Genomic DNA, 60948 nt, shown 5'->3' on the forward strand with positions numbered 1-60948 from the left:
ATATAACGGGGAGTAATGATGGCTATTGATGAAATTATCAGCGGTGGATACCCTTCACCGTGTAATACATTCTATAGCATAGTTAATAGCGTTAAATGTTGGCCGTTAAAACCCATAGCTTTCCACGGCTCATGGATCAACGGCATGCATGTTTTTGCCGTCATATCCCATTGACAGCATATTTCCCATGCCATGAAAAGCCTATTCTGTTGTAGTAGCTAATAAACATTTTACTGAATACGTCTACGATCAAAAAGGCATTCTACAAATGAGTCTACAGCTAACAAATACTCTTCAGAATGCGCACATGGGCAAAATGTTGTAAATTAATCTTCTTTATAAGAAACTAATATAAATGATTAATTGAAGTTCAAGCCCATTGAAGGTTAAGGGCACAAAAACATGATAAGTATCCAAACAATAATTGTCATGAAAAAATATTAAAACATATGACTATTTGTTTTCATGCAAGGACTTTCACTAATACTTGTCACATGAAAAATGCCATATAATTTGTCCAGTTGACTTAAGATACATGTATAAAGGCCAAGACCTCTGTTTGAAGGTACGAGAAAAGAGGGCCTAAATTGAGTATAGAAACTTTACCCATCTGCTCCAGATCTTCTCTTAGTACTAACTAGAGTGTCAGCAAGTTATCACGGGCACGCTGACTCCCTTTGACAATTGTGTCTTTTTGCATAATAATTATCCGCAAGGAAACATGTGATCTGAAATATGATTAGTATTAAAAATTGTTTGATTATCAAGCGATAAAAATATTATTTTGTGCTTATATTATAATTTATGTTTGTGTTTATACAATATATTATTAATTATGAATTATGTCTTAACTATATTTAATTTTGTGTATTTTTGTGTGTTTATTAGGTAAAATATTAATTTCACATAATTCAAGGCCTCAAACAAATAAATGGATGTCAAATTTGGATTCCGAAGGTCCGAAAACCTTAGGATGAGTTAAGATTGGCTTAAAATTGAGCTTGTGCAAAAAGTTGACTTTTTGTGTTGATAAGCACTGATTGGATGATAAAATGAGCTTACAATAGATATGAGTGCATTGGATAGCTTTCAATTTTGATTAAATCTCAACCATTCATAATTCAATTACCACGATCGTGCCACGTAGCAATGGTAGTGACGCAAGCTGTGGGATCTGAACTGTTGTATTTGGGTTGACACGATCCACCCATTAACCCGCCCAATCTCAATCGTTCTTTTACTGAATTGGACGCTTCATATGATGCCACATGTACTGTTGACTTTTAAAGTTTGACTAGTCGTTGGATCTTGATTTAATGGCTATGAGGAGCATAAAACTTATGATGAACCGCAAAACATTGGATTATGAATGTATTTTTATATAAATAGAGCTTCATTTTTATGTTTTGCGACATCTCTCTTCCCTAGGGTTGGCAAAACCCTAGGTCGGGTCCGGGTATCGCAATGACCGGACCCGACCCAGATGCATAGATCGATGCCCGGGTTGAGTTGTGCCGGGCTTTAATCTGGGTACCCGGATTTTATATTTTTTCAATATTATATGTATATATATATATATATATATATATATATTATTTTTTGGTAATTTTATAAGTTTTAAATTTATTTTAATAAAATTTGACATGAAAATATGAACTTTAAGTGTTTAAACTTTATATATGTGTAATAAATGAGTCAAATAAATATAAATATTTAAAATAATATATATTTTATAATATTGTTTTAATAAAATCTAGGTTCTGAGTTTATCAAGTGATGCCCAAGACTGGCCCAACTTCATACCCGGGCCAGGTATTAACGTCCGGGTCCGGACCGGGCGGGTATTTTTGCCAACCCTACTCTTCCTCTCAATTTCTCTCAATTTCCTTGTAATCTTATTTTTCAGTTGTGTTTTAATATTTTACATAATTATTTTTGAATAAATTTAATTTAATTTTAGTTGTTTTCATTCCTTTTAATTATTAGTAATTTAATTTTAATAATTATTTTTATTTCAATTATTCTTAGCTAAATAATAATAGGTAGGGCAAGGTGAAACTCTTAGGAAATAAATATGATTTAGTCAAATTCTATTTTTAATTATATAAATTAAATTATTTAATTTAAATTTTATTCATATTTTATATTTTGAAATTTTGATTTATTGTAAACAAATAAGGGAGTTTGGCACAATAAATTATTAATATCTTAATATAAGGTATGGTAAAATGGTATTTTGACTTGTTGTAGACAAATTAAATTTTGGCATAATAAATACTTAATCCACAATAAAATTAATGAGAAAATAATAATAATTTATACAATTAATTTTTTGGACAATAAATCTAAATAAAAAATGGTAAAAAGAGTTTATTAAATTTTATTTACAACTAAAAGTGGATCTATAACCCTAATTAATTCAATTTCTAGTTTTACTTAAATTAAATTGCATATATTCAAGTTTTACTTTCATTTCTAGATAAAATAAAATAAACAAATTAAATCTTTTCTTTGTGAATCGATTTCGGACTCACTAACCTATAATATAATAAAACACTTTTATACTTGGGAATTAGAAATCGCTTTTAAGTTGTATCAAAATATTCTCCCCAAGGAGAAAATAATCCACAAAACCTGATTTAAAAGAAAGTCCATAACACAAATTGATCATTGTGCATTGACCATAAATTTACATCAACACATGTCATTAATTTTGCAATTCATCAAAGAATCCTAGGAATCCATGATGTAAAAACTGTTGGAATAGAGGAAGTTAGTGTGCTAGTGGAAAGTATTTGTAGTAAAAAAAATTTGGCTAAAGGTTAGGGTAAATAAGAGAGATTTTACAAGAGAGAGCAAATTTGGGCATTTTTATTATGCTTTTAGCTTCATTCTTACAATTAGAGACATGGCCATGTACTTATAGTCGTTCAACCAACTTTCATAACCATACTTGGATCACACATTTGAATGACCTATTTCTACCACACAATTTACCTGCCACTAACTTAAGATACTTGGCTAACATAATTGGCTAACACATTGCAATATTACGCCATCTTATAAGAAAATTGCTTGTCCTATCTGTCTTCCTCAATAGAGCAGGCTACCTTGCCACTTGATGGAAAGCAAACTCTCTTCATAGCAATACAGCCATTTCCAAGATCTAAACCTTTCGTCAAACCCAATATACCTCAACTCTTGGGTATTAAGATCACACAGCATGACATCATGAGACCGCCGAGTTTCCATGAAGACTGAACGATTCTTCCACAATTGAAGTGTACGGTAAACATTTAGAAAGGGTCCAACGATCGCTAGTTTTGTCTAACAACTCTGTTGCTTCATCAACCATATGTGATAACAACCACTGAACCTATTTTGAGTTATCAAATGAAGAGACTCCTTGTATACTCCGGCAATATGAGGATGATAATTTTTATTGTTATGAGGGTACGGGACTTTCATCTCTTCGAACACCTCATCATGCATATGAAATGAAAGAATCACTTCTTGTTGATCATTGCACGGGTGAGCCAACCAATAACAAACTACATTAATATATGTGTCGACTCCCATGGTGACATCAAGTCTACAATACCGAGAGATCAAATCATCTATTTTTTAGTATCTCCAAGAATCAGTGCTTAATGTGTACAACGCAATGTGTGAATGTAAATATGGACGAGTGTCTGTACTTGCATTATTACACAGTTCAAATATCAAAACCATCTTGTAATCATTACTCACTGGATCTAGCTCAAATCCAATGCCTACATTCCAAACTACTTCTTGGATTCCTATTTCAAAGATATCTATAGGTTCAGTGTTACATTTTGGAAGAGGCCTAAGTTCTGTAGTTGCCGGGTTCCACAAATCTATGCAGGAAGGTGTGTAAATACAAAACAATCCCTTATAAGGACCGCAGGTAAAAGGAGTCCAACCATCATGATCTTTGAAATCTGAGGTTCAAATACCTGATATGATGATAAATCCGTCAAAGTTTCATCTGAAAATAAGGCAAATCTCTGGCCTTCAAAACCAAAAGTATTGTACTCAACAAAAAGACGAGCATTTTCATCGTTGTAGTTCTTGAGATGCCTTGAAATAAAACTAGGACTATTAATTAATGTGCACCAAAATTTACAAATACACTTGAATCGAATTAAAGATTTCACCGGCAACCTTGTTACATCTTCATAAAGAATCTTCATTTTGCTTGGCCAACAATTTTGAATTGATAAATGCATGGTTTCGCGTAATTAATAAATTAAAGCTAATTCAGGGCAAGAAATTGGATATGCCTATATGATAGTATGTATTTAGAAAGCTCAATTCATGAATAAGCGATGATTTCGCACCTTCGCTAACTACAAGAAATAAAAAAATTCAAATACAAGGATGATTTTGTATGGACCATTACATGGAATTTACAGCCTATAATAATTAAATAAGATAAATAAAACAAATTCAAGTATGTGGTTTAGGTACTTTTTTACCGGTTAAAATTGGGTAAAAATTATAACAGTTAAATAGCATGAAGAGATTTTGAGCTTGCTGCACGGTATGACTAAATTGAGAAGCAAAGCTGATATTGAACTGTTGTTGGCTCCTTTTTGGGTGACATGGAGTGCTAGAAATCATTTTTTATTTAAAGGAAAGAGGATGCATCCTCAGGTGTTGTTAGTTAAGGCAGAGGCTGTTATTGATGCATATAAAAGAACCCAAGTACCAACATTTACATCTGTAGGAAACCAGCAGAGGTTGACTGTTCCCCTAAGAGAGGCTATTTTAAGGTGAATGTAGATGCAGCCAACAACTGGTAAAAGCACATCTCAGGACTGGGAAATGTCATTAGAGATGAATCTGGAAATGTAATTGCAGCTGCAATTAAGCCATCAAAGTTCTATGGAGTGGGGCATGCAGATTGCTAAACATGTAGGCAAAAGATGTTTGGTTATTGAATCAAAATTTCAAGAGGTGGTTAATTTTGTAAACATCAGGCAGGGCAGCAGATTCAAGATCTTTTGGGTAATATCTGAAATTTAGAACCTAGTGAAGGGCTTTGATCATGTTAAATCCAGTGTGATCATAGATCTTATAATGCTATCATTCATTCTTTAGCTAAACTAGCTATAGAGAGATGTGCAACTGTTGTATGGATGGGTTCATACCCTTCAGATCTATTGTATCTATTCTCTGCTCTGGTTTTGAATGCATATTTTATCCTCCAAAAAACAAAATTAGGATTAAGAAATGTTAACAACTTGGAAAGGAGAAGAAACTAATTAAAAGACAACAATTAAAGGACACAATTTTATAATTGATTTAATGCTTTATTCATGCAAAATCTGATAATTTTACTATTTATTTAAAAACTGTATAAAAATTACATTATATAAATTATTTCTTATAAATCACTTAGAAAAATAAATTTCATTACTTACCAAAAATTTTATCTATCTATCTCATTATATCATAGAATTATAATTAAATTAACTGGATTGATGTAAATTTCTTAACGCATTACTATTGATATTGATAATTGAAAAATATACGTAGCGAAAAGCTATATAGAATAATCATTATATATAATATTTGTGTCATACGATTAAAAACACTAACTAATGTTGACTCTTATTGGTCTTAGGGTTAGTTTGGGAATACTATAACTTTTAAAATAATTGTTATTAGTTGATCTGTAAAAATAATCATCTGTGAAGAGAAGTAGTTAAGTATTTGGTAATTTGTTTTCAGAAGTACTGTGAGTTTTGAAAATAATTATAGATATTTGGTAAATTTTATTGTTAAACTGATGAGAGAAAATAAATGACTAAAATATATATAATGTAAGATAAAATTTACTTATACGTATAAAAACATGTACATATAATATTTTTAATTGTGTATTATAACAATTTTTACTAAAAATGAAATTTATAATATATTAATTTTATTTTTTATTTTTTATCTTAAAATAATTGATAATTAAATTTATAATATAGTTAAACAAATTTAATAATAATTCAACTAATATATTGATATTAATAAATTTATATTGATAAAGTATAATAAAAATTTCCTAAAATATCAATTTTATTTCCAATTTGAATAATGATAATTTTGGGTTTAGGCAATATTTTAAGGATATGTATGGAATTGTATTAAAGGGTAAAATTGATTTCAAAATTAGAATTTAGAAATTATTCGTTCCCTTCTTTTCAAAATCAGCTATAAGAGAAACTGATTTTGACAAAAGTGATTTTAATTTTTTTTTACCAAACACTAAAATTAGCTTTTAGATTTTCAAAATCACTTTTAAGTTTCCGAAAAACAATCCCAAATGGGCCATTCTTTTCAAAATCAACTATAAGAAGAGCAGATTTTAACAAAAGTGATTTTAATTTTTTTTTTTTTTACCAAACACTAAAATTAGTTTTTAAATTTTCAAAATCACTTTTAAGCTTCCCAAAAGCAATCCCAAATGGGCCACATATATATATACGATGAATAAATAAATAAAAATGAAAATGATACAATTGATATGGTATTTCCAAATTTTGATTGATTAACAAAGATTGAGTCCATCAATCTTTATATTGATTAACAATCAATATTTGTATTGATTAATAAAGAAAATCACAATCAATTCTTTTGCTTCCATTATTATTTCATTCTTCTCAGTAGTGATTCTAAAATTGTTGATCTTTTTAATGGATGATTAGATAATATTTTTAATATATTCAAAATTACATAATTTTGTAATTTCATTGTGGGTGATTTTATAATTTTGATCCTATCTTTTTTCTACTTCATATTATGTCATTAACCATTTAATATGTCTAACATTCATCAAAGTTCTTACTATATATATGCACCTGTTGAAAAAAAAAGTCAAATTTATTTTTATTTTTTTTGAATCAGTGATTAAAAATAATTATCTGTTACTTATATAAAATAATTATTGGTAACAGTATGATATATACTAGATGTAAATTAAATTAAGAACTTAATTTAAATTTAGGAATTGCCTACAATTTGTATACTCAGTAATTGCCTAATAAAGTTAAATCAAGGGCGGAAATATTTCATTTTAAATCAAATAGTCCATATAATCCCATTATTAATACTGTATTTTTTTAATAGAGTCATAAAGAAATTCATATTTTAAATCATCGAATCAGAATTTTTTTATTGATTGTTTTCCATTATATATTAAAATAATCACTTTCATTGTGGATTTTGAATATAAAATTCAGGAAGGTCTATTTTGGGATTGCAATTGAATGTGTCATAAAGCTCATTTTAAAATTTTTTTATCGTAAAAATGTTTGGTAAATTTTGAAATGCAAGTTATGCAACCCAAGATGGGATGAATTGAGATTTTAAATTTTATGCTAAACAATTTGCACAACAATTTAATCTATTGCCTTAATCAAATGCAAAAAAAAAAAAAATCAATATAGCACAATAATAAAATAATAAGGGAAGAGAAAACAAATATAAGGATTTTTACGTGGTTCGGCAATCCCACCTACGTCCACGCCTCCAAGCCAACCAAGCTCGATGATTTTATCATCCAAACCTCCCAAGGCTTCAAGTTCTTACAATTGACTTCCAAGGTATCAATGAATCTTTACAATCAAGGGATTTCTCCCCAATCTCTTCACCCCAAGCGTTTCTCACACTTGTACACTCACAATTTGATAATAAATGAAAATTGCAACAAAAAAACTCTCTTTAAGAGTGGATATGCAAATAATAGCACAATAATGATTCAATAAATGATAATTTACGAAATGAAATCTCAATATGCATTATATAATGTTGTTTATACATGGATGAGTCTCTAAAAGGAAGTTGGAGTTGAGTTTTTATAGTTAAAACCCGAAAACTAGCCGTTATAGACAAATTCATGCAACCAAGCGGTTAACCGCTTGATTTATCCGGCTAGCTGCCCAGAACAGTGATGTTACCGTTAAATTTGAATTTTGCTACAGTAACACTGTTCACAAAATTATATTTTTCCTAAAACTTTCAGTAATTACAATATGACCCAAAACGTCATAAACTTTGCAAATAGGTCCAATTTCATAATTTATAAATAATACTTGTCATTCCCAAGATTTTCTAAAAATATGATATGGCCCCAAATATAATAGTATTTTTCAAAGAGGTCCTTTTCAAAATTTAACATAATACCCATATTTTTCAAAATTCTCAAAACCTTTCACTTTAGTCCAAATTTTGAAAATATGAGATTTTTCTCAGGCGGCTAGCCGCAAGCCCTCAAGCGGTTAGCCGCTCACTCTCTGTCCAATTTTGGATTTCAAATGTTTAGATTACATTCGAGTCCTCAATCTTTCATAAAGTATAGTATGGCCCAAAATGTTTCAAATGTTGACAAATAAGTCCAACTCCAGAATTTAAAATAATACTTATTAAATTCAAAGATTGCAAAACTTTCATTTTAGTCCAAATTACTCAAATCCACAAAATATTTTATCTTATAAATACAAAACTTTTTAATTTATGAAAAGTAATTATTTAAATAAACTCTTGAGCTTCTCAAATGCTAAATCATGCATCAATTAAATCATACCGACTTTACAAGAATTTGTCGCAATAATTTGTCCGTTGAACTCTAAACTTTATTCTTGATTTCATCGTCGTCCATTGAGTGTCTTGAACTTGATTTCACTTGCATAAATACTATCTTTCAAAAATTAGTGAAAATGCGAAATAAAATATTTATTAAATTACTTAAGACACATATTTGTTATCATCCAAATTACATTATGTGTAGCCCTTTAGGTTAACAATCTCTCCATTTTTTATGATGACAAACATCTCATGTATTTTGACATTTATACTCCCCCTTAAGACATGACATACATAATTAAATATATAAATCAAATTTAAAAACAAACTCCTCCTGAATATATGGTCTATAACAATTTGTAAGCTTTCCGTTAATATTTCAAGATCAAAATACATATTACCTGTCTTTGAATTAAAAAAATACATGACTTCTCCCCCTTCATCATCAAAATTACTATAAATCCATGCTTATACCAAAAAGCACATCTCAATGATCAATCAAGAAACATATATAAATTAAGCATGCATTAACTAAAATATTATAACAAAACATCTCAAGATTTTAGAAAACATCAACCAAACATAACATATCCAAATATAAAATAACAAGCATCCTCAATCCATAATCAAGGTAACAATGCATGTAGAGATATAGTGCAGAGTGACAAATGACTGAAAATAAAATAGTGTTATAAGGTTATGGTGGATGTGATGAAGAGGATGGTGGTGGAAATCCAAGAGCTGCAAAACGTTGTTGCTGGCCATCAAGAAGCTGCTGCTGTTAAGCAAAAACGTGATGTTGTTGATCAAATAATTGTTGCTGCTGCACAAATAGTCGTTGTTGCTCCAAAATGGACTGAATTTGAAAGGCCTCAAGCTGGGATTGAAGTTTGCTCTGCTTCTCGAAAAGAGAATCCACTTTAGTCAATAGCTACTACATCGGATCCTCAGAGACAGCTGAAGTAGAGTAGGAAGGGCCCTAAGAAAGTGGAGGATGTGAGCGTTGTGGAGGACTGAGATCTTGTGTCGTGGAAGGACATCGTTAAAGAAACGATGATCTGTAGGAGCTAGTTCAGCAACCTTGGATTTGTATCTCCGGTCCTAATACCATTGATTTTCCACCCACATAAACCCCAAATTTAGTATTGCTTCATCTCCTAATTCCCTTGGATTAAAAAAGGTTGGCTCGGTTATAGGTACTCAGAAATACTTGAGAATGCGGGTAATAATATTAGCATAAGGAATGGATCTTTTGGCTATACATGGAGTGCTAAGCATACGATGAAGGATAATATAACCAACATTGAGAAACCTACCCTCAAGAATGCAGTCCAATATGGCCACATCTAAGCCGTTAACCTCATCTGCATGTCCAAACCTAAGAGTTATAACATGGTGAAGAACATAATGAAGGATTCTAATTTGAAAAGGTAAGACTTTAGATTTCAAAGGAGATCGACAAAACTTAGAGGACAAGTCACGTCTTCTACAAATTTTCTGAACATCATTCTCAATTGAAAACCAATGATAATCTATTTTGGTTCTAGCACTGTATAGTTCCAATCCCTTATTTAGAGTTCCAAGAATACGATTTAACTTCGCAACATCAAATTCAATATGAATTCCCCCAACACTTGTGACAATTTTATCCGAGATTTCCATATCCATATTCGAATAAAAAAGATTGACTAAATTTTCATAATATTGCTTCTTAACAACCAATACATTTATCCAACCCATAGTAATAAGAAAATCACTAAGAGATTTGTCACAATTTTCTAAGTTCACCAAATTACTAAGATTGACAAAATAGGGGGGAATGACTGACCTTGACATGAAATTATCGAGAAATCGCTTCTGAAGCAAGGGACACGGAAATTGAGTTAGTATAAACTCTGAATTATTGCCATAATCTTCCTTACACTTTTTGGCCACATGTTTCCCCTTGGACTTGTCACCACCCGCCATTGTTGAAACAAAAACAAGCTTAAATACCAATTTTGGATTTTTAAAAATTTGAGTGAAATGGATGTGTTTGAGCCAAGAAAATCGATCCTAAAGATGAATAAAGCCAATATATGATGCAGATTGGATAAAAAAAAGGGGCTAAAAGAAGCTTGAAAATGAAGAGAGAGAAACGGGTAGAGTTGGGTTATTAATTTTGGGTTTTATGTGGAGAGTTGATGAAATGTTGTTTTGAGTGTGAAAATTGAAGGAGTAATGGATGAATAATGATTTGAGTGATTGATTTTAACAAGAAAATGAGTGAAAGATGAAGAGATTTGAGAGAGAAATTGAAAAGTATTATTCACGCGTGAGAGATGATGATGAAATGATTAAGAACAAGTGAGGAAATGATGATTAGGAAGTGTTTAATGAAAGTGAAATGCATGGGTATTGGTTTGAATGATTGATTTTGGCATAAAAATGAGTTAGAAATGAAGAAAAATTGAATGAAAATGGAGGAGTTGTTCACGATTTTGGTGAGAGAAAGAACTTGTGAAGAGAAATGAGAAACAAAGAAGATGAAGCTCAAAACCCGTGACCAAGCGGCTAGCTGCTTGCTCTCGGGTTTGGGCAGTGCCCAAGCGGCTAGCCGCCTCATGGCTGCCCATCTGCACAAATTTTTCTCTCTACCTATTTTTGATCGATTCTAAGAACATTTTGTGATCCCGAACACTTTCAAAAGTCATTTTAATGCATGAATCAATATAATTAACATTCAAAAGATCATAAAAACTCAAATTTAAAACATATTCATCATGCATATACATCACAATTATGAGATATGATAACACTTTATGGTTGAAATTACAAACATTATCACTCATTTCTCATGCTTAAACACTTCATAAACAAAAAACCATCAATCAATCAATTTTAATACTCTTAATAACATGATTAAAGATGTTAATGTGAAAATTTCATCAACCTAAGTTCATGCCAAATTTTTAAAAATTGTTCTTCGCAAAAAGGTTTTGTAAAAATATTGGCAAGTTATTTTTCCGTAGAGATAAATTATAATGCAATATCACTCTTTTGAATATGATCTCTCAAGAAATGATGTCTAATCTCTATATGCTTGGTTCTAGAGTGCTGAATGGGATTCTTTGAAAGATTTATAACACTAATATTATCACACTTGATAAGAATTTGTTCAAGATTAATGTCATGGTCTTTAAGTGTTTGTTTCATCCAAAGTACTTGTGCACAACAACTGTTTGCGGCAATATATTCTGCCTCAGTGGTTGAGAGTGCAACCGAATTTTGTTTTTACTAAACCATGAAACAAGTGAATGACCTAGAAAACGACAAGTTCCACTAGTACTTTTCCTATCAATCTTGTAACCGGTAAAATCGACATCCGAATAACAAGTTAAATCTATATGAGCTCCTCTAGGATACCAAAGACCAAGATATATGGTTCCACTTAAATAACGAAAAATTCTTTTAACAGCAAGCAAATGAGATTCCTTGGAACATGATTGAAATCTGGCACACAAACATACACTAAACATGATATCGGGTCTACTTGCGGTTAAGTAAAGTAAAGAGTCGATCATACCTCGATATTTTTTTAATATCAACCTCTTTACCCTTTTCATCTTTGTTAAGCTTGATTGTTGTGCTCATTGGAGTAATCTTGGTGTCATTACAAATTTCTATTTTAAAAAATATTTGTTAACATTATGAAAAACAAAATATTCCAAAACAGAAACGTTTGGATGAAAAATTCATCTTAATTTCAACAATATTCCACATTCTATGTCAAAGCATTTAGTTAAGTAAAGAAATAAAACAACAAAGATCATCTTTCAAGGAACAAAAATACCCTAAACTTTCGTCCTTTGAAGGAGCAAAAATCATGTATTAATGATCTTTCTGTCTAATTACCTTCTCAAATAAAATGTAACAAGAGCAAAGAATTCAAGAGCAGTTGAAAAAAAGTGAGTTTTTGGAACTCAGGGAGTAGATCAACAATGAATTCAAGAGGAGCTGAGTAGGAAGGGAGTTTTTGGATTGAAGATTGAACTAAAAAGGAGCATTACAAATAAAGATTTAAATTTTCGGATTTTTTTGGGAATTTAAGGGTTAGAAACTGAAAAGTAGGTGAGAAAATGGCAGTCATGGGACCATTAAAAGCTTAGAATATAATTAACATTGTGATTATTTGAACTTATCAAAATACACAAACTTAATTTTTCATGGTACCCATCAATAAAACTTAAAATTTTTAATTTTACTTTAAACACAATTTTAGTACCAAAAATATCCTTCTCATACGGTCTCATGTCTATTTTCTTCCTCAATAATTGTGTGAATATCGAAGATCTCTATCATCCCCGGCATATTTTCCAAAGCAATTTAAGACCCACAAATTTAATAAGTGATCTATAAAGAATTATTACTTTCAGAACTAAAATATCAATGGAAATTTATTCTTCATAAAAATTTTGTAACAGAGGAAGCTTCATAATTTTGATTTTGCATTATGCAAAGAGACTTTTGAAGTTTATGCAAAAATTAATTTACTATTACTGTCTGCAATCAAATTGCCAGTTAGATTTGATAATTTTTCGGTACAATACTTTTTCCTCCTTTTGCACAAATTTGTTACGGATTTTTTTTACTTCAATTAGGTTGTCATACCAAAGTTGGAAAATAGAGTTATTCTTTGTTCAACACAAATTGAGATTTTATTTTCCCCATGTCTAATCACAAAAGACGTAAAAGTCATAACCTTCACAAATTATTTCATAGTGACAGAAGTTTCTTCCATTTAGTGGAAACTTAACTTAATTATTTAGAAATTTCACAGAAAAAATTATAAAATGGATGACGAAGAGAGTAAGGGTTTATAATAAATTTATTTAAGAATATATTTGTAATATACATTTTTATAGACAAAAGGGTATATATATCTTGGTAATTTGCTAAGCACAAGTTGCTTAAAAGAATTTTTTTATCCTCTCTTATATTATTTTTCTTAATATCCTATACTAATTTTTTTTCATTTTCGCTTACGTTCCGCCTCAAAGTGATTTTGAGAATTCTGTGTGAAACAATTATCTGAAAAAAAAAATTGAATTATTGGCATCCTTCAAAAACCTCTTAAAACTACTTGGAACTTAGAATTTCCATTAAAATTACATAAAATGAAAACAATATACTTAACTAAACCCACGGTCCACTTTTAAAACAGAATAAGTTTCTTGATCAACAATTTCTTTGTTCCACGGTTTTTATGGTTATCAAAAATTGAAAAAACTTACTGAACCTTAAAATATTTAACAACCACATAAAATCAGTTCTAGATCATAATAGAGATATAGCAAACAAACAAACAAAAAAAACCATTGATAATTTCATGTGGGGTTTGAGCAATAAGAAGGAAATTTATGGATGAGGTTCCATGAGGTGGAGTTCTATTCAAGGTTACTTTTGCCTTTAGTGGTGGTATTATAAGAATTTGATTTTTCTTTTAATATGATAAACAAAAAAGGAATTTTAACAAATTCTCAAGGAGTGGCAACAGTCCAACTCTAATTGAAATTTTAATATTTGACTAAATTTCTAAGACCTGCGCAAATACCTCATATATTTAAAGACAAGTATCATATACCCCTTTTAAGTAAATTTCTAACATGATTTATAATAGTCAACGGTAGCCACGATCCTCTGTTTTATGGTGCTCTATAAACAAAAGGTGTGAATAATTAATTGACTCCAAACTCCATAAATGATAACTGAAACATAACAAAGAAACAATAGGCTCTGACACATGGAGAAGAGCTAAGCATAATTAGGCGCTTAGCCTTACTTGTACATCAAATCCTCCTACCACGGAAAGTCTTCCTTTCGTGGCATAACTTAGCCACAACATCGCTAATTTCCATCGGCTCAGTTGGAGATTCCATTGAGCAATGAGCACCAATTAATTACAGCATTCAAGCAACCCTCCGTTCTCACTCTTTCGTTATTCCGTGGATTTTAAATTCACATCCTTTCCAATTAAACAAAAGAAATTATATATAGAGTTCTTCTATAGTATCGTGCCGTCATTTATTTTTTTGATACAGACATGCTATCCTCGTGATTAAAAAATAATGCCACCCACACAGAGAATGACTATATATACACACACATTTTGAATTTAGGAATCTGAAACTTTATAAAATCTAGTGTTGTGTCCATCTCATTTTGGTGGCTCAAACCTAAAACTTTATTAGTTTGTGTGTTTTTGTGATTAAAGAAATATTATGGGGCTAAGTAAATTAGTCAATAGAAAATATAATATATAAGAAAAATAAGCGGAAGCAGTAGTAACATTGGAGAAGAAGAAAAAGACGAGAGACGGAGAGAGAGATAGATGTCATAAGTTAGTGCAGAAACTTACTGTTATTGTTTTTATTTTTAAGTCACTTACTGCTATTAGTTTATTTTACTTGAACAAGTCAACAAGGTTGTTAGTCTTCATTTTATTTAGGAGTTAGTTATGGTCTTTGCTTGTTGACCAATTTTAGGAGCAGAGTTAGCTCTTTTTTAATCATGCTAGTTGAGAAAATTTCCTATACAAATTAAAGTGTGCACTGGAAGTTGATGACAGTAGCAGCACTTCAGTTTCTATCTTCTGTACCCTTCATTGATTAATAAAATCAGTTTATTCATTTTGTGTTTGCTAGTTAAATTTCCTGCATTCTTTTTTTACATGGTATCAGAGCTTGGTTGTCCACCAAGTGTTTGATCTTATTACTCAGTGAAGATGAATGTTGGAAGTGCTTTATCTCATGCCGGTGTAGAGAAGCTTGTTGGTAACAATTACAATTATTGGAAGCTTTGCATGCAAGCCTACCTACAAAGCCAGGATTTGTGGAGTCTTATCTCTGGTGATGAAATTCAAATTCCAGTGGATAACCCCCAAAATGCCGAGTTGCGTCGAAAATGAAATATCAAATGCGGCAAAGCTTTATTTGCTTTGTGGACATCAATCAGTAGAGAGTATATTGAGCATGTTCGTGATGTAAAGTCACCAAAGCAAGTGTGGGAGACACTTGAAAGATTGTTCATGAAGAAGAACAATATGCGGCTGCAATATTTAGAGAATGAACTTGCCGAGACAAGTCAAGGTAGTCTTTCAATTGAAGATTATTTTCTGAAAATTAAAAATTCGTGTTCTGAAATTTCAGAGCTGGATCGAAAGGGCCTGTAAGTAATGCCCGTTTGCGTCGATATCTTATTCGAGGTTTGAGGAAAGAGTTTATTCCTTTTATATCCTCAGTACAAGGGTGGCCTAACTACCCTTCAATCATTGAGCTAGAGAATTTGCTGTCAAACCTAGAAGCAATACATAAACAAGCTGCCACCAACAACAACTCTACTTCACAAGTGGAGGATGTACTCTACACCAAAAACCAAGGGAAGAAGAATTACTCCTCCAAGCAGCCATCAGGTGATCAGTTCAGAACTGAAGGGCAGTCCAAAGGAAAATCAAAAGGTTGTTACAGATGTGGGAAGCAGGGTCACAACAAACAGGATTGTCGGGTGAAAGTGGTATGTAATCGGTGTGGAAAATCAGGCCACATAAAAGCGAATTGTCGTGTTAAATTAGATGAAGCAGGAGCAAATGTTGCAAATGAGAGTAAGGAATCTGAACAATCGAATTGGGAGCAATGTCTATCCATTGAAGTTATTGATCAACCAACTAGTATGACCTCTGTAGTGCATCAGACCAATGCACCTATAGATGTAAATGCTGCCATAGATTACAACAAGGAGTGGATAGTTGATTCTGGCTGTTCTCATCATACAATGGGAAATGCTACTCTACTTTCTGATGTTTGTCCGTATTGTAGGAAAAGGCTCATTGTAACAGCTGACAATTTGTTACATCCTGTGTTGAAAGAAGGCCATTTCAAAAAAGGTAACTCAAATTACAGAGGGATTTTTCTCAAAGAAGTTTATCATGTTCCTGGCTTGAAGAAAAATCTTACTTCAGTGTCTCAAATTACTAATTCCGAGAGGTATGTTCTTTTTGGTCCTAATGATGCCCAAATTCTTTTTAATGTGAAGCATATTGCAGCTAATGTTTTATTTACTGGAAAACGAAAGGAGTCACTATATGTTTTGTCTGCAAGTGATGCATATGTTGGAAAGACAACCCATAATGCAAGTGCAACACTTTGGCATGCACGTTTGGGCCATGTTGGTTATCAATTGTTACAGATGATATCTACAAAGAAACTTCTTGATGGCGTTCTTGTATTTAAGGAAATTCATCATGATGTTATTTGTCTTAGCTGTTAATACGGAAAATCTCATCGTCTTCCCTTCCCGAATTCATAGAATAGAGCTTCTACTGTGCTACAATTGATTCATTCAGATCTAATGGGGCCAATAAGAACTCCTAACTGTACTGGTCTTCATTATATGATAGTTATAGTGGATGATTTTTCTCGGTTCCCTTGAGTTTATTTCTTGGAACAGAAGAGCGAGGCTTTCTCTAAATTTGTTCAGTTTAAGCAGGATGTGGAGAAAGAATTTCGGGTATCGGTAAAATGTCTTTGCACTAGCAACGAAGGAGAATTTTTATTGGATCAGTTCCAAAATTATTGCAGGGAACATGGGATTCAATGTCAAATGACATGTCCAAATACCCCATAACAAAATGGAGTTGCAGAGCACAAGCTGGCACATCTTACATCAGTGTGTTTATCATTGCTGCATGAAAAAAATCTTCCAAGAGAACTGTGGGCAGTAGGTATGCAGTCAGCTTGTCATGTTATCAATCGATTGCCTCCATGGCCACGGAAAGCATCATCTCCATTTGAAGTATTGTACCACCGCAAACCAAATGTTAGTTATTTTTTATTTTTTGGGTCTGTTTGTTATGTTAATGTATCCAAAAATAACCAAACTAAACTTGACCCAAGAGCTAGCGTTGTATTTTTGATGGTTATGATACTTACAGGAAAGGATGGAGATGTATGGATCCATAAACAAAGAAGGTTACGGTTTCTCGTGATGTGGTGTTTGATGAACTGTCATCTTGGCAAGCTGAAGGCAAGGTTGATCTTGAACCTTTTTTCTGAAAATGTTGCATCTAGTGAGAGGGGGAGCAATATTTCTTCATCCGGCGAAAACATTCATGAAGCTGAGACTTCTGATGCTGTGCTTCGAAGATCATTAAGACAAAGAAAGCAACCTGATTATTTGGGTGATTATGAAGTTCAAATGAATCACTCATCTGTTTTATCTTGTTTCTTTATTAAAGACACGTGTGATGGTGAGCCTAAATCTTACAATGAAGCTAAGAGGATTTCTGAGTGGGAAGAAGCAATGAAGGAATAAATATCAGCCTTAAACAAGAACTGCACGTGGAAGCTTGTTCCAATGCCAAAAGGTGCTGATTTAGTCACTTGCAAATGGGTTTATAAGTTGAAGAAAAAGGCAGATGGTACAATTGAAAGGCATAAAGCTCGTCTTGTTGCTCGCGGTTTTTCTCAATGATAAGGTCAAGATTATGAGGAGACTTTCAGCCCTGTTGCTAAAATGAAAACAGTTAGAAAAATCATTTCCTTCGCTGCAACAAAAGGATGGAAATTATGGCAACTAGACGTGAAGTCCAAATTACTGAAGTCCACAAAAATACTTTACTTTATAAAAATAAAATATTTTAGTTTATGAAAGGTATTTAATTAAATTAATCTCTTGAGCTTCTCAAATGCTAAATCATGCATCAATTAAATCATACCGGCTTTACAAGAATTTATCGCACTAATTTATTTATTGAGCTCTAAACTTTATTCTTGATTTCGCGGTTGTCCGTTGAGTGTCTTCAATCTTGATTTCACTTGATTCACTTGCATAAATATTACCCTTCAAAAACTAGTGAAAATGTGAAATACAATATTTATTATTTTTACTTAAAACACATGTTTGTTATTATCAAAATTACATTATGTGTAGCCTTTTAGGCTAACAATTAAATTGATTGGACAGTTGAGATATCGATTTAATTAACGATGTGGTACAAATGATTATGCATTAAAGAGATCAATGTGGCTTGGGACGAATTATTATTTGAACATATAATTATGGAGGCCAGTTCCAATCTTATAGTGGAGTAGAGTTGGAATTAAATGATTAGGCTTGTGTCATTTACATGCTTAATTGTTGTACCCATTATTGTATGTTTTCAAATGATCCCCGGGTTAGCTCATTTAATTAACTACATCACTACTGGAGTTAAAAACAAAAAAACTGACATATTAGGTGATAAATCTAATTATAATATTTGTTAAGCTCTTATGTGTTATATTCATGTGCAAATGGGGGTTTGTATTATTCTATAAGGTGAGCCCCAAAGTAGTTACATATGATTTCCACTTTTACATAAGTGGAGAGATAATATTAAATTCAAAATATTTATTATTTTGAATTATAATAAAGGATAATATATATCTAGGGTTTTATAAGAGATATTATATAAGTGTATTTTTCTTAAGCCTAAAGGGGTACGTGATTCAAAATACACGTTTTAAAAAAACATAAAAGAAAAGGCCAGTTGTTTTGGAAGTAGTGAAACGGATGCCCACACGTCCAGTGCTGATCAACTTGAATCATAACTTGGAAGATTATTTAGTGACGGATCGTGATCTAACAAGTGTGGTGGTTACGGATCGTGATCTAACAAGTGTGGTGGTTACGGATCGTGATCTAACAAGTGTGGTGGTTACGGATCGTGATCTAACACGCGCGGTGGTGATGAATTGTGATCTAATAGGAAGACTGGTGGTGAGGGATCGTGATATGGGAGACTAGATTAATTTTGATTGTTCATCTTCTCAGATTGTCAAGATATGATTTTCTACATTACATATTCTTATATATTGTATGAGATCGGTCCTAAAACTTTTCATAAGAAAAAATGATTTTTAACCATCATATACTGCCTTGCAAGTTATCGATTCTCAGATAAAGATAGGTTAACAATGTCAAATTACCTAGAGATGAGGGAAAACTACCTCATAAGTATTTTGTACTCATGCTTAGAATGCTGCATCAAAGGCATGGTAAAATTTGGTTCGTTTTCTTTGGCAATCAAAAAGCCCCATTATCCATAAATTGAGAACTCATTGAAGTGTAAAGATAAGAGGCGAAAGTTAATAGCTACAAAGTTAATAAAAAGAGAGTGCTTTGAATGCGTAGAAAGATTTGGGTGTAATTGTGTTTGGGTGTTAGATAAAAATTGTGCAAGTACGGTTCTGTCAATTTTTCATTAATGAATTTTTTATCTGGTCATATAATGAATTTTTTATCTGGTCATTCTTGGAGATTAAATTTTTTTTTTATATAAATTTTATGTTATGTGATTGGTGTTGTTCTCTAACTTTATTATATTACAGTGAAGGCAACAGCCCAACTCCAGCCCAGCTAAATTTAAAAATAAGTAAAATGATGTGTGTTGCGCCGTGCCGATCCCCATGTTCTCATAATTTCTTTCACGATAACGAAGACAGCAGCCCAACAAAATTTTTGTCAAAAATGAAGTGGGCCGTACCGTGCAGATCCGTATGCTTTCATATGTTTGCGTCTGACGGCTAGTGCTAGCCGGCTCGGGCCCTTGACTATCTCCATACTATAAAATTATATCAATATTTCTAACATTAATTTAATATAAAATTACAAAGAATGTCAGACGTCCAACTTAAGTACTTAATTCTAACACAATGTGACATGACATGCTAATATAAACATAAAGTCCAGCTATGGTGGCACAGTTATATAGTACCATAGCTGAATTCAGTCATTGAATCAAGTTTTGGTGATAATTATGGATTAGATTCAATGATTAGATCCAATTGTGGTATCATACAACTGTGATACCATAACTTTATCCTATAAACATATATATTAAACACCATATCGTGCAGGTCGGGTTTTAAAATAAACCCTTGTTTGACATGACATGCTACCGAAAAATTCCCTTCAATTATGGCTTTACAGGAATTTCCGCTTGGGAGTCAAACGGTGCGTAATTGCAGTCAAATAAGTGGAGTGTGAAGTAGGAGTGTTATTCCACTTGTTCAAGTCAAGCTAGACTTATTTCTCTTCAAGTATGGCTTTACAGAAATTTTTACTTGGAATTAAATGGTGCGTAATTGCAGTCAAATACGCTAAGAGTGACATAGGAGTGTTATTCCACTTGTTCAAGTCAAGCTAGACTTATTTCTCTTCAATTATGGCTTTACAGAAATTTTTACTTGGAATTAAATGGTGCGTAATTGCAGTCAAATAAGCTAAGAGTGACATAGGAGCGTTATTCCACTTGTTCGAGTCAAGCTAGACTTATTTCTCTTCAATTATGGCTTTACAGAAATTTCTACTTGGAATAAACAATGCGTAATTGTAAGCTGAGTGTGACGTAGGGGTGTTATTCCACTTGTCCAAGCTAGACTTATTTCTCTTCAATTATGGCTTTACAGAAATTTTTACTTGGAATTAAATGGTGCGTAATTACAGTCAAATAAGCTAATTGTGACGTAGGAGTGCTATTCCACTTGTTCAAGTTAGACTTATTTATCTAGAGATAATTAAATTATGTATTTAAGATAACTTTATTTCTTTAGAGAGAATTAAATCATGTGTTATATATAGTTAGAGAGCCAAATATGCTTGTTTTTAAAGAATTTGATAGAATAAGTTCATACTTTTCTCCTTAAAAATATTAATTAAGCTGTCAGAAATTATGCACATGAATGTTTTAGATTAACTAGCATCAATTGGTCCGAATTTAATATGTAAACGGCATATTACTGGAAACCTCTGAGAGTCAAGAGTTCGTTGAATTTTACAGTGATTGATGTGTAATTATTTATATCAAGATATCATGAAATAAATATTGACCGCTCAGATTTATTGGTTAAACCAATTTAGAAGCTAAATTGTAGTTTTCTTTGTTCTCTTCCAGTTATTTACAACTAAAACTTTTAATTCAAATTTATTTGATTTTTAAAATGATAGAGATTCAATTCTAAGCTTGGGGGATGTTCTTCATTATCTATATAACATTATCTATATAAAAGGAATAAGTTGTAACTTTAGCACATAATGTATAGGATTGAGTGTGTAACTTAGAAGTGTCTTCTTGTTCATATAGTTTCTTCATTTAACTCTATATCTGTTAGGTGAATTCCTTAGAGTCATGAATTAAAGAGCCCTATGTCTCTTGTAGGAGACATCATTATGTGGTGAATTTTTGTTTTTCTTTGTAACCCTTTTGAGTGGTGAGCTTTCATGAGTTAGAGAGTCATGTATCTTTTGTAGAATATCGGTAATTTTCTATATCCCTTCATAATTCTCTTAGATAGGTGATCTTTGTTGAAAAAATAGCATAACATGCTATTTTGAGGGCACATTTTGAGTGGGTCACACTTAACGAAAGTGGAAAATCTTGTGAGGTTCGGAGGATAGAGACTCTCTCCACATGCGGGTACGCGCGGGGGGGGGGGGGGGGGGTGGAAATCCAAAACCGATTTGGTTGAACTCGTGTGCGCCCTCGCGTACGCAGCCCAAAATCATCCATGCAAGCTTGGCACGTTTTTAATTTTTTATTGTAACAGTTTCACGTTTTGAATTCAAAGAATTGTAACAGCTTCGACAATTATTTTTAGCTATTATTCACGCTTTAATCTTTTGAATTCAATTTTGAAATCATTCATTGAATTGATTTGGCTGTTATGATATAATCACACTTGTTTCTTGTTTTTCATCTCTCTTCTGTTTTGCTTTCTGTTATTTCATTTGAAACGTTCAGTGGCTGATTTTCGTTGTTTAGCTACTGTTTAATTTGTTATCTCACTCTTTGTTTTGTCTAACAATCTTTTCTTCTTGTATTGTGATTAGCTTAATAAATAAAGTTTTGGCTCTTTGAAGTCAAGTTAATTTAGTTTGGTAGGCCATTTTCAAGACTTTTGAATAACAATATGGTTGATTTTATTTCTGATAGTGAAGTACGATCAGACAATCTATGCACAAATTCATTTGATTATGGTGAACATCGTTATATCAAATCTTGGCAGAAAATCTCCCTTGGAGCCAATGATGTTAGAGATGGTAGATAAATATTTATTAACGGATTATATGAGATCAATAAATCAAGCATTTCGTCATTCTGCCCAACGAAAATTGTGCATGTGGTGTGAAGTAAAACTAGAGACCAATTACCTCAATAGTTAAGATGCAACTTCAACTCTCTTATAGGTCTGGCTAATAAGAAATAAGATGCCTTTAATTTCTTGTACATTTCTGGACTGCCAAAGAAATACCATGCAATTTATATGGGTAAAATCCTTCATTAGAGCTGGCCATTAGAGTTGATCTAAAATTGGAGAATAATTAAGAAGTAGATATGTCACAGATTTACGCTCGTAATGCCTCTCTGAGTTTTAATACAGGAAGCTGTAAATGAAATATTATTTGAGTACATAACACACTAATCAACGAAATCATTAGTAATATGTACATATATATATACCATGCAATTTTTTTTTTTGAAATGAATATGATATTTGTAATTAAAATTAAAATACCCTTTAAGAGGTTTCTTTGGTAAAAATAAATAAATAACTAATAGAATATAGACTGTGTTGAATGAGGACATGTGCAAATAAAAATTAGTATTACATAGAACATTGATTAGAGAAATCTCAAAACATACGGTTCCAAATTTCTAATATGAATTGTCGTCTCATATATGTAGTACTGTTGAAGAGGAATACTAAGTCGTTACCTAGAAACATGAGCTTCTGCTTTCATTTCTGTTTGGATTATTACCATACGATCCTCTAAAAGAGAGTGTCATTACTTATAATTGGGAACCCAAAAACTTACTATCTTGAAACACTAAGAAAAAGGAAAATAAATCAAACTAAAATAAGTATATTTGAAATAGCCAAGAAGAAGAAACACTAATTTGACTAAAAAAAATATTCTGATTTTATCAATGACTTTTTCCTATCCCTTTAAAGTAGCCAAACTAATCTTTAAAAGTCAGAGCCAAAGAGCCCACACTGACTAAGGTTGTAACCATAGAAATTCCATATCACCCACCACAAATTTCCTCTCAGATTTCTTCTTATCAGCATACAGCTTCATTCGAGCTTGAGCATCCACCAAATTGGCTTTCAACAGATTTATCATAGCTTCCCTATCCCTTAAGCTCAAAACAACAACTGTTGCGGTAGATGTACCAGGAATATAAGCAATATACAAAGGAAGTGGCTTACCATAAACAACTTCGAATGGTGTCGAGTTGAGAAATGGTAAGTATTATACCACCATTCAGCCAAAAGAAGTCATTTCACCCATTCTTTCAGCCTATCACCTGTTATGCAGCAAGTGTTGTTCCAAGCACTTGTTAACCACTTAAGTCTGACCATTTAAGGGTGGTATGCAGTGCTCATTAACAAGTTCACATTCAACAAGGAAAATAGATTTTTCCAAAAAGTACTAGTGAAGAATTTATCTCGGTCACTAACAATAGAATTTGGCAAGCCATGCAACTTATACACATTATCTAGAAAACGTTGTGCAACATTAAGAGTAGTGTATGGATGACTTAAGGGCAGAAGTGTGCATACTTACTCAGTCTATCCACCACCACAAAAATAACTTGCTTATCATTAGACTTTGGTAGTCCTTCTATAAAATCCATAGAGATATCAGTCCAATTATGCTCAGGAATTGGTAAGGGTTGCAACAGACCAGGAGATAACACATTTTCATGTTTATTTCGTTGGCAAATGTCACAAGCTGCCACAAAGGAACAAATTTCCGTTCGCATCATTTTCCAATAAAAAGATTTTCTAATTTTGGCTAAGGATTTTTTAGCCCCTCGAATGCCCACCTTATGTTCCACCATGAGCCTCAGTCATAATTAGTTGCTTCAAAGCTGAATGTTTGCAGTCATAATTAGTTGCTTCAAAGCTGAATGTTTGCCAACCCAAAGTCTTCCCTTATACTTCTTGAGTAAATCATTTTCCCAAGTAAATTTAGAATGTCGGGCACTGTTGGTAACTATTTCTTAAATCAATTTCTGAATTTCTTGATCTCATTGCTATTCTTGTTTGAGTTGTTCCACCAACACACCTATAGGAAAGGATATTGCCATTACCATTGCATTCTCAGTGGATTCATGCAGTCGAGACATCCGTTGTTCCAACATATATTTCAAGCTAAAATGATCAGTAACGACCTTGAAGTGTTTCCTTAGTAAATAAGGCCGTCATTTTTGTACTGCGAACACTATTGCCAGCATTTCCTTTTCATAAGCAGACAAGCCCAAGCTTTTTAATGATAGTACCTTACTCAAATTGGATATAGGTTTGCCCTCCTGTAGAAGCATTGCTCCTATACCTTCCCTAATGCATCACATTCAAGAACAAAGTTTTTTTGAAAATCTAGCATGGCTAAAACAAGTGTTGTGCACATTGCTGATTTCAAGCTATTAAAAGCTTTTTTCACAGTTTGATTCCATAAAAAATTGTCCTTTTTAAGTAAATTTGTTAATGGTCAATTAATCTTCTCATAATCTTTTATAAACCTTCTGTAGTACCTAGTAAGACCCAAGAATCCACGCAATGCCCTCAACGAGTTGAGAGATGGCCAACACTTCATGTTTTCAATCTTTGCAGCGTGGATAACAACTCCTTGCTTGGAAATCAAATGTCCCAAATATTCTACTTGTTCTTTGCCAAAAGAACACTTTGATTTTTTGACAAAAAGATTATTTTTGAGAAACATCTCGAACACTAACTCCAACTGCTTCATAAGTTCAACCCAACTTTTTCTATAAACTAGGATCTCATCAAAATGTACCAGCATAAATTTTCTTAGGAATGACTGAAAAACTTCATTTATAAGGCTTTGGAATGTTGATGAAGCATTCGTAAGACCGAAAAGCATGACAAAAAATTCATAGTGCCCTTCATGAGTTCTAAAGGTAGTTTTATGGATGTCATCTGGGTGTACCCAAATATGGTGGTATCCCGACCTCAAATCCAACTTAGAGAAAAACTTAGCCCCTTGTAACTCATCCAGCAGCTCATCAATAACAAGTATCAGAAATTTATCCTTGATAGTGATAGAATTAAGAGCACGATAATCCACACACATCCGACAAGTGTCATATATTTTTTTTAACTATAAGAATCGGAGAAGAAAATGGACTTACACTCCTCTGTGTACTTCCCGCCACGAGCAACTCCTTAATCATTCATTGAATCTCTGCCTTATGAACATATGGGTACCTGTAGGGTCTTATATTTGGAGGAACACTATCAGATAATAAGGGAATTCAATGAACTTAAGCCCTAGGTGGTGGCAAACTTTTTAGTTCTATAAATATGCCCTCATATTTTTAAATAAATGTTGCAACTCTATTGGTTCATCTTTAGTGATTTTTGCAGTTCTAGTAGAGTTAATACATGGCTCCAATAAAAGTGAAGTAATATAGGTAGCAATAACTTGAGGAACTTGTCTAAGATCCTTTTGTATATGGGCTGTCGAAACTAGCTTCAAAGTCCCCATCATAGAACCCATTAACACCATTCTTCTTCTTTCCCACTTGAACTATAAATTCTTGAAATCCCATAATACTGGGCCCAATTGAGATAACCATTGACTTCCTAATATCATATCACATCCCCCTAACGGAAATAGCCTCATGTCTGCTCTGAACTCTCTCCCTTGCATACTGCAGACCAATTGTTTACATGTTGCAGAACTTGCAATTTTGGAGCCATTTGCCACTACCATCATTAATGGTTTATAATGCTGTACTTCACACCCTGTACACTTGGCCACTGACACATCTAAAAAATTATGAGTACTACCAGAATCAATCCAGATGATAACTCATTTCTTCTTTATATTCCCTTTAACCTTCATAGTTTGATGAGAGACAGCCCTAGACATAGCATCGAGAGACACCAAGTGATCCTCCTCATCATCCCTAATTTTGTTACCTTCATCACTAAGTTCCTTGTCATCTTCCCCTTCCAATAAGTAAATCTACTACCGTTTACATTTGTGCCCTAGTTCAATCTTCTCATTGTAATAATAGCAAAACTTCTTGTCCCTTCTCTTGTATTTCTACAATAGATATTCTTTTAATTAGAGGAATTTGTCCCATAGAATTGCGTTTTGATTATGTTGTAGGGATTAAATGGGAGCATCTTGATTTTGTTGAAGCCTTGGCTTCTTTGATCATTGCCTCTAAAGTACTCTCTTGAAATAAGGCCAACCCAACTACTTGAACTAGTGTTTTCGGTTAAAACATAGCTACCTAATTTTTTATGGCATCTTTCAATCCGTTTACAAAGTATTGCACAAAAAAAAAATATTTTGATAATCCTTGAGTTCTAGCCACCAATGCTTCAAATTGTTCTTGGTAAAGCCTTACTGTTGAAGTCTGCCTTAACTTAGTGAGTTGCCCAACCAGATTATCATAGGTACCCAAACCGAAGTTCACAATTAAATCCATAGAAAATTACCTCCTACTAGGTTCTGCAATAGCCACCTCATATCCTTGGAACCACACTAATGTTTTTCCTTCCAAATGAATGGTTGCCAATCCTACCATATCAGATTCTTCCTGCCTATTGTATTTGAAAAACCTTTCACACTTATAGACCCAACCACTAGGATTTTCTCCCTTAAATGTTGGAAAATTCAATTTTGAAAATCTCAGTTGTGAGTTATACGTACCAGAGTTCAACACGATTTTTGTCTTTGCGGAAGTACTACTCACACCTTCTAATATTGTTCATAAAGCCCCTGATGTGCCCATCATCTGATCCAGTTTGAGACTGGTCGCTGCCATCATCTGAGAAAACTCCTTCAATTCCATTGCCTGCTGGTTAGAAGCCTCTTTCAATTGGTGTACTGATTCTTTTAACCGTTGTTGATCGTGTGCTCTAATTCCCTCCGCCATTTTTTACGGTGCTAGATTGCTGCTTTGATACCAATGAAACAATAAACAAGAAGAAATACTAATTTGACTAAAAAAATTTTTGATTTTATTGATAACTTTTTCCTATCCCTTTACAGCTGTCAAACCGATCCTTAAAAGTCAGAGCCAAAGAGCCTACAATGACTAAGCCACAATTCATAGAATGAAACACTTCAAACAATTATAGACAGCAAAAACAACAATTCAAAACACTTAAAAAATAGCTAATCAAAATAATCCAAAAATAAATTATTGCCAAAAAATAAAATGGTCGTTACAATATTATAGCCAAGCCTGAACAAGGAATCAATAAATAATTGTAATCTATATAGGAAAAGGAGAACGAATCGTCAAATCCTACTCTACATCTTCAAAGTATCTTTATCATAGCAACCTCAAAAACGAATTAGATGCTTGACATTCAAAATATCTACAAACTAAACAAAGGTTCGATGGCATTTGATGCATCTTTTTTAACTGTCTTTATCATGTATTTTGATATTGCAAAAAGAAAAAGAACCTATTATATCTTCATCCTGCCCATTTTAAAAAAAAAAATCACAATGGCCATCACTAGGAATATTTTAGGAAATTAATTGTGCCATTCGCAAATAACCTTTGCAAACACCAATAAACAAGAAGTAAAACCCTTATGGATATTACGATGCATGTTGAAGTTTAAAGGGTTATCAAACCAAGAACCCAGAAACCTTGATCAAAGATCAAACTCTAAGATGAACACGGCAGGAAAGTAGGAACATAACAAGAACAAAGTTGCACACAATAGTAGCATAATTTGTATTACTTAATCTCACAGAATCTGATCAACAAGATGTTGAAACTAAGCTAATTAACCAACTTATAAAGGCATTTCTGGATTTCTTATACCGATACCAAATTTTAAAGAACTCCTTTGCCGTATCACCATCACTTTATCACTACCCCTCAATTAGGTGTTATTTTCAATAAAATCAAATAGCTTTAGATATTTTTCAAATAGGTTCAGAAGGATTTGTAAATTAGTCCACACAACATGTTGGTCTATTTACAATAGTTGTTCCTAAAAATCTTTCAAAATATATTGCAATTCACACATGAATTCAATTTGAATTGGAAATGATTCCCACAAAATTCATATTAAATTCAAACTTGGTTATAAAAAGTACTTTTGGCAAGCATATCAGCCAGATTAATATCTGTATGCATCTTGGAAACCACTACAGGACCTTTTTCAACTTCATCTCTAATAAACTACAGTTTTAAATCTATATGTTTGGTCTTCTTATGGTAACTTTGATTCTTAACCAACTAAATCACACTTTGACCATCATAGGATACTTAAAGTATTTTCTGATCCAACCAAAACTCATTGAGGATACCCTTAAGCCATATAAATTCCTTAACTACTTTTGTAACTACTACAAATTCGACCTTTGTTGAGGATAATAAAGCTACCACAGGCTATAGAGGAGCTTTCCAACTGATTGTACAATTGTTGAACATAAATAGATAGCCTATAATTAACTTCCTTTTGTCTAAATCTCCAACAAAGTCATAGTCTATATACCTCATTATCTCACTAATAATTTGCTTAGACTTTCCATACAACAAGCTATGATATGAAGTTCTCCTGAGATATCTTAATATCCATTTGAAAGCATCTCAATGGACCTTGCTTAGACAACTAAAAAACTTGCTGACAATACTCACTACATAAGCTATATTAAGCCTTATGGAAACCATTGCATAAATAAGGCTCACTACAACTTGTGCATATGGTATCCCTTGCATCTTGAACTTGTTTTTTAACATTTTTAGATGCTTATGTTATAGATAGCTTGAACTGAGTACCAATAAGAGTTAGTAACAATTTTGTTATCATACATGTCAAACTTTCTAAAACCTTTTTTATATATCTTTCTTGGCTTAATAAAAAAGTACTAGGAGCTCTATTCTTTATGACCCCTGTCCTAAGATTTTTCTTAGTACTTCCAAGATCTTTTATCTCAAACATATTATTCAACATATGCTTAGGTACATCAATTTCATAGTTATATTTGCTTGCAATAAGTACATCATCCATATATAGATGCAAATACATAACCATTTGAGATTATAAAGTCATCAAATCTCCTATACCTGCCTTGGAGATTGTTTCAAGCAATACAATGACTTATTTAGCAAACATATATGGTAATCCTTTCCTATCTCTGCAAAACCCTTAGGCAAAGTCATCAGTATCTGTTTTTTAAGTTTTCTATTAAGGAAGGAAGTTTTAACATCCATTGGCTAAAGCTCCATGTCAAGTAAAGCCACTATAGTTAAAAGAATTCTAATAGAGTTGTGTTTAACCATAAAGGAAAAGATTTCATTAAAATCTGTACTCTCTCTATGTAAATCCTGTAGCTATAAGCCTTGTTTTGTACCTTGAAGGCTTAAATCCCAAAATTCCATCATTTTTCTTAAGAATCCACTAACAACTGGCTATCTTTTTGTTATATGAATTTAAAATAAGAATCTAGGTTTGATTCCTTTGCAAAAAGTCTATCTTCTTTTGCATTACTTCAATATACTTGTTGCAATTTTCACTTTTAATAGTTTTAGAGTGACTATCAAGTTCTTTAATTGCAAAATCATCAACATTCATCATTGCATAAGCAATTAAATTAGCATAATCATACCTCACAATTTCCATAGTTTGCCTATCTAGCTCTGTCTCTGACTAATTAATAGTCTTGCAGGTTAGTTTGTTGTGTGTCTTATACTTGAACTGCTTTAATTTCATTATGTAACCCAGCTTCAACATCAATGATTTTCTTTATTTATCTTCATCTTTAAGAAACTCCACTTTAAGCTTAGAAGACTCAACTAACTTATCCATACCATTTTAAGTATGTATATCAGTTTCTATTACTTTTTATCATCCTTGATCATTGCAGCTTCATTAAACATAATATCTCTACTGTTAATGCATATGCCAGATTGTCATACCAAATCCTATATCCCTTAACTCCATTAGGGTAATCAACAAAGACTCCTTTTAAAGCTCTAGCTTCAAGTTTGCCTTGATTCATGTGTGCATAAGTAGGACATCCAAAAATACTAAAACTATTAAAATTTTTAGGCCTCCCTGACCACATCTCCTCTAGTGTTTTAAAAAAAATAGAAAATAGAGGGCTTCTATTAACTAAATAATAAGTTGTATTTACAACTTCTACCCAAAAACTTCTTGGAAGCTTAAAGTTAACCAACATGCATATGGTTTTATTTAGAAGAGTCATGTTCATCCTTTTAGCTAAGCTGTGTTGCTAAAGGGTGAATATGACTGTTTTATGCCTCAATAATCGATGTTTCTAATAGAATTCTTTGAATTCCCCATTGCAAAATTTTTAACCATTATCAATCATTAAAGCCTTCAACTTCTTTACACTTTAGTTTTCGAACAAAGTTTTTGAAGACTTATACTTCTTAAAGGCTTAATTTTTAGTTTTTATGATATGGCGCCACACTGTCTTTGAGGATCATCAATCAAAGTCATTAAGTACCTTCCTTTAGATAAAGATGGAACTTCAGCTAGCCCCCATAAATTAGAATGAACATATTCTCAAACATACTTAGATCTATGTATTCTTTTTGGAAACTTAGCTCTATATGCCTTACCAAAGACACTATTCTCACAAAAATCAAGACTTCATATCTTGTCACCACATAATAAACCTTGCCTTTCATTTTCTTGTAACCTTTTACACTCATATGATTAAGCCTAAGATGCCATAGCTTGGTCTTATCTACATCATATTTATTGTCATTACATCATTTGTGGTTACAAAAGAACTAGTCAATACACAACCTATTTCTTTTCATCTTTTATCACAACAAATGCCTCTTTGTCACTTGTATTCCACTATTATCTAAATTAAATGAATACTCTGAGCTATCTAACATGCTTAAAAAGATTAAGTTTCTTTTTACCTCAAGAGCATGTCTAACCCTATGTAAAGTTCTAATGATCCCATCAAACATTTTATCTTGACAGCCCCTATACCAAAAATTTTACACCCTTGTTGTTTCTCGTAAGAACTTTACACCATAAGGAGACTCATATTCATGATAAAATGACCTATTAGGACATGTAAAATGAAAAACCTTAGGCTAATACTCACTGACCTTTTAAGTTGCCTTTTAAAGCTATCAACAGATTAGCATTGTGATAGCCATCATCTGAGGAGCCATTTAAAGCCACAACTGCATCTCCTAACCTTCCTTGATTTTCCTTCTTGTTTTTTCTATGCAATCTCTAATGTAATGCTTTATTTTTTGCAATAAAATCACTTCTTTTTTTCCCCTTATCTTTGACATTTTCTTAATTCTTTGATTGATTTTTCACTGCCTTTGTTCTTTTATTCTTTCATTTCTTCATATCTAACAACTAGTTCATCATCATTGCTTGTGATTAACCTTTCATTCTTCAAGATCTCTTAAGAGCTTAAAGAAACTTTCACATCTTCTAGAATTAGAATCTACGTACTAGAGTCCACCTTGGGGATCTGGAAAAGAGTTGGAGTTTTGTGTGTAAAGAAATCTTTTGTTTAGAGGCTACTTTTGAAGAAAAATTTTACATTTTCAGCATGAAAGAAGGAACCTCGTACAAGATCATGTTGATCTTTTTAGGGATATTGCTCTTGATCTTAAAGTGGTAGAAGATGTCAAGATTGGAGAAGAAGAAAAAACTTTTTTTTCAGTTCCTTGCAAAATCTTATGGAGGTTTTGTTCTGCTATAAACCTTGTTAATGATTTGTCTTCCTTTGTTATATGATAAAGAACTAGTAGTCTATTTAAATCTTCCTTTTCTAGAGCTTCTTCAAGACTCTAATGAGCCAGTAAAGCTCTTATTTTGATCTTCCACAAAGAGAAATCAGCTTTAATAGTGATTTTTTTTTTTTATTTCAGGCTTTGAGAGATATATGGCCAAGATCTAGGCACAAGCTATAGTACCACTTGTTGAAGTTTAAGGGGTTATCAAACCAAGGATCTAGAAACCTTGATCAAAGATCAAACTCCAATATGAACACACTAGAAAGCTAGAACAAAAAGGAAGAAATTATAAGTTGCATACAATAGTAATTTTAAAGGAACATTTAGCACACCTTTTATTGCTTAATTACACAAAAACTGATCAAGAAATACAAAGAAGTTGTAAAACTAATGAACAAATCAAAGATCTTTGAAAATAATTTAGTAAAGAAAGAGTATAAGATGTTAAAATTAGGCTATCTAATCAACTTACGAAGACAAATCTAGGTTTGTTAGGCGGATAACAAACTTTAACGAACTTATTTGCTATATCAGCATCACTTTATCAGTTAGTCCCTTAAATGGATGCAATTTGCACTAAAACCCAACAACTTTAGCCAGTTTGCAAACAAGTCTAGAAGGATTTGCAAATTAGTCCATACAACATTGCCCTAATATATAAAGTACTTACACTTCTCACTTAAGAACAAAGAACAAGACAATGGTGTATATTTAAAAAAATATTTTGCAAATAATAGAATTTTTCGAAATGAATCTGGAACTTTGGAGGGGGGAGAATAAGGGTTGATTTGAACTTGAAGCTACAACAAAGAAAAATTAAAAATGAAGAAATAAAACACATGAAAAATCAAGGTCCAAGTTGAAGCTACTCAAATTTTTTTTTTCCTTTTAGAAAGTAAAAGAGTTGACAATTTAGAAAGTAACAGAGTTAACAATCTGAATTATTTTTCTATAATCTAACTTTCTCAAAATTTAAACTCTGTTAGCTAATCAAATAGAACTACTTAGAAGCTACTCAATCAGACTCTAGCTAATAAAGTCTTTATAATTTCTTCTTGACCTATTATAGGTGGAACAATGCAACTTTGGCTATAGGGGTTTACAACCAACAAAGTAATTGTTTCAGATTTCTATTTTAAGTAAGAAATAATTTACTCTATGAAAAAAAATTATTTTGAAATGAAAACTTTTTGATAAATTACATCTTTTATTAAGATTGCACATTTTATATTAAAGCGGATAGTTAAGTAAAAAAACAAAACTGCAAAGATCATCTTAAATCTCTTAAACTTTCGTACAATTACAACCATGTATACTAATGTTGAACTGAAGTTTTCGATCTAATTACCTTCTCAAAGAATGTTAAAACCAAAATTCAAGAGGAATTGAAAAATGTGAAATTTTGGATTGAAGATTGAACTAAAACAAAGAATTCACTACAACAAAAGTGGCTATTGCCTACCAATTATTTTTTAGAGACATATAAATTCCTAGGTGAAAAAGTGATTGTCCGATGGATTTTAATCTTATCGCATAAAAGATCTCCTCCCTTTCTGGGCCCTTTAACACAATCTCTGCTCCGAACCCTGTTCTCCAGAGGATCTATCCATTGACACCTGCCAGACCCGATCTTCGTCGTCGATTGTAGCAGTACCTAGCTGGTCGAAACCCACTTCGGGCTCTGTGAATTCTGCCATGAAGTCCGCCATTGCCTGGGCTTTTATCACCACTCGAGGTTGATAGCTTATATCGAACTCGTCAGTTCTATGGCCCATTTCACTAGCCGACCAAAAGTATCTGACTTGTGCAGAGTTTGCTGCAACGGTTGGTTTGTTATTACGAAGACAGGGAATGCTTGAAAGTATGGTCTCAGCTTTCGAGCAGCAACCACAAGAGCAAGTGCCCATTTCTCCAACCGTGGGTATCTGGTCTCGGCATCGAGCAATGCCTTGCTTGTGTAATATATTGGATAATGAACCCCTTCTTTATCTCTCACTAGAACCGAGCTCATTGCATGATCTGATACCGCCATATATAGGAAGACCACGTCCCATTCCCGCAGCGTGGACAACAAAGGTGCTCTCTGCAAGTACTGTTTCAAGTTCTGGAAGGCTTCTTCGCATTCGGGGGTCCGTTCTGTTTTCCTTCCTCTCATTATCACTTGAAAAAAAGGCTTGGCACTTATCTGTCGTCTCGGATATGAACTAACTTAGTGCTGCCAACTTTCCTGTAAGGCTCTGTATCTCCTTCAGGTTGCAAAGGGCTCTCATCTGCACGATTACTTGGATCTTTTCTGGGTTCGCCTCGATTCCTCGATGGCTCACCATGAATCCAAGGAATTTTTCTGACTCAACCCCAAAGGCACACTTCTCTGGGTTGAGCTTCATCTTGTATTTCCTCAAAAGCCCAAATGTCTCCTCGAGGTGATCTACATGTTTGTTCGGGTTCTTCGACTTGGTTATCATGTTGTCCACATAAACCTTCATCGTTCTCCCAATCAACAACTTAAAGATTTTGTTCACCACCCTCTGGTATATGGCACCCGCATTCTTTAGACCAAATGGCATTACCTTGTAACAGAACAAACCCTGGTTAGTGATAAACTTCGTGCTCTCCTCATCCTGCTCATATATTGGGATTTGGTTATATCCCGAGAATGCATCCATGAAGTTAACCAGCCAATGACCGGCTGTTGAGTCAACCAACTGATCGATCTTTGGCAGGGGAAAACTATCTTTCGGGCACGCCTTGTTGAGGTTAGTGAAATCAACACACATCTTCCATTTCCCATTAGCCTTCTTTACCAGAACAACATTCGATATCCATTCGGGGTAGTTGACTTTCTGAATGAATCCCACCTTCAAGAGCTTCTCTACCTCACTATTTATTGCTTCGCACCTCTCCTCGTTGAACTATCTTCTCTTTCGCCTTACAGGACGAGCATCCTTCCTTATTGCTAACCTGTGGCAGGCCACCTTAGGGTCGCTTCCTGGCATGTCCTCATGTGTCCAAGCAAACACATCTGCGTGAGCCCGCAGATAATGCACCGGCTCTTGCTTCTGCTCTTCTTTAAGGCTCGACCCAATTCAGATTATTTTTCCTGAATCAGCTTGTTCCAAGTTTACCGTTTCCAGCTCCTCAATCGGCTCCTGTCTGCCATTCTTGACCTCCACTCAAGTATCAAGCGATGTGATCTGAATTGCTCCCCTTGCTGCTGTGGAGTACAGCTTCGGGCAATTCTCTAGTCTCCTCGTACTACCCCCACTACTTCATTCACCCAATACGTGAGAGCTAGGTAATGATTAGAGAGCACTGCCTTGCTCATTCGCAGGAAGGGGCGGCCTAGAATCGTTTAATAAGGACTCTCTTTATCGACAACTACAAAATCTAGGATAATCGCTTTTCTATCGGGGAGCTGCCTATCGTGACGGGCAGCTCGACTACGCCCAACAGGACCAGCTTTCCTCTACCAAACCCCTTCAAGGAGGTATTGGTGTGCTCTAACCTCAAGTCCTTTATTCCCATCTCCTCCAGAGTTGACTTGAACAAAACATTAACCGAGCTTCCCGTATCTACCAGAATCCGATCAAACTTCTTGCTAACAGCAGTGACTTTAATGACTAAGGCATCCTCATGCGGATATAGAATTTCTTCTTCGTCCTCATCTGCCCACATGATCGGGACTTGCCTGATTCTTACTCGCTCGACTACTCGGGTGTTGAAAAACACTTCTTTGCTAGTCATGGCATACCTAGGATAGTTCTTCCTCAATCTGTTGGAATCTCCCGCCAATGTTGGGCCTCCAGCAATTACCCTTACCATCGGCTGCTCGTGGCTCATATTTCTATTACTCTACTCCCCTTCACATGACGAACCCACCATCGGGATGGCCCCATCTACGAACTCGTCCAGGTAACGATTTCTCACCAAATCTTCAACTTGAGTCTTGAGATCCCTTCATTCGGTCATAGTATGACCGTGGGTGCTATTGAACTTGCAATACCACCCCTTATCTCTCCTGCTGGGTAGCTTTGTTATTAGGATAAGGGGTACAATAATCCCCATTCCTTTATGGCCCCATATACCTCGTCCAGGGACACCTTCAAGGAAGTATACCGCCCATAGCCTTGGCTCTAGTCGATCATGTGCACCACCCTTTCCCTGTGGGTGCCGTTCTAAGCTAGAGGGGGAATCGGTGCCTCTGGTCTGCTTCCTCTACCACCGTATGGGTGTGGATAAGGATGACTGCATGTCTGGTCATGCCTTCTCCAAGAATCTCTAGCTGGTGAACGAGGAGGTTGCACCATGCTATGCTGATATTGGGGTCGCCTCTGATGATGTTGGTAAGAGGTGACCCGGCTTCCTGCACCACTGCCTGAGGCACGGTGGTCCTTTCTCTTAATCAGCCCATTTCCTAGTAGGGCTCTCTTCTCTTTCCTTCTCAACCCTTCCAATTGGTCTGTCTTAATCCTTGATGTCTTTTCCTCCTCAATCTATGTGTCTCTCTTGGCCTGCTCGTAAGCAGCAGAATATGTCTGAATAGCTGGACTCCTCAAATTGTACTACAGCCGTCTTATCTTCACCCATTCTTTCAGTCCGCTCAATGATTGGGGATGGTTGAAGGCCCCCAAATCGAGGACAGCGCGATGGAACCTTTTGATGAACTCCCGAAGGCTTTCATCCTCTCCTTGCTTCATGCTTGTTAGCTCCATCATATCATCTCCCGAAACTGCTCTACAAATTCCTGGCACATCTGCTCGAATGACTTAATGCTTCCTCGAGAGAGCTTCCGGTACCACTCATGTGCTTGTCCCTCTAGCAACAGCGGGAACACCCTGCACCCTTGAGCCTGAGATAATCCCTACACCCCAATTATATCATTGAAGCGCTCTATGTGCATCAATGGATCGTTCGCCCTGAGTACTTGAGGTCTTTTGATGGGCATGGATCATGGGGGATCAGATTCACAGGAAGGCTATAAAAAGGTAATCAACGAAGGTAAATGGGTTAGACATTTTCACATTAGAACTTAAGAAAAAGTATTTTTAGGGAAAAAGGAGAGAAAAGCTCAGAGGCATTTTTACTGCCTAAGAGACCAAAAAAATAGCCACGAGATCAGTGGCCGAGTTTCCCAAAAAAGTAAACCGACTTTTTTGACTTGAGCGTCGGAGGGTTTACGCTGGGGAAACTCCTGGCGTGCTCTGACCAGTTTCTGTGTGCGCAGGAGTCTGTTGAAGTTGAAGTCATACGAGGCGTTGTTCTACTCAGTGAGAAGAGTTACGAGGAGAATCTGCAGTTGGTCGAGAGTTCGAGAGTTGAGGAAAGATCCTGGTCGTGCACGAGTAGACACTAGAATCTCGTATCAACATTTTAGTTTGAGAGTTGAGGAAATATCCTGGTCGTGCACGAGCAGACACCAGAATCTCGCATCAACAGTAATTAAATTATTTACCCTTGTAATTGTTTGCTCTTAATGAGTCAGACATGAAATTCATCAATGTGTTGAAGAGGAAATTTGGTTATTGCTATGCAGGTAGTTTTACATGGAACACTATAAGCTAAATTGTAAGTTAAGTAACTCAAATTTTTGTTATCTAATGTTTGTGTAAACTAATTCTATGAAATTGAAATAATATATTTGGAAGAGTCGATCCACACGTTAGTTTTAAATTGTTTTTCTATTGAGGAAGTAATTGTTTTGATCGCGTTTTGTTTGACTGGAAGAGTTTCAAATAAAGACCCATTTGAGGATAACGAAGATTAATTAAAAGAGCAGTATCTATTCTAAGTGGAAATAAACTTATATATTACTTTTTCATGATTTTAGAAATTTAAAAGATAACAAAATGGAATATTCAACTTCAATTTTCTATTTTTTTTATATCATGTCTTATTGGAACTTTTTGAGCGAAATATTGTGGTCAAGAAATATTTAGGGACAGTAGTGGAAGAGTATGTTAATCTCTTAAATAAGTTTTAGGTGAGAGTAGTGGCATAGAATTTGAATTTTGTAGTTTTAGTACTCATATAATTTGACTAAGTTCTTGTGTTTTCTTATTTTTTTTGGGAACACTTATTAAAACATTAGTTTGTCTTTGTTTTGGTCACACTACTTCTATCCCTATGCGTGCATTCAATGCGTTGGATTGTCTTTTCTACATAGAACATATAGGACGAAGATAAATGTTCCTAAAATCTCCTTAAACTTGATCTTCATTTCACTAGATAAATTAAATGACATGAAAAATTAATTGATGCAGTTTTGAGAAGGCAAAGTGACTACTTATATGAAGGATCGCATTTGTAGACATATTAGAGGTATAGATGCTGGATTGTTACACATTCTGGTCCTTTCTATCACAAATGAAATTTTGTTTGTTTGCATTTCACATTATGTTCAGTTATCATTTATAAGTAGTAGGGATGCAGCTAATTTAGAAAATGGCATAATTAATTAATCTAAGAAATAAGCTAGGAGATAATCACGAGATGTTTGCAACTGAAGCCATTCGATAAATTAGTGTTATTTTCCATTTATATGAAAGGACTTTGATTTACATTTCCTGAATATCCGCAAGCAGCAACTGAAACTCTGCCTACATATTTTGTGTAGTTTAGTGTCATATTTAGCATAGTTTATTAACTATTTTATCTCATGCATTAAAGTAGAATCTAGATTTGTTTCATAAATGAGTTTGACAATGTCTGCAGAGAGGGTTTGACTCAAGTAAATTTGAAGTGATCTTATATGATTGATAAATATTTAGTATATAGATCGTTCCCTGGGGAAAGTTGTTAAATATATGTCCAATGCTTGTTTGGTAGTCAGTGTATGCTAAAAGAATGCTATTCGATTAATATGGTTTTCAAATAATGCAATTCAAAGAGATGAAGATGGGAGCCATGGGACCATTAATAAATTAGAATTTAATAAGTGTAAATATATCTTGGTAATTTAGTAAAAACACAAGTTACTTCAAAGAATTTATTTTAATATCTCTTATTATTTTTCGTAAGATCCTATTATTTTTGCTGTAACAGTTTTTACCAGGGGCCCAGGGGCCAGTTTGTTCTTGCTTATGTCCTGCCTGGAGTTATTTTGAGAATTCAATGGCAACAAATACCTAAAATTGTGGTATTGGAGTAAATTTTTACAGCCTGCAAATATGACTCTCTTCTTTAAAGACAAGCATCACAGACCCTTTTAATTAAATTTCTAACCTACTTTTTTAAAGCCTAGTAGCCATGATCCTTTGTTTTATGGTACTCTTGTATGTATGAAGAACAAATTGATTAATTGAATCCAAACTTCATATATGATTAACGAAAAATAGAGAAAATTGGCTATGATACAGGAATCATTGGCTATGATACATAGAGAAAATCTAAGCAGAAACTCAGAAGACTATATTGATACTACATCAAATCCACCTGCCAAGAAAAGTCTCCCTTGCGTGGCATAACCTAGCAACAACATCTCTCATCTCCATCCGCTCAGTTGGAGATTCTATTGAGCAATGAACACCAATTCTAATTACAGTCTCAAAGCAGTCCTCTGCTCTGGCCCTTCCATCTCTCCAAGTAGTACTCTTAGAGCTGCTTGCCATTACCTCCGATAGAAGTGAAGAATCAACAATCTGTATCACTTTTTCTGGTAAAGACATCTTGGCAAATTCATGGAGAGTAAGTCCTCCACTAAACATGGCATCGGTTGGTCGCCTTCTTGTAAACAACTCCAGCAACAGAATTCCAAAACTGTATACATCTCCTTTCATGGATGCTCCCCTGCCCATGCCATACTCTACAAACATATTAATTCATAGTGTCACTTGACATAAGATTGTTAATATCTAGTAAACGTATAAAACATTTACATATAAATATCAAATTTATCAAACATGAAAAAATTACCTGGAGCAACATAGCCAACAGTGCCTCTTATCCCAGTTGAGCTTGGTCGAGTTTCCACAGCAGTGTCAGGATTGCGACTGGATAGAAATTTTGCTAGCCCAAAGTCACTCACATGGGCGACTACATCCTGATCAAGCAGAACATTGCTTGGTTTAAGATCTCCATGAACAATGGATGGTTCACAATAATAGTGAAGATATTCAATGGCACAAGCAACGTCAATGGCTATGTTTAGTCTTTGAGTGAGACTCAAATCGTATACTTCGAGTTGATCATTGCTCTGATGCAACCACTCCTCTAAACTTCCATTTTGCATATATTCATAAACAATAGCCTTGAAATCAACCCCTTGGGAATCTCTGCCAGAGCAAATTGTGATGATTTTGATGAGATTTCGGTGGCGAATATTTCTTAATGCTCTACATTCAGCCACAAAACTCTTGGAAGCCCCTTTCTGCTCAAGATTAATCACCTTTACTGCAACTTCTGTTCTATTTTTGCCCAAGATTCCCTTGTACACAATGCCAAAGCCTCCCTCACCAATCTTGTTTGCCGGTGAGAAGTTATCAGTTGCCATACTCAGCTCTGCATAAGAATTCATTAGAAGTTGTCGTTCTATCAGCAACATATTAGAAGCTTTACGTGAAGATCTCCTTCTCCAAACATAAACAACAGTAAAACATACTGATGAGATCAAACATGAGATTGTCACAGGAATCACCACTTTGAGAAGAGTGGTTAAGGATCCTTTGGATTGGCAAGATGGTAAATGCAATTCATCTAAACCCCCACATAGCTTTCCATTCCCGGCAATTGAAAATCTTGTTTTATTGTTGAAAACCCCTTTTGTTGGTACTTCACCCTCAAAATGATTGTATGAAAGATTCAAGAATTCCAAAAAGGGTAGATTCTTAAGATATTCTGGAATCTGGCCGGTTAAATTATTACTTGAGAGATCTAGCTCTTCGATGCTTTTCAAGGATTCCAATGAAAGAGGAATGCTTCCACCAAACGAATTGCCCGAGATATTAAGATATTCTAAAACTGTACAAGCACTTAGAGTAGCAGGAATCTCACCAGAAAATTTGTTTCCGGATACATCCAAGCGCATGAGAGTCTTGAAGTTACCCACTTGTGGAGGAAGAGGGCCGTTTAAAAGATTATTATCCAACGCCAAATAAAGTGAAATAGTCGTTATGCTGAGAATTTGCTGAGGAAAAGTACCAGTGAGCTTATTGTGGGAAACGTTCAACCCCAACAAACTATTGCAATTTGCTAGGGAGGAGGGTATAATGCCCTGCAAGTTATTGAATCCCAGTATCAAATACGTTAGCAGCGTCAAATTACCTAGAGATGAGGGAATGCTACCCTGTAAAATGTTTCCACCCAGGTTTATTAATTGCAAGTTTTTAAGCTCACCAATTTCAGGAGGAATAGTACCAGTTAATTGGTTTCTATCGATTGTCAACCAATTTAGACTGACAAGCTTTCTTATCTCTGGAGGTATGGTGCCGGATATTCGGTTTCTGCCCATCGCTATTTGCTTTATTGTTGATGAGAGGTTTGCTACAGAGTGTGGCAGCTCTCCTTCAAATCTATTCCTGTTAAAGTAAAGCCTTTCCAATTTGCTACAGTTTGTTAGAAGGTTTATAAAATCAAGTTCATTGGCTGTCCCGGTTCCCAAATTATTAATCCCCATATTTAGCCATGACAGATTCTTAAGCCTACTAAAATCAACTGAGACTCTTCCACCGAATTGATTTCTGGAAAATTCAATCATTTCAAGACGCGAAGCATTGGACAATGAAACTGGGATAGATCCAGTGAAATTATTTCCATTAGGACTAAGCTGTCTAAGGTTTGGAAGATTGACCCCCGTGTCAACTGGTAAACTACCTGTAAATCTATTTTCCGAGAGAGAAATCACCTCAAGGGAAGAGATATTGAAAATTGGAGGAGGAATGGTACCAGAGAAGTGATTAAAAGCTATGTCGAGAAGAAGTAAGTTTCTTAGTTGGACTAGGCTGTCAATTCTCCCCCACAAAATATTCTCCCGAACATCAAATGCAAGAAGAGATGAAAGATTCCCGATGGAAGCTGGGAGCTGCCCTGTTATATGATTGTGAAAAATGAACAATCGCTCAAGCTTGAACAAGCTGCCGATCGCTGCAGGAATTTCTCCGACAAGGTAGTTGGTATCGACAGAAAGTTCGATAAGGTTAGAGCAACGGGACAAATTTGTAGGTATTGTACCCGAAAAAGAATTGTTGGACAGCACCAGCCCTTCAAGCATGTCCTGACGGCCAATTTGAGGGGGGATTTCACCAAGGAAGCCGTTGTTTGCAAGGTTGATGTACCTGAGGAAGCTGAGATTCCCAACATAAGGAGATAAAGTACCTCCTATGCTTTGGTTTCTCAGATCTAACCTGGTTACCCTTTGATGCCGTCGACCGCAAATCACCCCTGTCCATTGGCACAAGTTCATAGAATTATTCCATGAACTTGTAACTCCTAGTGGATCGTGAAGCTGTGACTTGATAGCAAGCAATGCAAGACGATCTGTCTCGTTTGAATTGGCACAAATGGTTTTATGAGAATGAAGCAACAAGCTGAGGCTGAGAGTAGCAAGGCAGCAAAAGATGGAAATGGAGCTAAGCATGTTGAGTTTCAGAAAAGCCTAATGTTATTTGGTAAATGGTGTGATCGTTTCAAGTTCACATCAATTGTCTTAAATTAGAAAAAATATATGTCAAGCGTTTAGTTCCGAGCATTTATGATAGTGGCAGAAGACTCTCAGTCTGTGGTGGATCATTGTTCAATCTCTTGACCCAAAATTAGGTGCTCCAAGTCAATTTCAACGGGTTCCCCCTGGTTCACTGTTAATTCAACGAGTGAGACGGGACTCAATAGTAGCAGCAAGTCGATTTGACCAGATATGAATATTTGAAGCTCCCACCGGATTATTATTAATTCAACGATAGAGACGGGACTCAGTATTAGCAGCAAGTCAATTTTACCAGATAAGAATATTTGAAAACGTCGTTTAAAAAAATCTAAAAAAATATTTTGCCTGTAGGCTTGAGTGGCTTATACGCTGTCACTCAATATATAGTGGACCCCATTTTACGATCTGTTGACTAGCATACACATTCATGATTCAGAACAAACTTGTAATTAGGCGGAGGTTATTCTTCCTACTGTGTATCAAAGGCCACATGACATAAATCAAATGGTTCAAATTGCTCATCGCAAAATCAAATGATTGTCTTCCTGTCTAATAACAGTAATTTAACTCCATTAACGATTTTGATTTCGCTTCTGTTTGGCGTGCAAGTGCGTTAATTCACTAGTAGCCAATTTAAAGCCATTTCCTTTGTTTTAAAAAATTGATTAAATTGCCGAAAATAAATCACTGTTAATGTGTTAAATGATTGAAATGGTTTCCAAAGACCAAATACAAATCTGACTCTGTTGATGCGAGATTATGGTTTTCTGCTCGTCCACGATTAGGATCTCTCCTCAACTAACTCGTCCACGATCAAGATCTTTCCTCGTAAGATTTCCTCTCAGCAGACTCTTACGCACACAGAAACAGGTCAGAGCATGCTGGGTGTTTTCCCGGCGTAAACCCTTCGACGCTCAAGTCAGAAACGTAGGTTTTGCCTTTCTGGAAAATACGACCACTAATATTATGGCTTTTTATGATCTCTCAATAGAAAGTTCTTTTTCCTAAGTTCTAATCTAAAAAAATCTAACCATTTTACCTTCGTTGGTTACTTTTTTATAGCCTTCTTTTGAATCTGGCCTTTTCTACAACCCACATCCATCACCTCCCTCAACTCTTGGAAGTGGGTGCTTCATTATCATAGTTGTGGCTGAGTGGATTTCGTGCCTTGATTCTCAGGCAGGAGTGCACGTCTTGCCAACCGCCATTGACCGGGTCTACCCACTTCAACCTCTAGCAGGAATGGCCTTATGCTCCTAGTAGGAGGCCGGCTCCCGCTGTGATCCCGTGGAGGGTGCATTTGTGAACGAGCAAAATATTCCTATTCGTGGACACCTACTACTAGACTTCTGCAGAATATTCCTGTTCGTGGAATCCTGCTACTAGACATTTGTTCATCTACTCCATTATAAGGAGGCTGGCTTAGTGTCCAAGGCATGGTTGGTCTTGTCGAAGTATATCCCCCAAACAGACCGAACAACGACTATTATCATTAAATAGATTTTAGTTAACGACTTCACTAACTGATAAGGTTAGACCCAACAATGGCTATTATCATGTGTTGTGTCCTATTAATGGGTTGTATGAAATTTCGTCAGGCACACGTATTGGCACAAATCATTAAATTATTTTCAATAGGATTAATATTCAGTTTATCCCCTTAATAAAATATGGTGATATCTTCACTCTACATTATCTATAACCCATTCACTATCAGAAAATAATTACAAAAATTGCACATTATTTTTAAAAAATCAAAATAAAGAAGTCGGGAGAATTAATTAATTAAATCCTTTTTTTAACTTAAATTTCTGTTGTATATTTGAATAGAAAATTGTTTTAGCTATATTTAAATTTAATTATTTTACCCTTTTAAGGTAAAAGTACTAGAAAATTACTTTAATATGATTTTTTTTTTTTGAAATTTATAACTCATTCATTGTTTCTAAATAATGTATCAAAACTACTTTATTAAGATGAATATTAATATTTGATTAAACTAACATAATGTCTTTATGGAACAATACTCATATAAGTTATTGGGCTGTCAAAGTTATCTCATTTACATGTAAGGCACTGAAAATAATTATTAGAATTCATTTAAAGACATTAGATTATAAGTAACAAACTTAAATAGCTAAAATATTAACTACAAGAACTCAAATTTCTTGGAGAAAATTAATCATTTTATGTCATGAGGATAAAATAGTTAAATAAAATAGTCAAAGATGGTCGAAGAAACCTTTGAAAAAAACATTATTAGATTGATTTAACTGATTAATTATACAAAACTTTTGTTGATTTGTGTTGGATGAAAATAATGTGAACTAATTGTAATTCTAGAAGCGGGGTTGATCCCCACCTCTTAATAACTTAATGGGAGATTGCCAATTATCCTCTTACTGTTTGAAGTATATACCATTTTTCTTCCTATTGTTTCTTTAATACCCCCATCACCCCCTCTGTTAAAAAACTTATGTTAAATATAACATCTTTTTGTTCTTTTACATATTTACCCCTATAAACAAATTGTTTAAGAGATTTTTATCAGCAACTAAATTATATCAAAAGTGTAAGTTTTAATACCAAAAAAAAAGAAATTATATATTTTTCTTCCATTTTAACAACTTTTTTCACTAAACAAAAAAAAAATCATTTTATTTGAATTTCTCTCTCCTTTTTTCTCTTTTATTTTGGTGATCCCTTCGGATGAAATCCTTATTTCTTTTTCTCTCAAATCAAGAAGAATCTTCCCATGCCCTTTAAGTTTTCTCATCAAGGAAATGGCAGTGCTTAAACCCGAGAAGAAACCAGCAAAGAAAAAGCCGGTAGGAAGTGTCTCATCTCACGAGATACAACAAAAAGCCAACAATCACGTCGAGGGAGATCCAGACGGCCGTGAGATTGGTCATGGCCAATGAATTGGTGAAGCACGTTGTATCAAAGGGGACCAAGGCCATTACTAATTTACAAGCTCTTGATTTTGTGCAATTTTTGGCTTGTTATAGTTCTGTGTTCTTTTTAAATTGGTCATGTTGTTACTTTTGAGCCCCGCCTAGCCTAGAGTTTGCTTGCGATAATACTTCTTATGGATAGATTAATGAAATTTATCGTATAAAAAAATTAAATTACCAAATTTTGAGTAGAAAAAAAGAGTTTTTGTGGAGGTGTTGATATATGCAGATGATGATGACAGATGATGTTGAGTTAAACAATGAGTTTTTTAGAGTATTTAGAAAGAAAAAGATGAGATGTCCTAATTTTAGAAAGAGAGAGGAATAAAACTTGTCATTATCCTCTTTAAAGGTCAGTTTTTGTTTTCATATTAGGTTAAAATACAATTTTACCTTTAAAGGAAATTTAAACATTAACAAAAGTAATGATAGGGGGTGATGGAGTATTAAAGAAATAGTAGGAAGGTAATTGGTACATACTAAAAATAGTAAGGGGGTAATTGGCAATCTCCCATAACTTAATTATCTTTAAAATATGTCTAAACTATTTTAAACCACAACTTATTCTCAATTATCATTAAGAAGACAAAAATATTCAAAACACACCCACTAGCCCTCATGTTTTAAACAATAATTAAGGATGAGTTGAGATATACAATACTTTAGAAATATTTTGTAGATAAACTAATTTATTAGGAGAGTAAACTGAGATTTACCTTTTTGTATATAACAATGTTATTATATTCCAATAAAATACGAATAGACACAGACCCTTTGTTGGAATTTGGGGAAATAATTATACTTTGCGAGAAAGATGCATTTGAGTAATGTTGAAAGTTGTTGGGTAGTATAGAAGTTTGGTTTAAGAGAGGAAGAAGAGATAACAATGTAGTCTATTATCAAAGGGCTTTTAATTATTTTTCTTACATACATAATTATGCATGATTTATATTTAAAACATAATTAATTGACATATCTATGGTCTTTTAACCACGTATTTAGCTGCTTTTTCCTATCCATTAATTTCACTACCCTTATTTCTTTAACCACAACTTAGATTTACCTAGATGTTTTTCTTTGATTTTTTTACTGACAATTTTCTAGAATCTTCAATAGGGCTTGTTAACTTCAACACTTCTCCTTAATGTGCTTATGTTGAACTCTAATCTTTGCTCGCCAAAGCTCAAACTTAGGCTTTGGAAGTGCTTTAGTTAAGATGTCAGCAATCTGTTCTTTCATTCTATAATGTTTCAGCTTGATCTTTTTAAATGATTATACTGTTGAAAAGTTGACAAAAGATTGGCCAAAGTTGGCACCAAACCTTGAAAATTTGACATATGCATGTGGCTAAGCATGCAAAGCTTGAAAAGTTGGCACCGACCCTTAGAAATTGAAACCAAATAAGTTGGTGAAGCATGTGACGGTTTGACAAATTCACAACTACCTTGACAAATTGGAAAATTGTTGGTGAGCACCAAATTTGTAATAGTGCAAAGTACTTCCTATAAATAGAGGGAGATTTTCATTTGTTTAGCATCCCAAAATTATTAAGCTTATAAGTTTCTAAGCTTTTGAGAGAAGTGAAAGAAGTGTGTCTGGGAAATTTATCTTTCCTGCAGAGTGTGAGAGTACTAGGTATTTTTTGGTTTTCTGGGAAGTGAGATTCGTTACTCAAATATTTGTACTCTATTAATTGTTAAATAAACAATTATTCTTTCTTGCCTCCGTGAATGTAGGTTTAATTACCGAACTACGTAATTCTTGTGTCCTTTATTTTTCTATAATTATTTGGTGCGCTTGATTCCGTATTCCGTGCACAACAAGTGGTATCAGAGCCAACAGTTTGTACGTAAGGGATACGGTACTGTTTACGTATATGGTACTATTCACCTATACAGTACCGTTCACGTATACGGTATTATTCACGTATATGATACTGTTCACGAATATGGTAGAGATGACCATTTGTACTTGAGGGACAGTCTATTGTAAGTAGTGTATATTTTTGCATGTCTATGAAAGTTCTGTCAAAAAAGACGATAAGAGTCTAAGGATTCTGGTTTTTAATTAGGACCAAGTTCCCGTCCAGTTTCCTAGGAACTTTCTTTGTGCATTTATTCACGCGAAATTAACATAATAGAGGCTGTTTCAAGTGGAAATGGTTCGTTGAGAAAATGGTAGAAGGTGAAACTTCCAGAATTGGGGAGAGATCTACTAAGACTATTTCAGGAGACACTTCAGGTGGGAGGCGAGATTTGTCAAATCGCTATTCAACACCTGTTATAGGAGGTCAAAAGATCGATGTTGAAACATTTGATGGAAAAATCAACTTCGGCATGTGGAGGCGCGAAATTATCGATGCCCTTATTCAAATTGATCTCGATGTTGTTCTAAAAAATAAAAGACACTTGTATGATGAAGAAATTTGGGATCGTATGAACGAGAAAGCTTGTGGTCAGATCAGAATTTGTTTGACCAAGGAGGTGAAATACTTGGTGAAAGACGAGGAGTGTGCGGTGACTTTGTGGCGTACATTGGAGGAGAAGTACCTGCTGAAAAGTCCAGAAAATCGTCTTCATGTAATGAGCCAATTATATGGTTTTCAAATGAAGCCTGAGGTGTCAATGCATGATCATGTCTCAAGATTTGAAAAGTTACTTGCTGATTTAAAGAAACTTAATGAAGATATTAAGGATGAAGTCAAGGCTATGATTCTGTTACACTCACTATCAGAGGAATATAGTCATTTTGTGACTACTTTGATATATGGGAAAAGTGTGATCGTCTTCAAAGATGTTTGTACAACATTGACTAACTTGTTGGAGATTCGGAATAGTGATAAAATTTCTGAACGAGCATCGTCTGAAGCTTTGGTGAGCAGAGATTGGGCGATAGAGAAAAAGAAAAAGCGTGGTGGAAAGAATTCTCGATCTAAATCGAGAAGCAGAAATCTAGCTCGAGATGAGTGTGCCTTTTGTCATGAAAAGGGTCATTGGAGGAAAGATTGTCCAAATGCTCAAAAGAGAGATGAGAAGAAACCAACAGCAGCAAACATGACACGGAAAGATGAGGACTCTAATTATTCACTAAGTATCACTCCTGCAGCATACGAGGCTAGTTCGAGCGAATGGATACTTGATACTGGAGCAATCTATCATTTGTGTCTTATTAAGGAATGGTTTACAGATTTTCGTAATCTGGAATCCGGTGCAGTTGTGATGAGGAATAATCAACCTTATCGTACAATGGGGATATGAACAATTCGACTCAAAATATTTGATGGAATGATCAGAGAACTCAAAGAGGTTAGATTTGTTCCAGCTTTAAAGAAAAATCTAATTTCTGTGGGTGCTTTAGAAGCTAAAGGCTACAAGGTTATCATTGAAGATGGCACAATGAAGTTTACACATGGGGATATGGTGATACTACAACGGGTTCGGCGTTACAATATATACTATTTGAAGGGAGGTACAACTGATGAAGCAAATGTTGTTGAGGTGCATAGTGACACCACCAAGTTATGGCATGTACGGCTGGGACATGCTGGAGAGAAGTCTTTGCAAACTCTGATGAGGCACAGACTCTTAAAAGGTACCAAAACCTGTAAATTAAATTTCTGTGAGCATTGTGTAGTAGGCAAGAAAATAAAGGTCAAGTTTGGTACAGCTAATCACGATACTCGTGAGATCCTTGAATATGTTCATAGTGATGTATGGGGACTAACCAAGACTGCATCAATCAGTGGAAGCCATTATTTTGTTACTTTTGTTGATGATTTCTCTAGACATGTGTGAGTGTACACCACGCGAGCAAAGGATGAGGTTCTAGAGATTTTCGTGAAATGGAAGAAATTGGTGGAGACTCAAACAGGCAGAAAGATCAAAGTATTACGATATGATAATGGGGGTGAATATACTTCAAATCCATTCTTGCAAGTATGCCAGAACGAGGGTATTAAAAGACATTTCACGGTGAGACATACTCCGCAATAGAACGGTATGCCTTCTGCTACAATTGGAGGTAAAACTCCTACGGAAATGTGGTCTAGAAAGCATGCACAAGACTATGATTCCCTTCGTATATTCGGGTGTCCAGCTTATTATCATGTCAAAGATGGTAAATTGGATCCTCGTACTAGAAAACATATCTTTATGGGATTCAAAGGTGGAGTAAAGGACTTAAAGCTTTGGGATCTCGAAGATAAAAAGTTTGTGTGTAGTAGAGATGTCACATTTGATGAAGCTTCAATGATAAAAGCTTCAAGTTCTCAGTAGGTAGAGAACAAGACCACATAGGTATTGCAGTGGGTGGAGTTTAATGCAACTCCATATGTACCAGTTAGCTCTACATCATAGAAGGGTTCAACTATAGAGGTGACACCTAAAGTTGAAGAAGGGGTTGTTTCTTCTGATGTCCCACAAAATGAAGAAACAATTGATGATGTAGATAATAATGATTTTATAGCAACAAGGAGACCAAGAAGAGAGATAAAAAAACCTGAATGGCTTACTAAAGATATGGTGATAACCTATGCACTTCCAGTTATTGATGATGACATCCCCAACACTTTCGGTGTAGCATTACGCAACAGTGAAAGTGATAAGTGGAAGTTAGCCATTGAGGAAGAGATGAAATCCTTCCATCAAAACCAGACTTGGGAACTTGTAAAGTTACCAAAGGGGAAAAGTTAGCCATTGAGGAAAAGATGAAATCCTTCCAAATCAAACAACTCCTCGATACAAGGCAAGGCTTGTGGAAAAAGGTTTTGCTCAAAAGGAAAGTATTTACTACAATGAAGTTTTCTCTCCAGTTGTAAAACATACTTCCATTCATATCCTACTTACTTTAGTTGCAGAATATGAGTTAGAGTTGGCTTAATTGGATGTTAAAACGGCGTTCTTACATGGAGATTTAGAGGAGAAAATCTATATGATTCAACATTGTGGTTTCAAAGTTGCTGGAAAGGAGAATAATGTGTGTAGGTTGATTAAATCTTTGTACGGACTGAAGCAATCGCTAAGGCAATGGTATAAAAGATTTGATCAATTTATACAAGGGCAGAAATTGACCAGAAGGGAACACGATCATTCTGTTTACTTTAAAAGACCACCAGATGGAGCTTTCATCTATTTGTTACTCTATGTCGACGATATGCTTATAGTTTCGAAGAATAGAGATGAGATCGAAAGATTAAAGAAGCAGCTGGCTTCTGAGTTCGAGATGAAAGACTTGAGTGATGCACAGAGAATACTTGGGATGAAGATTCATAGAGACAAGAAGAATGGGAGCGTATGGTTGACTCAAAAGTCTTATTTGAAGAAAGTGCTAGAAAGATTCGGCATGGATGACAAAACTAAACTGGTATGTACACCTCTAACTCCTCATTTCAAATTAAGCTCTTCTTCATGTCCTAGATCTCAAGAGGAGCGCGATTACATGGCTCGTGTTCCATAGACTAGTATTGTGGGTAGTCTTATGTATGTCATGATATGCACAAAGCCCGATATATCTCAAGGAGTGAGCATGGTTAGTAGTTACATGCACAATTCGGGTAAAAATCACTGGCTTGAGGTAAAGTGGATTCTCCGATATCTGTATAGAACAGTTGATGTTGGGTTATTGTTCAAGAAGGATTATGGTCAACAATGTATTGGGTATTGTGATTTTGATTTCGCTGGAGACCTTGACAAGCGAAGATCAACAACGGGCTACGTATTCACATTGGGTAGAGGTCCGATTAGCTGGAGGTCGATTCCACAATCGACAATTGCTCTGTCCACTACGGAAGCAGAGTATATGGCAGCAACTGAAGTTGTAAAGGAAGCTATCTAATTGAAAGGCTTGTTAGGTGATTTGGGAGTAATCCAGGAGAACATTACGATCTTATGTGATAATCAAAGTGCGATATTCCTTGCGAAGAATCAAACATATCATACTCGGACAAAGCACATAGATGTGAAAATATCATTACGTGAGGGAGATTATCGAGAGCAGTGTTGTGTTGTTGAGAAAGATCGATACTAAAGATAATCCATCAGATATGTTGACGAATGTAGTTTCTGGAGTTAAGTTTCAACATTGCTTGAAACTAATTCAAATCCTTCGATTGTGTTAAGTTATGTCCTTTGAGAATTTTGAACTATGGTTGGCTTGATCCCAAATTTTAGGTACGTAGGCAGTCACAGAGATGCAGCCACTTTGGGGATGACGATTGGTTGGTAGTCGGCTTAGATATGGACAAATCTTCGTTGAGGTGGAGAATTGTTGAAAAGTTGACAAAAGATTGGCCAAAGTTGGCACTAAACCTTGAAAATTTGACACATGCATGTGGCTAAGCATGCAAAGCTTGAAAAGTTGGCACCGACCCTTAGAAATTGAAACCAAATAAGTTGGTGAAGCATGTGACAGTTTGAAAAATTCACAACTACCTTGACAAATTGGCAAATTGTTGGTGAGCGCCGAATTTGTAATAGTGTAAAATACTTCCTATAAATAGAGGGAGATTTTCATTTGTTTAGCATCCCAAAATTATTAAGCTTATAAGTTTCTAAGCTTATGAGAGAAGTGAGAGAAGTGTGTCTGGGGAATTTATCTTTCCTGCAGAGTGTGAGAGTACTGGGTAGTTTTTGGGTTTCTGGGAAGTGAGATTCGTTACTCAAGTATTTGTACTCTATTAATTGTTAAATAAACAATTATTCTTTCTTGCCTCAGTGGATGTAGGTTTAATTACCGAACCACGTAATTCTTGTGTTATTTATTTTTCTATAATTATTTGGTGCGCTTGATTCCGCATTCTGCGCACAACATATACTTCTCTTAGGAGGTGATCTTTGATAGGAAAATGTTTTGTTTTTGTGGTGAGACACAAGAGTTTTTGCTATTACGATAGCAAACTTGTTGTCACAAAATAATTCAGTGGCTTTACTTTGCTTCTTATCATGTCTTCAAATATTCTTCTTAATCATTTTGCTTGACATGCTGCACTTGCTGCTGCTACGTACTCTGTTTCAATTATTGATTGTGCAGTTGTTTGTTTCTTTGAGGACCATGAGAATATATGTAAAGCCTCAAATTTATTTCATTTCTTTCATGTATGTATTTTATAATAGAGTATTTTATACTTATTATATATAGTGAATGATTAAAGTGTCATTTAGATGTTGAATTGTTTTTATAGAATATATATATTTTATGATAGTAATGATGCTGAATGATTAATGTTTGTTAAGTGGAGAAATTGGAGGAGTGGAGTAATGATGTTGAATGATTAATGTTTGGTAAGTTAAAAAATTAGTGGAGTGGAGTAATGATGTTGAATGATTAATGTTTGGTAAGTGGAGAAATTGGGGTAGAGTAATTGTGCTAAATGATTAAGTTTGGTTGTGTTTTTATTTATTTTATTTTCTTTGTGTGTGGCTAGCTTGTGTGCCTTGATGTTGTATAAATACCCCCCTCTCATTTGCATTCAAAATTTTTCAAGAAGTGTTTGAGCAAAGGCTTTAAGTTTTGAAGGGTGTAGTCTGGAGTGAAATTCTTCTTAGAGAGGTAGGTATTTATAATCTTTTACATTTCTAATTTTATGTATATTATCCTAAAAATTGTGAACATTGCAGATTCAATGCTATACGATTGTTGTTTTCATTTAGTCTCATCATAGCTTATTAAACTAGACATCTTTATCTTTCTATCTATATGTTTACTGTCCAAAAACTCATTGCATATTAATTGTTTTGATTTTTCAAAGTTGGAATACTGGTAATGGAAAATTTCAATTTTCAGCAGCAATCCTCAATTTTATAATTTATTTTATAATCCAAACAACTTCCGAAAATTCTGGAAAATTTTATTACTATACATCTACATGTCTAGTTTTTCTGTATTTAATTTCGTAATTTTTGGATTTATATTAGAATCATTAAAAATCATAAAGCTGGGCTGCCGCAATCTTGGAAACTGTTTTCCATAATTTCAAGGGGTGATATTGAAGTGAATTTGAGTTGCTTTTTCATTAGCAAATGCTTTACAAATTTTAATTCTGATTCCTTACTGTCTCCTCTGATGATCAAAACTTGAATCACTATTTTACAACATGTATAATTAAAATTATGAATTTTTGAATCAGAAGTCGTCTGTTTATTTTGTCACTGGACAGTTTTAATGTTTTTGTGGAAAATTAGTTTTCGGAAATGTTTATCAACTCTAATTAATTTTGTTAACATTTATATTGAATGCCAACATGTTTACAGTAGCTTTTGTAATATTTTTTTATTTTTCCGACAATAGTTATACCTTGTTAGAAATTAGCTCCTATAAGATGGTTGAGGGTGGTTTGGTGAATTGATTTGTTTAGGCTAGAGTTAATGGTTTAAGGATGTTGCATATCTTATGAAGGTTAGAATTGAATATGATATCGATGAAAATCTCATCTTGGTAATTATAGGTCAAGAGTGAGCTCGTGTATTTGGGGTTACTATTGATTGCTTCGAATTGAGGTAAGTGGATTCATGCATAACGTTTATTATATATGTATGAATTTATGTATGAAAAAAAAAATAATGTTGTTCATAAGGATTGGCATATTTATAGTTTTGAAGTATTTTGTTGTTATAGTTTATAACAATGATTTACATTTTGGTTTAAAGTTTATTTAAAATGCTTTCTTAAATTGTTTTTTTAAAAAAAAGGGTTTAAAAAACTTGTGTTCTATAAATTGTTCTTCCGTAAAAATAATTTGTAAAGCTTTGCCAATTAAATGTCTTATAAGAGATTTTGCTGATTGATTATTGAATGATTGATATTGAAAGATTGAAAATTATTTTAAAGTTTTAGCTCATTGTTCGTAGGTACCATTACTGATATGACAGAACAGTTAACTGTATTGTGTGCACCTATTGACGATTATTGTAGGGTAAAGTACCCTGATTGAACCACCAGCCGGGTCACCGAGAGTACAGATGACACTATGAGACATGAGCAAAATTAAACAAATGAAAGGTTTTATTAATAAATGATTATTTATTGAAAATGGTCATTATGTTATGACATAATTGGTTATAAACTTTATTGTACATATCTATTCGATTATAAAACGATTACTGATTCATGGCACTTAATAATAATTATTATGTACTTCATCACTATTAGTAATCTTATACATGAGTTTACTTACCGAATTGACGGCTCATCCCTCGTCTCCAACATTTTGCAGAGTGATTTTAGAGATGTGGACTTTTTGGTTTTAGAGAAGAAGATTTGTTAGCCGAAAGATTTGGGCATTTTCGTGATTGATAAATTGTTGCTATTTTGCTTATTATTTTAGAGCTAAATTTGGTATTGGAGGATTATTGTTATATTTATTGTTTTAGAGACTATGTTTCAACCTTGGACATTATTGATTTTCTTTTGGGAATAGTAATAAGAATTAATTGTTTAGAGATTGCATTCCAAATTTCTTTTAGAATTCTTGGAAATATTTGGGGTGTTACAATATACTTTATCTAATTATGAAGGCATATCTTGATGTACTCTTCATGTGATCGACTGATCCTACTTAAACGTTATTTGTATATCCTATAAGTTTTACATCTTGTGTGGGCTGGTACCATATCCCATAATCTATTTTCCTTGTAACTATCTCAGTATCTGTCTTGATCTTCCATAGCGAACTTGGGATAGTTCTTCCATGAATCTCGAAAGAAGACTAATATATACATTATGTCAAGACGTGTTGTTGTTTGATATAACAAACTTCCAATCAGACTCCTATAGAGTAGACCATCATCTTTCTTTAACCCGTCTTCTTTTGTATTCTTTTCATTGGTAGTTAATGGTGTGACTATGGCCTTACATCTATACCTCTTTAATTTTTTCAATAGATTCTCTATATACTTTTTCTGGCATATGAAAAACCTTTTTAATTCGTGGCTTATATCAATACCAAGAAAGTAGCACATTAACCCTAAATCAGTCATTTCGAATATCCTCATCATTTCTTTTTATAGAAAAATAGAGATGTGTTGTTTGGCTTAAAGGAAAATTTCAGAGAAATGAAACAATGAATTTCTAGAAGATTCATTCCATAGCATTATTCATATATCAATGCATATATATATACAACTACTCACACGTGACAATAACTTGTAACTAACAAACTTTCTCTAACTAACAAGTCAGCTACAATTTGTTACATGACTGCTTTATGAGTTGCACAATGGCTTTAACAAATCATGCTGAGCTGCTATTCTTCATTAACAACTTTTTGCTGACGTGGTTTTATTGAGCTGCTTGAATAATAAACTACTTTAACAGCCCCCCTCAAACTCAAGGGATAATGAATGACATTGAGTTTGACTCTTAGATAGTTGAACCGAATGAATGAGAGTGGTTTGGTCATAATGTCAGCTACCTGCTCTTCACTTGGTATGTATTGAATATTTAATTCTCCAACAAGAACTTTGTTTCTAATATAATGCATATCAATCTCAATATATTTTTTCCTTGAGTCAAAAACTAGATTATGAGCTAATTCAGTAGCACGGAGATTATCACACCAAATAACAAGCTTTTCCTTGCATTGCAATTTCAATTTAGCTAATTCAGTAGCACCTCAATGTTATTTTTATATCACCATCCTTAATGAACTTGAGTTCATAGGCTTGTGTTGCCTTTAAATATCTGAGCACCCTTTTGCATGCTATAAGGTGCTGCAGTGTTAGTGCAGAGACATATTGACTCAATTTGTGCACACTGAAAGCAATCTCTGGTCTTGTTATACCAAATATTGCATTCCACAAACAATGCTTCTATAATGTGTTGCATTTTCAATATAATGACCAAGATTTCCTTGAGCTTCCTTCTGTAGTTTCAGTCCTATACTCATAGGAGTATCAATGTCTTTGCAATTGATCATTTCAATCCTTGACAATAAATCCCTTATGTATTTCTTTTGAGACAAGAAAATAAAATATATATCATATAGTTCTTCAATGCCTAAAAAATAATAAAGATCTCCAAGATCTTTCAGAGCAAATTTTGTATTGAATTCAGCAATAAAGTTCTCTAGCTCAGAAATATCTGGTCCTGTTATTAAGATGTCATCAATATATAAGGATTAGGATCATAGATGACTTACTTCTTTTCAAGAGCTGGAATTTGTAAATCCCCACTGTAACAAGCATTCTTTCAACTTATCATACTAAGTTCTTGCAACTTGTTTATGACCATAAAGGGATTTATGAAGCGTACATATATAATCTGATTTTTCAGCACTAATAAACCCCTCTGGTTGATCCATGACCACTTCTTCTATTAACTCTCCATTGAGAAAGACATTATTCACATCAACTAGTCTTATCTTCCACTGATTCATCACAGCTAGACTTAAAACCACTATCACAATTGCTAGTTTTATGACAAGGCTAAATGTTTCAAAACAATTTGCTCTCATACTCTGTTGAAACCCTTTGTTATTAACTTATATTTGTATTTGGCCACACTTCCATCAATATTATATTTCACCCTATATACCCACTTATTAAGGACCATGTATCATTCTGTATTAAGGCTGCATATTCTTCTCTCATGGTTGTAAGTCATTTTGGATTTTGCATTGCTTCATACACAGAGTCAGGTTCTTTGTGAGCAAGGGTTGCAGCATAAAGTTTGGGTTTGAAGATACCAGCTTTGCTTCTAGTAGTCATGGGATGTACATTAGATTGAATAGATATTGATGTGTAAGGGTACAAGTTAAGGTGGTGAAATTTGAGGCTCTGTAGATGTTTCAATGGTTGGTATATATGATTGCAAATGGGAATGTTGATTGTCAGTATGAGGAAAATTATCTGAATGTTGAGAGCTACTGCTGGTAGAAATTGCAGATAGAGGATTGCATGAGGTGCTTACAACTGAAACTGGTATTAGAAGTAATGTGGATAAATGGTATACTTGTTGAGGTGTAAAAGATTGACTTGAAAATGATGATGATTCATTGGAATGAAAAATTGAATATGTGAAATAAGAGAATGCAGACTTATAAAAAACAACATGTCTGGCTATGTATATTTTGCCTGATAAATGCATACACTTATATCCTTTATTGAATGGACTATAGCCAAGGAAAATGTATTTGCTTGAGTGATAATTAAACTTGTGCTTATTATAATTTCTTAAGTAAGGATAACATGTACAACCAAAGCACTTGAGCATGTTATAATCAGGTTTGTGTTTGAAAATTTTCTCATATGGAGTAAGAGGTTTCAGGGTTGTAGATAGTAGTCTATTAATATGATAAATAGCTATATGAAAGGTATCACACCAAAACTTAAGTGGTACCTTAGCTTGTGTAGGTGAGTCATAACTCAACAATGTGTCTATGTTTTCTTTCTACTAATCCATTTTAGTGATGTGTATAAGGGCAAGAGTGTCTAAAGATAATTCTACATTAGTTTAAAAATTGAGTAAATGGTATCAAATTGGTTTTCAAGATGCAATTTGAATAACTTGAAAACATTTAATGCTTCTGATTTTAGTTTAAGAGGATAAATCCAAGTGTATTGGCTAAAATCATCAACAAGGCTTATGTAATGGTCATAGCCATCTCTAGAAGGTGTAGGTAAAGATCCCCATTAGTTTGTGGGTATAAGTTCAAGGGGTTTTGTTGTTTTGGTTTCTGTGATAGGGAAATGCGGTTTATGAGATTTTCCCATTTGAAATGCTTCACAGATCTGTTCAAGTGATTGTTTTATGGTATTACTTGAGAGATTAACAAAAGCAATACTATTTAGCAAATGCATTAGAGTTTGAGAATTAAGATGACTAAAACGCCTGTGTAAAAGAAGAACTTTATTATTCAATGCATCACAAGACGAAATGTATTTAGAACATTTACTGATTGATGCATTACAAGATGAGACATAACTGGAATCATTATTCTGACTATTTTTAAGGACACTCGAGTAAAAAAAGTATGCAAACAGCATTGATAATGGTTGAATGGAAGAAGATTGGCACAAGAAAGAATTGGGAAGAGATGGGTTTAGAAGCAATTTATACAATCCTTTCTCAGCAAGTCCTTTTAGAAGCACTTGCCTCTTCATAGAATCCTTCACATAACAGACATTACCAACAAATTCAACATAAAGATTATTATTAGTTGTTAGTTTTGATATGCTTAGTAAATTATTTATAATATTAAGCACTACTAACATTTCTTTAAGCAAAATATGTGTTGGTTTATATGCAACATTTGATCCTTTGTAAGTAAAACATGCATCACCATTGTGAGTTATAGGCAAACCTTGTCCATTGCTGATGACAAGTTGATCTGATCCTTTGAACGCCTCTCTAACATTCATATTAGCCATATTGTTGGTCAAGTGATGTATGGCACCGCTGTCTATGTACCATCCTTCATCAGTAGGTCTTTCATAGTTGGTAAGGTAGGCTTCAAGAGCAGTTGTCTCTGTTGATGGATAAGATGAGTAGGATATAGGATTGTAGTTTAAGTAAAGGGCAACATATTGTTCTTCAATTGTTGGAGCAGCATAACTGGTAAATGGATCAAAATTAGCTATATAAGCAGCCTTGGATCCAATTGATTTGCCCTTTTCAAAGTGCTTAGGTAATGGTGAAAGAGTGTTATCATATCTATGCGAACATTCATCTGCTGTGTGTCCTGCCTTGTGACATATCTAACACATAGTTGATTATTCATCAGAGTGTATGTCAGCTAAAGGATGAAAATTTGATTTCACAGGTGGCCTGAAAAATTGCATTGCCTGTCTTCTGCCATAACCTTTAAAATTGCCAATACCTGTTGGAAATCCTCTGGGATATGAATTATGAAACATGCCTCTTCCAACATTAAATCATCTATCCAATACCTGTTGGAAATCCAAAAGCACTCTTCTAAAATTTCCACTCATATAAGAATGATTAACATTCATTGCACCATAATTTACATTAAACATAGTTTTCACACTCTAATTTTGTTCAAGTTTGGCTTCATGTGTCAGTAACAAAGCATAAGCATTAATAAAGCATAAACATCATCATAACTCATCTTATTTACAGTAATGATTGAGGCCAGATCTAGATAGCCAGGGCCTAAGCCATTCAAAATTCTCATTAACAAATCCTTTTCAGTAATTATATCACCAGCACAAGCAAGTTAATTAGCAAGCAATTTCATTTTTGCACAATACTCCTCAATAGTCATTGAATATTTTCTCAGAATGTTCATTTCATATTGAGTTGCATTATCTTAGCCTCAGACTGAACTCCAAACTATTTTTCATGGATCTCCACCCGTCAAAAGAAGTATCAGAGCTAAGAACAGAACTCAGAATACCTTCACTGATAGTTGATAACAGCCAGCCAAGAAGTGTTTGATCTTGTGCTCTCCAATTGATATAAACTGGATTTTCAATGCTTTCACCGGATCCCTTAGTTGTTGAGTCAGATAGATATTGTTCTGGAATGATTTGTGGTTCTAAAATGAATCTTTCAAGACGATTTCCTCTTATTGAAATTAAGAATTATTTGCGCCAAAGTATAAAATTTGATCGATCAGGTTTCACAGTAGCAGCAAAGGTAAATGATGATTGTGAAGGTTGATTTGAGTTTATGATTGGTTGATGTGAGGTAGTACTTTAGCTAGCCATTATTGGCTCTAATACCAAGTAGAAAAATAGAGATGTGTTGTTTGGCTTAAAGGAAAATTTCAGAGAAAATGAAACAATGAATTTCCATAAGATTCATTCCATAGCATCGTTTACATATCAATGCATATATATGTACAACTACTCACACGTGACAATAACTTATAAGTAACAAACTTTCTCTAACTAACAAGTCAGCTACAATTTGTTACATAACAACTTTATGAGCTGGACAATGACCTTTAACAAATCATGCTGAGCTGCTATTTTTCA

General features: G+C 34.0%; 3 protein-coding genes and 1 long non-coding RNA gene across 6 annotated transcripts; 2 read left to right on the forward strand and 2 right to left on the reverse strand.

Moving 5' to 3' along the window:
• Positions 1 to 39721: 39721 nt before the first annotated feature.
• On the reverse strand, positions 39722 to 41904 carry LOC102626324 (putative receptor-like protein kinase At3g47110). Of its 2 annotated transcripts, XM_052439625.1 has the most exons (4): positions 41759 to 41904; positions 41417 to 41636; positions 40340 to 40924; positions 39722 to 40229 (listed from the first exon to the last, which is right to left on the reverse strand). In XM_052439625.1, the coding sequence occupies exons 2-4, from the start codon at positions 41448 to 41450 to the stop codon at positions 39850 to 39852; spliced, it is 999 nt and encodes a 332-aa protein (XP_052295585.1). In that variant the 5' UTR covers positions 41451 to 41636; positions 41759 to 41904; the 3' UTR covers positions 39722 to 39849. The 2 variants fall into 2 exon arrangements, with proteins under 2 accessions (XP_052295585.1, XP_052295584.1); XM_052439624.1 differs by having other exon boundaries at positions 40340 to 41636.
• Positions 41602 to 42998, reverse strand: LOC127901840 (LRR receptor-like serine/threonine-protein kinase EFR). The gene is made up of 2 exons (XM_052439858.1): positions 41687 to 42998; positions 41602 to 41636 (listed from the first exon to the last, which is right to left on the reverse strand). Exons 1-2 carry the CDS (start codon positions 42996 to 42998, stop codon positions 41602 to 41604), a joined length of 1347 nt encoding a protein of 448 aa, XP_052295818.1.
• Positions 42999 to 50535: 7537 nt separating this feature from the next.
• LOC127901841 (secreted RxLR effector protein 161-like) lies at positions 50536 to 51850 on the forward strand. The gene is made up of 3 exons (XM_052439859.1): positions 50536 to 50704; positions 51180 to 51379; positions 51473 to 51850. The coding sequence occupies exons 1-3, from the start codon at positions 50536 to 50538 to the stop codon at positions 51848 to 51850; spliced, it is 747 nt and encodes a 248-aa protein (XP_052295819.1).
• A 935-nt stretch (positions 51851 to 52785) lies between these two features.
• On the forward strand, positions 52786 to 55118 carry LOC127901936 (uncharacterized). 2 transcript variants are annotated; one of them, XR_008054299.1, is made up of 3 exons: positions 52786 to 53563; positions 54459 to 54510; positions 54848 to 55118. It is a non-coding gene; the product is annotated as an uncharacterized LOC127901936 (long non-coding RNA). The 2 variants fall into 2 exon arrangements; XR_008054298.1 differs by having other exon boundaries at positions 54862 to 55118.
• The last annotated feature ends 5830 nt before the right edge of the window (positions 55119 to 60948 follow it).

This window comes from Citrus sinensis, chromosome 4 (assembly GCF_022201045.2).
Source record: "Citrus sinensis cultivar Valencia sweet orange chromosome 4, DVS_A1.0, whole genome shotgun sequence".
Classification (NCBI taxonomy): Eukaryota; Viridiplantae; Streptophyta; class Magnoliopsida; order Sapindales; family Rutaceae; genus Citrus; species Citrus sinensis.

What these genes read in the sequence shown, in the direction of transcription:
- LOC102626324 (XM_052439624.1), bottom strand. Translation starts at nt 41,450, where the DNA reads ATGCGCTTGGATGTATCCGGAAACAAATTTTCTGGTGAGATTCCTGCT. An exon ending in TGTTGGCTATGTTGCTCCAG is followed by an intron (nt 40,230 to 40,339) that starts GTAATTTTTTCA and finishes ATATGTTTGTAG; the next exon opens with AGTATGGCATGGGCAGGGGA.
- LOC127901840 (XM_052439858.1), bottom strand. Translation starts at nt 42,998, where the DNA reads ATGCTTAGCTCCATTTCCATCTTTTGCTGCCTTGCTACTCTCAGCCTC. An exon ending in TAGCATTCCCTCATCTCTAG is followed by an intron (nt 41,637 to 41,686) that starts GTAATTTGACGC and finishes AATAACTTGCAG; the next exon opens with GGCATTATACCCTCCTCCCT.
- LOC127901841 (XM_052439859.1), top strand. Translation starts at nt 50,536, where the DNA reads ATGGTGATAACCTATGCACTTCCAGTTATTGATGATGACATCCCCAAC. An exon ending in AAAGTTACCAAAGGGGAAAA is followed by an intron (nt 50,705 to 51,179) that starts GTTAGCCATTGA and finishes ATATGCTTATAG; the next exon opens with TTTCGAAGAATAGAGATGAG. An exon ending in TGGATGACAAAACTAAACTG is followed by an intron (nt 51,380 to 51,472) that starts GTATGTACACCT and finishes CGTGTTCCATAG; the next exon opens with ACTAGTATTGTGGGTAGTCT.